The 72,089-nt window shown below is 43.9% G+C and overlaps 3 protein-coding genes across 3 annotated transcripts; all 3 read left to right on the top strand.

Annotated features, from left to right (window-relative positions):
- Positions 1-11,192: 11,192 nt before the first annotated feature.
- LOC142664478 (uncharacterized) lies at positions 11,193-26,995 on the top strand. The gene is made up of 6 exons (XM_075843562.1): positions 11,193-11,311; positions 15,178-15,332; positions 15,825-15,995; positions 16,082-16,205; positions 25,943-26,371; positions 26,445-26,995. Exons 1-6 carry the CDS (start codon positions 11,278-11,280, stop codon positions 26,993-26,995), a joined length of 1,464 nt encoding a protein of 487 aa, XP_075699677.1. The 5' UTR covers positions 11,193-11,277.
- Positions 26,996-47,675: 20,680 nt separating this feature from the next.
- On the top strand, positions 47,676-54,775 carry LOC142707485 (oocyte zinc finger protein XlCOF29-like). Its single transcript, XM_075848315.1, has 3 exons — positions 47,676-47,948; positions 53,896-54,059; positions 54,551-54,775. Exons 2-3 carry the CDS (start codon positions 53,982-53,984, stop codon positions 54,773-54,775), a joined length of 303 nt encoding a protein of 100 aa, XP_075704430.1. The 5' UTR covers positions 47,676-47,948; positions 53,896-53,981.
- Positions 54,776-54,815: 40 nt separating this feature from the next.
- On the top strand, positions 54,816-71,191 carry LOC142664415 (uncharacterized). Its single transcript, XM_075843486.1, has 4 exons — positions 54,816-54,923; positions 56,097-56,194; positions 56,361-56,472; positions 69,864-71,191. Exons 1-4 carry the CDS (start codon positions 54,839-54,841, stop codon positions 71,009-71,011), a joined length of 1,443 nt encoding a protein of 480 aa, XP_075699601.1. The 5' UTR covers positions 54,816-54,838; the 3' UTR covers positions 71,012-71,191.
- Positions 71,192-72,089: the final 898 nt, after the last annotated feature.

The raw sequence follows: 72,089 nt of genomic DNA, 5'->3' as shown, positions 1-72,089 counted from the left end.
AGTACTAAGTTTCCATGCAGGCAGGCTGACCCAGTTTGTGTTCAATACACTCCGCCTAAACCACCACAGGACACTCAGCTCGCATGGTTAGTGAACATATTACCCCCCAAAGGGTGGCTTCCCTCACCCAGGTGATAAACTCTCAGGCAATGGCGGATGTCTTACAACGCCTTCCTCAGCAGTTAGCGTCCCATTTGTCTGACCCCTCTCAGGCACCACAGCCCATTCAGGCCCCCAGATGTTCTTCCCTGGATTGCACTTGTTCTAGTTTTCCCAGTTTATCCGAAAAGTGGGCCAGGAAATCAAGACAATATCATTCTTCCTCTAATTCCTCTTTGGACAAAAATGCTGCAGGCGTCCTTCATTCTTTTCATTCAAGAGATATATCTGAACCAACTTCTTCAATGAATTATTGCAGCAACACAGGCGACCCCCTCTGGTCTTTCCAGATCACAAGGGTTTTGACAAATTATTTTCTGATTCATGGAAACACTCTGACCGGTCTATGCATTTGTCAAAGAGTGTGGACGATGTTTCCTTTCTCCAATGAGTGTATTGCCAAATGGTCAGCTGACCCCAAGGTAGATGCTACAATGGCCTGGCTTTATGAAAATACTACCTTACCGGTTGCAGATGCTTCCCCCTTAAAGGTTCCTGTTGATGCCGAAGTGGAGTCTATGGTTAAAGCCACTTTCAGCGCGGCTGCAGCTTCAGTCAGACCCCTATTTGCAGCATATTGGTTTAGCTTGGCTAGTATTCAACTAGCTACTCAACTACAGGCCGCAATTGATTCAGGGGACTCTCAAGTGGATAATTCCCTGCTAGCTGCAGAGCTTTTGCAGATATCTAAATGTATCTGTGATGTCTCTGTCTAAGCTGCCCAAAAGTCAGCTAAGGCCATGACTAATGCGGTAGCTGTCCGCAGGGCCATTTGGATTAGGAACTGCGATACTGACAGTGCCTCTAAGAAGTACCTCTGGGAAGGACGAAAATCCCAGGATTTGCCCAGGATCTCCTTTATGGACCTGGCCTGGTCCAACTCGTTTCTGAGGCTACAGGAAGAAGGAGCACTTTACTTCAACAATGTCGTCAAAGACGACGCACAATTACCTCAGTCAGAAGAGAAAGATGATTTTGTTTATTTCGGTACTTGGCCCCTCGTCAGAGGCAGAACTCCCTTCTGAGTGCACAGACCTTTATTCCGGTCTAGAAACTCCTGGCAGCCTCGCAACAGACCCTCTAGACCTGCTCCGGCACAGCGGGCTTCCACATCCTGAAAATTTGCCCCCATCTGAGCTGCTCCTTCGAGTGGGGGGACGGCTGCTCTACTTCCAGGAGACATTGCCCGAAAACATCGAAGGCGTCGATGTGCGGGAGGTTGTGTCGACAGGCTACAAAATACAGTTTTCTTCTCGCCCTCCTGGGTGTTTTTTCCTGTCAACACCCCCTCGGTGCCCCTACAGGGCCCAAGCTTTTTCTCAAGCCATTCAAAGCCTCCTCCAGAAAGGAACAATTGTCCCAGTATAAACTCCAGAACTGTTCAAAGGGTTTTATTCAAACCTTTATTAGAGTACAAAAGAAGGACAGATCTCTTCGACCCAATTTGGATCTAAAACGTCTCCATCGATATTGGAAGATTCGAAGGTTTCGCGTGGAGTCTCTGCGATTGGTGGTCGCTTCCTTGGGGGTCGACCAGTTCCTGTCCTCAATAGATATCAAGGATACTTATCTTCATGTTCCCATTGTTCAAATTCATCAGCGTTTCCTGCACTTTGCAGTAGGTTCCGAACATTTCCAGTTTATCGCTCCCCCCTTTGGGCTGGCCATGGCTTTTCTCAGATCCAGGGGGATAGCGGTTATCCCATACTTGGACGATCTTCTGGTGAAGGCACCTTTCAAACAGGACAGTGACAGTACTCCACTTGCGTCATTCGCTACTTCATGAAAGACTTGGGGAAATCAAGACCGTCCCATTTGCTAAATTTTACTCCCGATCTCTAACTGGCTATTCTATCTAGTTGGGACAAGTCTCCGGAGTCCTTGGATCTGATGATCCATCTGCCCCCTTCAGTCAAGGAGGAGCTGCTGTGGTGGATGTCTTTTCACGACATCTCTCAGGAAAAACCCTTCAGAACTATCAACTGGCAAGTCATCACAACGGATGGAAGTTTGTCTGGATGGGGGTGGCCTTCGGCTGCCTCACAGTCCAGGGCACCTGATCCGACCCAGAAGTTCAGCTCCAGATCAACATGATGTCTCGTCTCCAGGCTCTTCCAGTGCGGATACAGACAACTCTACAGCAGTGGCTTACCTCAATCATCACGGAGGTACAGGAAACAGGACTGTATGGAAGGAAACGCATAAGATGCTTCGCTGGGCGGAACAAAATTTCCCAGCAATCTCGGCAGTGCACATCTGTCACACCTCGTGGGGAATGTGGACTCACTAGGCCGGTCCACTTCACGGAGTAACAGCTGGCCAAACAAGGGTCAGTAATGGACACTTGCCTTGGCACGGACACTTGCCTTGGCACGGGCACTTGACCCGGACACTGAACATGAAAAATGCAGTCGTCTCGTACACAGATACTGGATACAGGAAAACAAAATTCAGCTAAGGAACCATTTGCTAGACAAACATTCAGACAAGGAATGAATGGGCAGAGTCCCTTTTGTAGTTCCTGGTATGCTGGGATAGGTTGAAGAGATTTTCCTGGTACTCCTGCTGGCCCTTTTAAGGCCGGGAGCGAGCCCGCACACCCTACGAGCAGCAGTGAGAGGCCAGAACACACCGGTGTCCCCCGAAAGTAGGTCGAGGATGCCGGTACCGATGTGGGGGACGCTGGCGCCAGGGGAAGTAGGATGGTGATGATCGGCGACTACCAGCGTTACAACATCCCAGGAGTAGACAACTGGAAGGCAGAATTCCTGGATTCCGGATAATGATCTCTTCATCCAGAGATTTTTCACCGCACTTGCATTCGGTGGGGTTTCCCGGACGTGGATCTCCTCGCCTCAATCACGAGTGCCCGGACTACGTCACCAGAACGAAGGCTTTTCCGCCGAAACGCGCGTCGGGTGTGACGCCAGACAGCAGGATAACATATCATGGGTAAGATCCTTACATGTTACTTATACACCTTCCTCTATACCAGTTTGTGGATGGGCTAGGTATTCCTGCTCTATCCCTTATGTTTACAACCATCTACTATGATCTAGGACTGTGTATATTAATTGAAATTGACTCTTCAGTCCCTTCCTTGTTGTCCTCTGGAGTATAATACTCCTATATTCATACACTGTGATTTATACCTGTCTGGCTTCCAAATTTTTCCACACTGTGGCAGTCATCCTTGATTTTAATGTGTGATAAATATTTCATGTTTTATGTTTTGTACAAATAAAGATTATTTTTTATTAGTCAAAGCTGTGTATTGACTCCATTTTTTAGGTTTTTGTTCTAGATATTTCAGGAGTCATAGCTACCTGTTATCTATAGTCATAGGCACTACTGTACGCCCCTCTTTTCCTCGTTTATATGACATTACTTATGGATATAACTTAAGGGGAATTCAGGTTGTCCTCCATATTGGTTGTGTACGTCACCAGAACCAGGGATCCCAGGACTATAGGAGCCGACGTTTAGGTTCTACCCTAGTCGTCCTTCAACCTCCTTTTATCTTTTTCCTCCCCTTCCACTCCGGCCCCGAGTGCTGAAAAGGGACAAGGATGCAGGAATCCCAACCATTCTCTTAGCCACAGACTAGCCTCGAGGGCTTGGTACGTGGATCTAATGCTCATGTTAGCAGATGCCCCATGGCTGCTTCCTCAGTGGTACAACCTCCTTTCCCAAGGTACAATGTTCCACTATGCTTTTTCTCGGCTGCGTTTGACGGCTTGGCTATTGAAATCGCGGTTTGAATTTCAAAGGTTTCTCTGATCCGGTCATTCAGACCATGATTATGGCCCAGAAGACTCAATCCCAAAGGATTTACCATCGCGATTGGTTGGCTTAATTCAGGTGGTGTGAATCCCATCAGCTCCACCCCCTCCGTTTTTCCATCTCACAAATTCTGGCCTTCCTCCAGGTTGACTTGGATCGTGAACTCATATTGGCTACACTAAAGGGGCAGGTTTCAGCCCTATCTATTTTTTTTCCAACTCCTTTTGACTTTCCACGCTCCAATTAAGATTTTTTTGCAGGGTGTCACACATTGTGCTTCTCCTTATCCGTCTCCTTTGGAACCTTGGGATCTCAATCTGGTCCTTGACGCTCTCAAGGCTGCACCCTTCTAACCTTTGTGGTAAGTTTCTCTGAGGATCTTATCTTGGAAGGTAGTTTTCCTTGTGGCGATCACCTCTATCCGTAGAGTTTCTGAGCTGGCAGCCTTGTCTTGCAAACCTTAGTTTTACGGTTTTTCATAGGGACAAGGTAGTGCTACATCCATTTCTATCGTTCCTTCCTAAGGTGGCTTTCTCCTTCCAACTTAATGAGGACATTGTCTTTCCTTCATTTTGTTCTAAACCTTCTCATCCACATGAACACGCCTTACATTGCCACTCAGGTCCACATTGCAGCTACGAAGTCCTTCCGAAAGTCGGACTCCCTATTAGTTGTTCCTAAGGCCCCTCGTAAGAGTGGCCCAGCTTCGCACTTGCAGGGGCACTTATGGCATCTTACTAACTTACTTTATAGATTCAAATCCCGGGATAGTGTACCTCCGCCACTTCAGACGGTGGCTGTAGCATGGAAGGCAGCTCATTCTATGATAAAGGTCACAACGGTCCCACTGTACTCACCTAGAACTCCGATATGGAATAATCCTTGGTTGCCCCATTTGTAATCTTTTCCGGGGGTGGGAATGTGGGCGAGGGCTGGCGTAAAGTTCCTGGGTCAATTGTCCGCAGAAGACTCTGGCTTTCTAACCTTTTCTGAACATTTGAGCTGTCGCAGAAGGTCTTTTTCCACTATCCCCAGCTATGTCATGCTTGGTTTGCCCAATTTGGTTCTGTGTCGCCTCAGTTGGGGTTCTCTAGACTGGTGGATATTCTGGGGGCCCCGGGCCCTTTCAAAGGTCCTTGCTCAAATATACGCATTATTGCTGTGATTTGGCCAACGACCTTTTGATAAAGCCTTTACTCGGTGGAAGGGGGATATCCCTGATCTGGAAGAAGAGGAGTGATGGGAGGTAGAACTGTCATTTTTTGATTCGGTTACTAGTGGAAGAGATTTTCTGATGCAATCTCGTTTTCTGCATCGGATTTACTATACCCCAGTTAGACTCCAGAGGATTGGGATGCTGTCTTCAGATAGCTATTTTAGATGCCAGTCGGAAGTAGGTACATATATACACTGTGTATAGATGTGTCCCAGGATTGTCCCCTTTTGGTCAGAGGTAGTAGAATTTCTTCATACCCACTTTGAATTTCCGAGGCTCCTTGCCCCTTAGGTGTATCTTTTGGGTATCATAAATGATGTCGTACAGAATTACTATTAAAAAAATATTTTTTCGTTTTGTTCTATTCTGCGTTAGAAAAATTGTGATTATGACGTGGAAGGCCACTGAGGACTCTAGTTTGGCTCACTGGAAGCAAATGGTGAATAAATATGTACCCATGTATCGTAAATTATATTTAAACAGAAATTGTCCTGATAAATTTGATAAGATCTGGTCCACATGGTTGGAGACATCCGAATCTGCGGTTTAAAGGTGGAAGAAATTCTGATTGGATTGGGGGGGGGGGGGAATGGCGCATGGGATGAATGTGGTGTGACTGTTGTTTTATTGTGAGGCATTGCAAGGGCACATTTCACTATTCCTAATTCATTGGGGAGGTATGTTCTATATGTGCTACATCTCTTTTGAAAATATTCTTGCATTAGAGTGCCTACCAGATGCCGTGTCATTTGTCTTGTTTCCATTGTTTTATTTACTGTACTTGTTTGTACTGTAACAAATTGCAAAAGTTTTGGAAAAATAAAGCCTTTTAAAAAAAAAAAAGTCGAGTGGCCTGGCTTCAAAGGCCACAATTGCTAGCTGGATCCGGTTGGCTGTTAAAAGGGCCTATTCTGCTAAGGGTAGGTAAACTCCCTTCCGGGTCACTGCTCATTCTACCAGGGCAGTTGGGGCCTCCTCGGCGCTTCTGTCCTTCAGGTCTCTAAAGCCGCCACCTGGTCCTCGTTACATACTTTTTTGAGGATTTACTGGATCCATTCTTTGGCCTCTGCCGATGCCAGTTTGGGTCGGATGGTGTTGCAAACAGCCATTGTTTAGGCTGCTCGCATGGCTATGATTCTTTTTTCCGACCCTAATGGACTGCTTTAGGATCTCCAATGGTACTATGTTCCGAAGTGAGTGTGCTGGCCCCAGTCTCCTCCTCAGGTGACGCCCGTGCTGACTTCCGCTTACCTCGGCCGGGCCCCGTAGGGTGCACGCTCGTGCCTGCTCTTAAAGGGCCAGCACGCGCGCACCGTAGTTTAATGTAAACTGGACTATAAGAAGGGCCCAGCCCCTTCCTCCCATGCCTGAGCGTTGTTGTCGTACACAAAGTTTGTCTCTGCAAATGGTCTCCTAGTGTTTTCCAGTGTTCCTGTACCTGTATCCTGTGCTATCCTGGTCAAATGCCGTGCCGAGATGTAGTCGTGCTGTGCTGCATACCACGCCTGTCCTGCTTCTCCTGCAGTGGGTCTTGGTTTTTAATCCTTTTATGTTTGAGTTATTTTAATGCAATAACTACCCTCTTGTTGTCCATCTCTGTCACCTTTAGATAGAACCATGTATTGTCTTCTTATCTCGTTCGAGGAGGCTACTAAGTGGATTACATTGAACAGGATCAAAGAAGAATTCAGAATTGTTGTTTTTGAATTTTTTTCGCTGTTTATATTTACTCTATTACTATATAATTTGTACTGTATTTTAATACATCTTTTTGAGATATATTATGTATTGTAGTAACTCTTCGGAGATACATTTGTATTATGCTCACTTTTTCCTGCAACGGTGTATGATTTTTCTTCATTTCATACAGTGGTCTTTTATGTATCTTATTATGCATTTTCTATTGCATTTTTACACACCTCTGTGAGTTACATTAGTGTTGTATTTAATATTTATATAAAGTTCTCGATGTTTGAATACACCTAACCAGTCACGTTTTATTTAAGTTCTTCATCACTTTTTATTATTCTTCTATTATTTTTATTTCTTCCTTCCACACTTCATCACTCTCGCAACAGCAATTTTCTTTCACATTTTTTCACCTTTTTATTACCTTTTACTCAAATAATAGGCATATGCATTTTTTTCTTTCCTTTTATAATCCACTTTTATCGGTCCCATAATTAAATATTTTTCCATTTTAGTACCGGACCGTCTTCATTTCTTCTTTTTTCAGCTTCACAAATAATTTTCATCACATGCATACAAACACCACACACCTCTTAATCTTTTATTCTCCCGTATTTTCTATTTTACTTATATACTTACGGTACACCAAAGTTGTCCAATGGAAATTGCTTTTTCCTCTCATCATTACACATTTTTTTCACTTATGCCTACTCTCATGTATTTGGCCCTATGCTCTCTTTTATCAGGATCAGATAGTGCAGACATACTTTTTCTTATGTAATCATTTGTCACATACATTCTCATTTCTTCTTTGTTCCTTCGGTGGCATATGCACGGCGTGAGGGTGCGCTGATGTAATATTAAACTACAAAACGGGGGGGGGGGAGTGGTCCAGGCTCATTCCGTCCGCTGTCTCCAATCGGAGTAGGCTGTGGGGGGCGCGGTCAGTCGTCACCACCCCACATCCTCTCTGATGACGCGGTACCGGAAGTGGGGCAGCGTCCATCTTTGTACCCCGCATCAGATGCCGATTTCCTCCCTCCGGCTATGTCATCCCTCCTCCAACTTACAACACCTGGGGTGTACAATATATAAGAGTGGGCATGAGTAGTTTGACCCCAAACCCGGACGAAGGCAGGTGCCGAAACGCGCGTCGGGTGTAGACATCCTATCCACGCATCACAATGTCCATTGGTATGTTGAACAAACATTATTATTCTCAGCAGCTTGCAAAAAACATTGCTTGTCCTTCTGATCTTATCTAAATCGGTCTTCAGTACTGTCTTACATTTGTAATTTGTGGCGTTGTTTATATGATTCTCCATACTTACACAAAATCGCCATCATCTTATTAAAGGGAATGTGTTGCCAGCAAAACATGTTTTGTTTTTTTTCATTAAACATTTAGTGTGTAGGTGATTAAACATTGTTCAAATTTTTTTTATTTTTTTCACGAGTCAGGAAATATTATAAATTAGATTCTAATTTATAATATTTCCCATTGCTGGTCACTAGATGGAGCTATTCCCAAAATTGCAGCATTGCATGTGGTAAAGCAACCACATTGCTTTTTGCTGCAAAATTGGGAAAAAAGCACTCGCTCTAATGAGCTCTGAGAATCCCCCCCCTCCTTTATCCTGGCTAGTGCCGGGATAAACGAGGGGATTGAACGGTCTAACCTCCTACACTGTGTGTCGCCATTTTCTGAGCTAACACACAGTGTAGTAGGTTTACATACAGTAGTAAACACACACAAACACGAACATACATACCTTACCTGCTAATGCGACCTGAAGTAGTAATCTTACTGTCCTGCCGCGACTTCCGGTCCACAGGAAAATGGCACCGGACGGCGCGCATTTCAAATTGGACTGTGTGGAAGTGGCGCATGCGCAGTTCCCACACAGACGGCGTACACAGAAGTGGATGGGACGGGACCCGTTCGCAGTCCCTATGGGACTGTGGCTGCCGTATTCCATGTCTGTATGTGTCGTTAACCGACACATACAGAAATGGAAAAAAAAAATGGCAGCCCCCATAGGGAAGAAAAAGTGAAAAAATAGAAAAAGTAACACACAAACACACAAATAAATAAAAACGTTTTTAATAAAACACTAACATTAAACTGACATGAAATTTTTTTTTGTGGTGACACTGTTCCTTTAAGTACACTTACATCTATATGTTTGTGACAGTCTGGTTTGATCCAACTTACCTTCTTGCTGCTTCAATATCATGTTTACTTTTAATATGTTGGCAAAACAACCATATCTGGCTTACGATTGATTCGACGTCTTTTTTTGTGTGACTTATCCTTTATTCCATTTTTTAACCTGTCCAATGTCTTTATTCAATAAAATTTGTGTATTTTTTGGATCTCCATGTGCTTAGTCGATCATTTTTTCTTGGTAGTTTCTCATGGTAATTGTTGATTGACGCACCAAGTGTATCTTGGTCAATACTAAGGATATATAATATAGTGCCGCCTACATAACTCGCAACAGTGCGTTACAGTTTAATGGTGATCTTTGAGCACTATTTACATTATATTGTCTGTTGGTATTTTTTGGCTTATACCGTCAAGGTGGTACGGCCAAGTGGGTTCACGAACCCAAAGTGACAGTGAGTGCTTTAACGTGAAAACAAGAGGATTTTTGTACTTACCAGTAAAATCTCTCTCGTTAAATTCACTGGGAGACATCGGTCCCGCCCTATTTCTTTCTTATGTTTTTGGGCTTTTTGAGGTTGCTTTTCTCATGGAAAACATATTGTGTTAAATCTTCACTGCTCTTGGTACAAACTGAGGAGCTGAGTGTTCAACAGAGGTTATAGCCCACTGGGTGGAGCCACACTTGTTTTTTATATATTTACCTAGTGACTACGGCTTATACCCATGATAATGAGTCTCCTAGTGAATTCAACGAGAAAAAGATTTTACTGGTAAGTAAAAAAATTCTGTTATCTATCTGCTCAACTACACCTGCGCCATAACAAGATGAGAGATCACACTGCATGTTCCCTTTATATATAATGTCACCTCAGCTGCTGCAGAACCTCAAATTTCATATCAAACACTGACTGCATAGTGTGCATCATGTCTTGTGAGATGCCAGCAATGTCTCCCCAGTAACCGCCATGTGTTGAGTTGTGAGGAGTCAGATCTTCATTGTCTGGGGAAATTTCTTCATTTTACTCTTCTTCTAAGCTGCAAATTCTCACCTGAGAGATATGCCATGAATGTCTGTCTGATAAATGGGGTCCCACCTCTATGTGGAGAACGGGTTCCACCGACCAACCTGGTGAAGTGATGACTGCATCCAGGTGGAGAATGAATGGAGAGGTGACCACACATGTACACGACTCTCTCCATTCTCTTGTATAGGAGTTCGAGAAACATCCGCGCACGGCCAGAGGTGGAGCCGCACCGATCAGACATTTCAATGTCCGTGCTGGGAATACCGCTTTATTCCATGTGGTCACGGCTCTGAGAAGATGTTTCTCTCAATGATGAATAAGTGAGGTTCTGTATGTCACACATGATGTTGTCCCCTGTATGATTTCCATCTTCTCCTTTCTCCACAAAGACGTCTGCAGTACTAGATCCCCCAGTTCCTCCAGTTTTCTCATCTTCTCCTCCACAACGTTCCTTCTCCTGAATGACCCACCAAGGATGGACAAGGACAGGAATGAGATGAGCAGAAGAATATTAGACTTCACCTTGGAGATCATCTACCTGTTGAGCGGAGAGGTAAACTTTTCTACATTATAGAACAAGTCACACATAGGGAAGGGACAATACATAATAGGAAGAATCCAGTGTCCTGTATAACAGCGTCCAGACCTTCCAAGTGACGTCAAGAAGCCACCAGCAGAAAAGCTGAAGATCAGCCACCAATATGGTCAGTTATGTGTCATGTCACCAATAGTAATGTTATAGAGCAATAAGAATGACAAGAAATGTCTTTTTGTAGGTGAGGTCTCCAGTATTACAGATGTGGGGTCACTAGAACTCTATACAGCGGGCTCACAATCTCCCTCTCTCTACTGAGGGGGGAATACTGTGTTCAGTTCTCTAAGTGTCTCTCTCCATACACAGGAGTACACAATAGTGAAGAAGACAAATCGGGTGACTGTACGACTCCCATGAGTCAGGAGGATGGAGCAGTAGTCAGAGCCCCATCACAGAGCCTCCCCCTCACTCCTGGAAACATGAGAAGAAGATCTTAGAACTGATCTACAAGATAACTGAGCTGCTGACTGGAGAGGTGACACTGCTGGGAAATTCTACAGTAACAGCACTGGAGGTGTCTGGGTGATGACTGTATCATTGTGTGTGTCAGGTTCCTATAAGGTGTCAGGATGTCACTGTCTATTTCTCCATGGAGGAGTGAGAGTATCTAGAAGGACACAAGGATCTGTACGAGGAGGTCATGATGGAGGACTACCGGCCGCGCACATCACAAGGTGAGAAGATATAGATATATATTGGCATCTTTGGGGGCACAGGCTGGCCTTTGTGGCCATGTTGAGAACACCTGCTGTAAATCTGATGTGGGGGCCATTACTTTACACATCTGTGCACATTTGTGGGGAGGGTAATTCATGGGTGGAACAAGAAAATCATGGAGTCTCCCTGTAATATTTGTCCCACCACAGACCACGTGGCTTGTAGTACATCATTTCCGCTGATCTCTGTAGCCCTGGACACAAGCTGTTGCAAAACTACAACTCCCAGTGTGGCTCTCAGGGCATTCTGGGAGTTGTAGTTCTGCAGGTTGGAGAACTGATCTGTACAAAGGTTTAATGAAAAAGGGTAGAACATCAATGGCATCCAGAATAAGGTCTCATCCGGACCCCCGTGCTCCCCATATAAAGCTTCATATTACAGGACGACGGCGCTGACAGGTCACATGGGGAGATATGACCTCTGCGTTTTTACATATTTTGGTTTATTTTGTTAATTGACACCATTCTGGTAAATGTGATGTCACGTCTCATGACATAGCTGTGACCCTGTGACATCTCGCCCACTTGCCACCCATGACCCGTGGTGGGGGGTGCTTCCCATGTGGTGTTGCTGTAAAACCATTGAGCGATTCTTCTCTGGGGTCACATATTACACCACTCGCCCCAAAAGCCATGCGGTCTTGGCATGAACACAATTTCGGATGAGTGTCCATGACCACGTATGTAAATGCCGTGTTGTATGTTTTATGGCTGCGATTCTACATGTTAGAAAGTCTGTGGAATTGACCACATTGGTTTAGGAATTCTTTGAGGTGATAGAAACTTCCCCAGAGGGTGTAGTGTGACCCTACTGTCTGTATTCTTCTACCATGTTACGTTATATATGGCCGCTCTGTTGTAACGGTTCACTGGGATACGCTTCTTGTGATGTCATCTAGAATGTGGGCAGATTCTATTTCTCTACACTCTGAGCGTGATGTCATATGAAGGGCATGGCCTGTAATCTGTATGTGTTCCGTTTGCACATACTGGCCATGATGTTGTGACATCATCAAGTCTATAAATTGGGATCAAACATTGACCGCGGTGTCCGTTTCTCTTGCTGGCTCTCATCATGGACGTGCCTTATAAGAAGAGGAGGATGGTGAAGATGTTTCCAATGATGAGTGTTATAGAGAAGATGGAGGTTGGCGGATGCCAGTTTCCGGAGGACGTGGAGATGGAGGACGGGAAGATGGAGGTTGGCGGACGCCAGTTTCCGAGTGACGTGGAGATGGAAGAAGTGGAGGATAATGATGATAAAATGGAGTTTGGCGAACACCAATTTCCAGCTTATGTGGAGATGGAGAAACTTTCGGGGGTGACCGTTAACATCAGGGCCTCCAACCCCTGAAAGAGAAAGTGGCCATTTTAGTAACATCTGCCGCTCGGGGCCCATTTACCATCTTTAGGTGAGGTAAGTGCTGTCCACTGATGATCTGCTCACCTCACGACTCTTCTACAGCCACCTGGACACTGAATTTCTGATATTTTTGAAGTTGTCACCCTCAACATCGTGGCCTTTACCACCTAAACCATCTGAAATTCCCATGAAGACTCCTCCAGGGCTGAGAACCAGTGACGAGCAGAACAGACGCGAGATCCGGTAAGTCTGACGTCTTCCGATCGTCTTCATCTTCTCCTTCTGATGAAGGTTTTGGGAAGTTTTTGCCTATTTGTATTTTTTTCTTTTCTGGGATCTAACTTCGAAAAATATGAAAAACATTTCAGTCTTTTCTGATCCAGGACTGAGCTGTGTAAGGGTGGACTGGCGGCCATATCCACTTGTGCAGAAGAACCCTCCCCCTCTTCATCTCACCGATGATCGCATGTTAAAGGCCCGCAGTCACAGAAAACCGCACAGAAATTCTACCAAATTCTAGATAAACAGATTTTTCTTTACAATTTTTTGTGTTTTCATTTATATATTGAGGAATTTAGTCAGGGAACCTTTGTTCTATGGGGATCAGAAGGATGTAGAGAGGTCAGTGGTGTAATATTCTGCAGAATATATCACTGTATCTGTCAGGAGGTAGAGGAGCAATGTTCTGCAGATGCCTAGAGACGTCAGTAGTGTAATAATCTGCAGAATATATCACTCTGTCAGGAGGTAGAGGAGCAATGTTCTGCAGATTTCTAGAGAGGTCAGTGGTGTAATAATCTGCAGAATATATCACTATATCTATCAGGAGGTAGAGGAGCAATGTTCTGCAGATTTCTAGAGACGTCAGTGGTGTAAGAATCTGCAGGATATATCACTATGTATCTGTCAGGAGGTAGAGGAGCAATGTTCTGCAGATCTCTAGGGAGGTCAATGGTGGAATAATCTGCAGGATATATCACTATGTGTCTGTCAGGAGGTAGAGGAGCAATGTTCTGCAGATCTCTAGGGAGGTCAATGGTGGAATAATCAGCAGAATATATCGCTATGTAACTGTCAGGAGGTAGAAGAGCAACCTGGGCTTCCATAACAGCTCAGCAGTGCCACACACTGATCGCCTCCATGCCACGCCGCATTGATAACACCTCAGCAGTGCCACAGACTGATCACCGCCATGCCACGCCATTGATGCAGTAATTCATGCAAAAGGGGTACCGACCACGTATTGAGTGCAGATACTGGACATATTTTTCCGTAGCTCAACATTTCGGTATTAAAAATCATTTTGAAATTGGGCTTATATAATATTCACATTTTCTGTGTGACTTCAATTTTGGGTTTTCATTAACTGTTCCCATAATCATCAACATTAAAAGAAAAAAATGCTGGAAATAGATCCCTCTGTGTGTAATGAATCTATAGAATATATGAGACACCTTTTGAATTTAATTACTGAAATTAACTTTTGATGATATTCTAATTCATTCAGAAGGACTAGTACATATACTGAGCTTTGTTCTGGTGCTGTATATATGTACTGAGCTTGGTTCTGGTGTTGAAGATATGTGCTGAGCTTTGCTCTGGTGCTGTATTTATGTGCTGAGCTTGGTTCTGGTGTTGTATATATGTGCTGAGCGTTGCTCTGGTGCTGTATTTATGTACTGAGCTTGGTTCTGGTGATATATTTATGTACTGAGCTTGGTTCTGGTGTTGTATTTATGTACGGAGCCTTGTTCTGGGGATGTATATATGTATTGAGCTCAGTTCTGGTGTTGTATTTATGTACTTAGCTTGCTTTTTGTGGTGTGTGTTTGCGTGCGTGCGTGCTACGTACGTACTGAGCTTGCTCCTGGCACCGTATCTGTGAGATTTTACTGTGAACGCCGCACTGTCCTCCACTCTTCTCATGTGCACAGCCTAACTAAATGGGCTGAGAACGCTTAGGATATTGAATGTGTGCATATAGGCCCATATGTAATGGGTGAGTTTAATATAATTAGCGACGGTAGGTATATGTACACTTATGTAATAATATACATAGTATGGCAATCCACACTAAAGCATTCTGGACGGGGATTTTCTTTATTTAGAGTCCACTTTAATGTAGGGGCTATTTGGAATATTGTAATTGGTTTATTTTATGATTCGAATAATTTTCAATGGCGCGATACACCGCAAAACACTGTGCCCCCTACCGTGGCACGTATGTCTTTTGTCCGCAAAACGGTGAACCTGTTAAAAATTTGAATCCCACCCCTGGCTGCATCTATCAGACATTTCTGGCATATCCTGGGGAGAAATGTCCGTGTTGGAAATACCCCTTTATTCCATGTGGTGACGGCTCTGAGAAGATGTTTGTCTCAATGATGAATAAGTGAGGTTCTGTATGTCACACATGATGTTGTCCCCTGTATGATTTCCATCTTCTCCTTTCTTCATAAAGACGTCTGCAGTACTAGATCCTCCAGTTTTCTCATCTTCTCCTCCACAACGTTCCTTCTCCTGAATGACCCACCAAGGATGGACAAGGACAGGAATGAGAAGAGCAGAAGAATATTAGACTTCACCTTGGAGATCATCTACCTGTTGAGCGGAGAGGTAAACTTTTCTACATTATAGAACAAATCCCACATAGGGAAGGGACAATACATAATAGGAAGTAATAGGAAGAATCCAGTGTCCTGTATAACAGCGTCCAGACCTTCCAAGTGACGTCAAGAAGCCACCAGCAGAAAAGCTGAAGATCAGCCACCAATATGGTCAGTTATGTGTCATGTCACCAATGCAGCAATAGTAATGTTGTAGAGCAATGAGAATGACAAGGAACCAGGAGGATCAGGATGAGCTCTATATAGAAACATAGGAGATGACGGCAGGAGGAGAGCACATGGTCCATCTAGTCCCCCCCAATATTATTTCCTTTTTAGTTTTGGCCTCGTTCTATTTTCTCAATGTCTTTTTGTAGGTGAGGTCTCCAGTATTACAGATGTGGGGTCACTAGAGCTCTATACAGCGGGGTCACAATCTCCCTCTCTCTACTGAGGGGGGAATACTGTGTTCAGTTCTCTAAGTGTCTCTCTCCATACACAGGAGTACACAATAGTGAAGAAGACATCGGGTGACTGTACGACTCCCATCATCCATGAGTCAGGAGGATGGAGCAGTAGTCAGAGCCCCATCACAGAGCCTCCCCCTCACTCCCGGATACATAAGAAGATCTTAGAACTGATCTACAAGATGACCGAGCTGCTGACTGGAGAGGTGACACTGCTGAGAATGCTGGGAAATTCTATAGTAACGGCACTGGAGGTGTCTGGGTGATGACTGTATCATTGTGTGTGTGTCAGGTTCCTATAAGGTGTCAGGATGTCACGGTCTATTTCTCCATGGAGGAGTGGGAGTATCTAGAAGGACACAAGGATCTGTACGAGGAGGTCATGATGGAGAACTACCGGCCGCGCGCATCACAAGGTGAGAAGAGACAGATATATGTTTGGCATTACTGTGGGCACAGGCTGGACTGGTGGCCATGTTGAAGTCTTAATACCGTCATGTGCAGTACATATACACGTGTGTACAATGATGTGTAATGTAGGAGCCCCACAATTTCGGCATCACAGGCAGGATTACACTGACAGGTACCCCTATTTATAGATAAAGGATCCACCATTTATAATAGACTGACCCTTCCTGTTCTGTAGAGATCGCTTCTCAGCATATATCTCTATCATCCCAGGCAGGATTACACTGACAGATAACACCTATATATAGATAACATAGGATCCATAATTTATAATAGACTGATCCTTCCTGTTCTGTAGAGATCGCTTCTCAGCAGTTATATCATTATCATCACAGGCAGGATTACACTGACCGATAACAGCTATTTTAGCCTCTACAGTTTTAGACAGGTAGACCAAAAGCACAATTAGGTGTAACAGTACAGGGTTTTATTCTGAGCAAATTAAACAGGGGGTTTTTTCCGGCCACAAATAAAGTCCAAAGGAAAATAAAACAATAGATGTGCTTACTTCAGCCAAACAGAAATTCTTCAAAAAAAACTTTTTTTTTTTTTTAGTAACCAAAACTCAGTTCGTTGCTCACCCAGGAACCGTCTAGTTTCTGGCAATAGTTTTCCACTTCAGATGAGCCCACCAGACTCAGCACTTCACCTTCATGCATCTGACACAACACGCTCCTCTGCCCAAGTCAGTTAGTCTCTTTTAATTAGACCAGGAGCCCCACCTGGACTAGTCAGACAGGGAGGGATCCTGGAGTGGCCATTTTTCTTACACTACATCCACTCCAAAATCCTGGTTATTTTTAAACAATCTGCTTGGTAATCTACATGTTGCTCAGTGCCATTTGCTCTGGGGTTTATACCACTGAGAGTAGCAGTCTTCGTGGCACGTACCGGCCATCTCGCACTTTGCACGCTAACTGCTTACGATAGATATATATAAGAAATCCCACAGCACTCCAATGTAGCAAGAAAAGTGGTTTATTCAGTCAACATTAGCAGCTTGAGTTGACTGAATAAACCACTTTTCTTACTTTTCCACTACATTGGAGTGCTGTGGGATTTCTTCTATATTTATCAATAACCCTTGGTTCAGGATCACCCGCCTGCACCCGTTACCATTTGATAGATAGATATGAGATAGATAGATAGATATATATGAGATAGATAGATGACAGATAAATATGAACTATATATATATATATATATATATATATATATATATATATATACACACACACACACACACACACACACACACACACACACGGATAACACAGGATCCAGCATTGACAATAGGTGATGGACACAGCTTCCCTCCTCCCCCTTCCTGCACAATGACCTCTGCAGAGAAAAAAAAAAATAAAAAAAAAAAATCGACAATAATTTTTCATTATCTGATTTTAACCCCTTTCCGTCATCCGCCGTATATATACGACGCACGCGGGTTGGGGAGTATAGAGAGGGCTCACGGGCTGAGCCCGCTCGATAGGCCGAGTGGGATCCCGCTCGTTTAACCCGTTAAATGCTGCAGTCAATAGCGACTGCAGCATTTAAATGATTAAAAACCGGGGGGGGGGGGCGGCCCCCTGTAACGCTGCAATGGGCCCCCGTGGCGGGGGCTGCTGTTGGTTGGCATGTCAACCTGGGAGCCTGATGAAGGCCCCCAGGTCCGCCATCTTTGTATTCCTTTGTACGCCTCCCGCAGAGCTTCATATTAGACTCAGAATCATGATATACTGCAATACATTAGTATTGCAGTATATCGTGCAAGCGATCGCTGGATAAAGTCCCCTAGGGGGTCAAGTAAAAAACTGTAAAATTAAAAAAAATAAAAATTAAAGGTTCAAAAAAACCCTCATTTTCGCTCAAGCGCAATGTAAAAAAACTAACTGGTATTGACGCGTCCGTAAAAGTCTGAACTATTACAATATATCATTATTTAGTCCGCACGGTCAACGCCGTAAAAAATAAAAATTAAAAACTTCAGAATTGCTGTTTTTTGGTCACTTCATCTCCCACAAAATATGAAATAAAAAGTGATCAAAAAGTCTCATGTTCCCCAAAATGGACCAATATAAACTACAGCTCGCCCCGCAAAAAATAAGCCCTCATACCGCTAAATTGACTGAAAAATAAAAAAAGTTCTGGCTCAGAATATGGTGACAAAGCTTACATTTTATTTATAACAATCCGTTTTTTCCTTGTAAAAGTAGTAAACATAAAAAAAACTATATACATTTGGTATCTATAACCAATAGTCTCCAGAAGTTTAGCAAAGTTACTGGGCTAGGTATAGTTCCAAAGAACATCCTCCCATTTCTAATATTAAGGCAACTCTATAGTATATATATAGAAGCAAGAGAAACAGAGTCTTAAAGCCAATATATATCCAAGGGTATCAAAAAAGATTCTTTACTAAATATGCATAACAATGAACATTTAAAATTGTATATGACAGGAGAAACTCAATATAAAGTTAACATAGAGATACATAAGGGAAACCAAAGTTATGAGTAGTAAACCCTTTTCCAACATAGGTTACAGGCAAGAATATCACTAATTTAGAGTATGGTGAATTAAGCTCAGTACATATAATAATACTACTGCAGGACAAAAATGATCCAAACAGAAGACATGATATACTAAAGAGGTAAAAGATAGACCATACCCTGGAAACTTGAAAAATGAACAGGATATTCTTACCCATAGAGTGTCCTTATGTGGTCCCTGACGATCGCTGTGTGCGCCCCGACGCGCGTTTCGCGAGTGTTCGCTTCCTCAAGGGGGTGTGGTGTGTATATCAGTTAGCACCCTATTTATAACCCCTTCTATAAGTAGCCCAGGTGTGTGTTAGATACGTTCTACCTCGTCCAAAGGTATGCGGCGCGCATCCGACGGCGCAGCCGGAAGTGTGGCAAGCCCCACTTCCGCCCTCCAGTGCTGCGGCGCACATCCGGACTCTCGACGCGTACCAAGAGATCCGGACATGCACACCGCACTATCGGAGGAACGGGCGTGGCCAGCCCCAGTCCCGGCCGCATACGTCAGGAGCGCGCACCCCATTGGACAGCGCAGACCAGATGTGGGCAGGTAAATATATAACATGAAATCTAATGTATACTTGTGTTGTGATTTATTCACTCTAACCAGGTTCGTGTCAGAAAAATGCTTAATACTGACTCAAATATATGTGTAAACTTAAAAGGTTATTTTTATACACAGACAGCGACAGATCTCGTTGTCCTCATAGTACAGTGTTTCAGAAAAAGAAAGGGGAAGAAAAAACATTTTTTTGGGATGGCAGTTACGCCCGATGGCTTAATGTATTTGTAAACTACACATTAAATTGTATATCCGGTAATGCAACTTCGTAAAAAAGTAGTTTTTATAGAACATATCATATAATATATCATTACGGGTATAACAGTACTTGATAAATATTGGTAATAGAACCATAAATGTAGGAGATACATACGACTCCAAATTGAACCATACAAGCATAATCACCATCTTAAAACAGTGCTAATAAAACTAATATATATATATATATATATATATATATGAGACTGTTGCTGTGAAGGTAAGTCATGTACGGTCGTCTGTAAAAGGTCAGGCGACATTAAAGTGCTAATACAGGTGCATACAGAAACAGCGGTACAGATAGATTCCATATATAGAGTCCCAAATATGTAAACTCCACATCAGGGTCCGCAATGTGGAAAATCATCGGGCTTCAAAAGATGTGTTCTAGGGGTACATAGGCGCTTCACTAAATATCAGCCGCTATGTCACATACCTACTAAAGAGATAATAGTTAAAAACTAGACATACAAACAATCCACAATTTAAAATTATTAAAATTACATTATACTGGTAATCAGGCGATTCCAACATCCTCATAAGAAGGGTGCGAAGCTTAATTTTTCATTCAGTCCGGCCGGTGCCATGGAGCCTAATTGCACAATCCACCTACATTCCTTCTGTGCCAGAACCTTCTTCACATTACCCCCCCTGATGCCACAACGTATACGTTCAATCCCCCGAATTTTGAGGGATCTTGGGTTACATCCGTGAAACATTTTAAAATGTCTGGGTATGGTTTTGAGTTCTATAGGATCATCAATGGCCCCGGCTCCAATGATATCCCGCACATGCTCTCTAGTGCGTATGCGCAATTCCCTTGATGTCAGGCCTACATAGATCTTTGGGCATCCACATACCGCATAGTACACTACATGTGTAGTACTGCACGATATGTAGTCTTTAATCTCAAAGGACTTGGTGCCATCCACTGATTCGAATTTATTTGTTCTACAAATGTTAGGGCACGCGACACAGTTGCCACACGGATAGCAACCTTTTCTTTGCCCCTGAGACCCGAAAAAATTCACCTTTTTAGGGGTATAGTGACTGTGGACCAGGATATCATGGAGATTCCTGCTCCGCCTGGCCGTCATTGTTGGTTTGTCACTAAGACAGAGGGCTAGGCTGGGTTCAGACCTTAGGATTGACCAATGTCGCCCCAGGATAGTCCTTAGTTCATCCCATCTGCTGTTGTAGGTGGAGATGAACCTAACGGCTGTTTTTCCTACTTCAAGGGTTTTGCCACTCAGGAGATTGGCACGAGGGGTCTTTTTTGCTCTCCTGTATCCTGCTTTAATGGACCTTTTGCTATACCCCCTATTTTCGAATCTATGTCTAAGGTCTTCAGATCGTCGTTCGAAAAGGTGGTCAGTGGAGCAGATCCGCCTCATCCTGAGGAATTGACCAACTGGGATGGCTTTAACAGTAGATGGGGTGTGAGAAGAGGATGCGTGCAGCAGTAAGTTGACGGAAGTCGACTTACGGTAGACGTCCGTCTGAAGGAAACCACTTGCATCCGTAAATATCAATAAATCCAAGAACTCAATCCTGGACATAAGAAATAAGTATGTCAATTTGACATTCACCTGGTTTGTATTAAGTTGCTGCAGAAAGCTCCTCAACTCACACTCCGAGCCCTGCCACACAAACAATATGTCGTCAATGTAGCGGAGCCAGCACTGCACATGGTCAGCGGCGCGGGCGCCATCCCCATGAAAAACCTGCCTCTCCCAAAACCCGAGAAACAGGTTCGCATAGGATGGCGCACACGCCGCACCCATGGCAGTGCCTTGGGTCTGCAGATAAAAGGTATCCTTGAACACAAAGATGTTGTGGCTCAAAACAAACTGCAGTAATTCCACGATAAGTTTGCATAATTCGTCATCCCAGTTGCTAGTCCCCAGGAAGAAGCGGACCGCCTCCAGGCCATCTCCATGTCTGATACATGTATAAAGGCTTTAGTTACAAGGTACATGTCGGGTTCTATCTGGATCCCGTCAATTCTCCCCAGGACATCCATTGTGTCCTTTACATGTGATGGCAATTCCATTACCAATGGCTTTAGATAGTAATCTATAAATTTACATGTAGCTTCACATAGGCCTCCCATACCTGACACAATAGGACGTCCATCGGGCGTAACTGCCATCCCAAAAAAAGTATTTTCTTCCCCTTTTTCTGAAACACTGTACTATGAGGACAACGAGATCTGTCGCTGTCTGTGTATAAAAATAACCTTTTAAGTTTACACATATATTTGAGTCAGTATTAAGCATTTTTCTGACACAAACCTGGTTAGAGTGAATAAATCACAACACAAGTATACATTAGATTTCATGTTATATATTTACCTGCCCACATCTGGTCTGCGCTGTACAATGGGGTGCGCGCTCCTGACGTATGCGGCCGGAACTGGGGCTGGCCACGCCCGTTCCTCCGATAGTGCGGTGCGCATGTCCGGATCTCTTGGTACGCGTCGAGAGTCCGGATGTGCGCCGCATCACTGGAGGGCGGAAGTGGGGCTTGCCACACTTCCGGCTGCGCCGTTGGATGCGCGCCGCATACCTTTGGACGAGGTAGAACGTATCTAACACACACCTGGGCTACTTATAGAAGGGGTTATAAATAGGGTGCTAACTGATATACACACCACACCCCCTTGAGGAAGCGAACACTCGCGAAACGCGTGTCGGGGCGCACACAGCGATCGTCAGGGACCACATAAGAACACTCTATGGGTAAGAATATCCTGTTCATTTTTCAAGTTTCCAGGGTATGGTCTATCTTTACCTCTTTAGTATATCATGTCTTCTGTTTGGATCATTTTTGTCCTGCAGTAGTATTATTATATGTACTGAGCTTAATTCACCATACTCTAAATTAGTGATATTCTTGCCTGTAACCTATGTTGGAAAAGGGTTTACTACTCATAACATTGGTTTCCCTGATGTATCTCTATGTTAACTTTATATTGAGTTTCTCCTGTCATATACAATTTTAAATGTTCATTGTTATGCATATTTAATAAAGAATCTTTTTTGATACCCTTGGATATATATTGGCTTTAATACATTTGGTATCGTATTGACCCGCAGAATAAAGTTAATTGCCGTTTTTATTGCATGGTGAACGCCATAAAAACAAAACCACCCAAAAGATTGAGGAATGACTGTTTTTTTGCTATTCCACCCCACATATATATTTTTTCTCGTTTCCCACTACATTATATGGTACAAATAATGGTGCTATGAAAATCTACTCCCACAAGAAACAAGCCTTCATATAGTAATATTGATGGAAAAATAAAAAAAGTTACGACTTTTAGAAGATGGGGAGGAAAGAACAAAAGTGAAAATCCGAAAAATGGCTGCGGCAAGAAGGGGTTAATTAATTAGTAAAAAAATAAATAAAAGAAGCTATTTAGCTGTGTTTTTTGTGTTCATCATGCGGTTTAAATAACGTTCGATTTGTCTTAACCCCTTCCCTACGCAATTGTTTCTCAGTTTTTCATTTTCGTTTTTTCCCCTCTACCTACCAAAAGCCATAACTTTTTTTTATTTTTCCACCGATATAACCAGATGAGGGCTTGTTTTTTGCAGAACGAGTTGTAGTTTTCATGGCACCATGTATTGTACCAAATAATGAACTGGGAAAAAAATTATATTTTTTCGTGTGTTTTACCACTTTTATAAAGAAATTGGCCTCTATTGTATACACATCACTCATTGAGCAATGTGTACGTGAGCACAGAGAAGTGGTGAAAACCACTTTTGTCTTCTCTCCAGGGTCCCTGGCAGTTTCTGACTGCTGGGCACTTGACATTCAGCTGCCCAATCGCTCAGGCATCGAGCTCAAATCTGCACCGTATATATATATATATATATATATATATATATATATATATATATATATATATATATACAGTGGGCAGTCCTCAACCGGTTGAGCATCATTTTGGGAGTCGATCGTAATTAAAAACACATACATTTTGGTGATTGCCTTTGTACTTTGTCATTCATTTGGTTCTGCCATTACAAATCCCCTAATATTAACAGCTGAGAAGAAGTCTATGGAGAGGTGAGGGGGAAGCAGAGAGAGGAGACATAGGCTGCTGGTAAAAGTTATATGTCACACCAGGGCTGGATTTTACACTGCACTGCTCCTTACTGCTTTATGATGTGCTCCATACTACTGCTGCAGCTTTTAAGGGTGTGCTACAGAGAGATAGTGGACCAGAATGGTTCTCTGCTCTGTCTGTGATGTGTATAGAAGACATGATCGCAGTTCGGCTCCACCCACTACTTCAGGGAAAACTGAGAATTAAACGGGTTGTCCAGGAATAAATTTTATTTCTACTTCAACTTAATGTGACATATACGATTAACTCCCTAATATAATGTCTGTTTATAGCTTGTGGCGTTACTTCTAATATGCGGTCACGTGACCGCACCCAGAATACGTTTTTCACTTCCTCTGATGTTCCCTGTCTTTGATCAGCCAGCACTTCCAGCAGGGCAGAGGCGCGGCGCGTCATCAACTGAAGTGCTCATAAAACATCCGCCCAGCCCACTGCCTGTAAAACCTAGTTGATGACGCGACGTGGCTTTGCTCTGCCGGAAGTGCTGGCTGAGCAAAGACAGGGAATGTCGTCTCTGCTAGTACACGCCCCCTGCTCCTCTCTGACTGAGTTCCCGCACTGCCTGCCCGTCTCCTCTCATCGCCCACGCCCCCTCCTCCTTTCGGCTTACACTTCTGATACCGTACTAGGAAAAAAAGCAAAAAGGGAGACACGGCGCCAAGTGGCGTGATCAATAGTATAAGGAGCAAAAAAAAACGGTACATAAATGCTCACCTGTTCAGTGGCAAATTACCGGCATGTAATTTGTATCAATAGCTGCTGCCAATCCCGGACGCAATCCCCGTGGAGATGCCAAAGTAATATTGAAGTAAGAGAAAAAACGGGATAAACGGCGCTGCTTGTAAAGGTACGGTTTATTAGAAGGATGCTACGCGTTTCGGCGCCGGACCGGCGTCTTCATGCCTGATGAAGACGCTGGTCCGGCGCCGAAACGCGTAGCATCCTTCTAATAAACCGTACCTTTACAAGCAGCGCCGTTCATCCCGTTTTTTCTCTTACTTCAATACTTCTGATACCGGTCCCTTTCATTTTATGTAATGACCGAGTCGTGCGTTGCCCGACCCCCCCCCCCCCGTGCTCCGATGAAATATACAGTTATTACAGGGGTTATATAAATACAGGGATGATGGGGGTAATATAAAACACAGTGATGATGGGGTTTATTTACAGGGATGATGTGGTTATATACAGGAATGATGGGGTCATCATCCCGGTGTATAACCCTCATCAACGCTGTATATAACCCCCATTATCCCTGTATATAACCACCTTCATCCCTGTATAGGATGTTGGGGGTAATACACAGGGATGATGGGGTTTATATACAGGGATGATGGGGGTTAATACAGGGCTAATGGGGTAATACACAGGGAGTGGCACTATCTACAGGAAGGGGTATTGCAGGAATCTCAAAGCACCTAATGTCACTGTCCATATATGGACAGTGACGTCAAGGGCTTTCCCAAGACAGGAGTCCACCTGCCAGAGCTTTGGCCGGAGACTCCATTGGGGAGAGAGCCGGAAGACAGGAAAATGCAGCACTGCTTCAGTGTGTGCAGCACTGTACTTTTAATCCCCCTAACAGTGATCAAACAGATGGTTGTTTGATGAAGGGGGAGCGGTGACGGCACTTGCGGAGAGAGCCAGTAGACAGGAAAGGGCAGTGCTGCTCACACTGAAGCAACACTGCACACATTAAACCCCGTTCCAGGCTGTCAACGTTTATAGACGACACAACTGTGCGGCGCAATGGCAGTTGGAACGTATGTAGCTGTATGGCTATCATAAAGAAGTTATATGTCTAATTATTATTAAAGGACCAAATTTGTTGGCAGATTACAGACAAGGTTCTTCTTTTTTAATTCTATTAATTTAAGCTTTATGTAATAAAAGTAGAGGACTGGGTGTAGACCAGAATCCTGGACTTTGTCATCTATACATTTTAAGGTGTTCTACAAAGCGTTTTAAGGCTTGAATCACACACACAGTTTTTAGGGCAGGTTTTTGTTCTGAAACCAGCAGTAGATTTAAAAGGTATGACTTAACTTCTCCTTCCTGCTTGATCCACTTCTGGCTTTGGTTTAAAAAACAAGGCACGTGTGTTTCCAGCCTAATATGAATGTGATAAATTTGTCAACTTTTGTTTTGAAACATAATCACAAAATACATTTTTAATCCTAACAGAAAATCCCAGTAAGGAGTCTGAGGGAAACTTCATGGTATCGATAAATTATAAAATAGAAGAAGATGAAGACATGCACCACTCTTCAGGAGAAAACCTCATTACCCTTAATGTACATCCAGGGCTTCACAGTAAAGATCTATCATATAATTCCTCTAATCATGAGGAACCTTCTCCTGACCAATCACAGATTGTTACCACAAGTGCAGCTCAGAAAGGGGGTAAAAGGTTTCATTGTGGTCAACAGTTCACAAAAATCTCAGGTATTTTTACAAACAGAAGAATTCACACAGAGGAGAAGCCGTATTCATGTTCAGAATGTGGAAAATGTTTTTCGGCACACTCCTATCTTGTTAGACACAAGAGAATTCACAAAGGAGAAAAGCCATATTCATGTTCAGAATGTGGGAAATGTTTCACGCAAAAATCAGGTCTTGTTACACGAGAGAATACACACAGGAGAGAAGTCCTATTCATGTTCAGTATGTGGGAAATGTTTTGCAGCTAAATCAAGTCTTGTTACACATGAGAGAATTCACACAGGCGAGAAGCCGTATTCATGTTCAGAATGTGGGAAATGTTACACAGATAAATTCCGTCTTGTTAGACATGAGAGAAGTCACACAGGCGAGAAGCCGTATTCATGTTCAGAATGTGGGAAATGTTACACAGATAAATTCCGTCTTGTTAGACATGAGAGAAGTCACACAGGAGAGAAGCCGTATTCATGTTCAGAATGTGGGAAATGTTACACAGATAAATTCCGTCTTGTTAGACATGAGAGAAGTCACACAGGCGAGAAGCCGTATTCATGTTCAGAATGTGGGAAATGTTACACAGATAAATTCCGTCTTGTTAGACATGAGAGAAGTCACACAGGAGAGAAGCCGTATTCATGTTCAGAATGTGGGAAATGTTTAACTACTAAAAATGTTATAATAGCAAAACAAAATGTAAGTAAGTTACTTCTTTTTAGATATATTTTTTTTAGTTTTTTTTTGTGTATTTGTTTCTTCCACAAGGTGGGAAATATTAAAAATGAAATAATAATTTGACATGTCTTCCTATGTCTTTACATAAATGGTAAATGCACCGTTAGTACATACAACCCACTTTTTACGCAGGCGTTTAAAAAAAAAAAACATGTTGTGTAACTAAAGCGTCGAGTCAATTCTTTGGTACGTAAAACACGCCAAATGTTCCCGTAGTCAATGGGAGTCCTAATTATGCACAAAACAACTTTCAAAAAGCGCACACAAAATGTGTAAATAAAACACCCTAAAAAGCGTCAAACACTTGATTAAGCTTCCCATTTACATCAATAGACTCTCAGGGAAAAAAAAAGAAAAAAAGCATGGTGCCACATAGTGCAAAGTAAATTTGGGTATAAAATGTGGTTAATGAGTATTGAAAAAATAAAATTTTTTTTTTATTATTAATGTACTTGATTAAAAATCCAATGTTAAATAACCGTGAAGTGCAGATGTCCCCTATTTCTGCACTACGGACTTTTAGGTCCGAGTATGTCAAGAGCCTGTTACATGAAGAAACCTATACTGCTGGTGAGCAACGTAAAGGTGCCCTAGTCCCTAATTGACTGTGCAGAAATCTGGAGGCTATCTATTTAACTCCTATCTATTAATTAGACTGCACAGGTACTAAGTTAAACCCTGTTGTGCTAATGTATTCATTGTATCTAGAAATCGCTGTTCTGATACTGGTAATATAAAGTAAGAAATGAACGTGCAACTGGTGCCTAGTATGCAGCCAAGTCTCTTCACCGGGCTGTATATCAAAGCCCAGAAGTGGAGAGGCCACGCTTGCTAGTGGTGGGATGCATTGTATGCAGCAGTGTTGTCCGTGTTCGGACGCACAGGGAAACAGACAGGTAAGGAACCTCGCGACAGATACCAACGAACTCACCGCTCACACTGCGGTGAGAGAGTGGCCAATATGTTATGTAGTGAATACAGAGGACAGGAAACAGTGGTAAGCATTATTCAGGATGCCGTCAACCATGCTCCACGGAACCAGGGTCTGCGGTGATCGCGGAGAACGGTGAGTGCATTCGCCAGTGAGTTTAAATAACTCACATACACGGCTGTAAGGTAAAGTTGCTGTGAATTATATAAGCACAAAAGTGTGTCACGGACAAATTGGAAGTGTTTCCTCTCTTTGATATGACCTGTGAATTTTTCTATTGCTTGTTGCAATGTGGTCTCTTTCCTCTCATAATTAGAGTTGCTGGATAATTTTTGTGCAGATGTAATGCACTCCTTTAATTCCTGTGTACACCTAGCCAGACAATTTTTCTCTTCCTCTAGTAATATTCCCATGAACCTTAGAGAAGATTCTATGGACTCTTTCCCACTTTTTTAGAAGTTCAACTGATCGAACCCTTAATGCCGGGATCAGGGATATTCTCAGGCCTCGGGGAACAATTTTGTTTTTAATATAGGTTTCTAAAGTCTGTATTTCCCACCACGACCTGATATGATCTTTATATATTTTAGTAAGTTGACGAAAAGAAGCAGTGATGCTTAAATTCTGAGTTGGAGATGCAAACTCATTTTCAGAGAACACCGCCCTTGCAACATTAATCCATTTATCTGTGTTAATATCACCTGTGAGAAATCCTGCCATCCCCACTTTTGAAAATTAATTTGAAATTAGTCACTGTACACACTGATAATATATTCCGTTCAGTTAAATTTTAAAGTCACCGCCTGAAAAGAACGATTAAAAGTATTTTTATTGTTTAAATTCTAAAATTGGCTCTTGAAGCCCAAAATAACAAATACAGGCACAAGCAAATGGTCAGAGATATGAGAAATGTCTATGGGTGATAGGATGTGAATCCACTCATAGACCACGATCTCTCCTTATGTAATAACAAATACACTGAAACCACTTGCTGCAGAGTAATCCTACGCGTTTCAGTATCACAAATTTTAGTGATACGTGATAATGTATTGATGCTGGTTAGCACTGTTTTCGTGCTGATTCAACCTCCCAGCATGTGCACGACTCTAGTATAATAGACGCACATGCGGCGGCCATATAAAGGCTTCAGCCCTCCTCTGTTGACGTCGTCATCTTGGCCAGCCCCCAATCCGAAATCGACACATCACTTCTGACGTCTGGGTCGGCGACGAGCCTCCGTTTTATCAGCCAATAGAGAGCAACCAGACGAAGAAGCGTCCCTAGTAACCCTGGGGATCCCAAAGCGGCTTTGCAGACATGATCCAATTAACACAGTAGATAAGTATTGCAGAAACTCAGAAGAATCCATATCACTGCAGTTTCATGATCCCATAAGTTAACAAATAATGGGGACAGCTGAGTGGAGCATAATTCGTTCCAAATAGAGCATACAGAACAGGCATCATATCCTATGAGGTACATATATTCATTATAATCCCCTGCATCCAAGATGAGTGACGTCACTCTAAAGGGGACCGACATTGGATATCTTAGTCCCCCATAAGGAGAACATATCCTATTTATAAAGGCTAAAGGCCACAGATGTAATGATACCTAGTACAGAGGATCAACCAGAGATAGACATACATAGGTGGTACAATTGATCATAGATGGGGAGAAATAAGAGTTATGTTCATTCAGATCTGATGGATTAATGGTCTGCAGACGGAAGATCCCTTGTGCTTCCTTCTGAAAGATCTCCTTGTCCAAATTTCCACCTCTTGCTGTCGGTCTAATGTGCTCAACACCTTGAAACTTAAGGGTCATGGCATCCCCCTTATGACATTCCCATACATGGTGTGACACCGGTGTGTCATCTTTCCTCCTGATGTCTCCTACATGATCACGAATTCTCCTGAATTCCCTTTTTGTTTTTTCCAACATATTGTAACTGACATCCACAGGTAATAAGGTATACAATACACTTGGTTTTGCAATTAAATTACAACCTATTCTCAAATACCTCACCGGTCTTGAAACTTTTGAAATTTTTACTACAGAGGATGGTGTCACAGGCCCTACAAGAGCCACATCTATTAGTTCCCTTCAGACCACTATTCAGCCAAGTAGTAGGTTTGACCTGTGGATTAAGGTGACTATGTACAAGCCAATCTTTCACATTCCGTCCCCTTCTATACGTAATCAAGGGAGACTCCCCTACCAGGCCATCTACATGTGGGTCAGCTCGCAAAATTCCCCAGTAACGTAAAATTTCTCTGATATCTTTGTTGGCCGAGTCAAAGGTTCCTATGACCCGGATAACTTCTTCAATTTTCTTAGGTTTGGAATTGATCAGGTCATTTCGATTACAACCATGTGCATTTTGGTATGCCTCTTTAAAGACTCCCTTGGGATATCCCCTATGCCTAAACCTCCCTTCCAGTTCCTGTGCAGAGGTTTTGAAGTCAGAAATGGTAGAACAATTATGACGTGCCCTCAGGTATTGGCCCTTGGGTATCCCACGCCTGAGAGTCATTGGATGCCCGCTTTCCTACCGTATCAGACTGTTCGTAGCAGTCCTTTTTCGATACATGTTTGTATAAATAGCTCCTGATGCTGTCTTGGAAATCATCACATCGAGAAAAGTGATCTTATTCTCGTTGATTTCCGACATGAAGAATAAACCTAGGTCATTCATATTGAGAGTAGCAACAAACTCTTCAAAGTCACCCTTTGTTCCTGTCCACAGGATCAGAACGTCGCCAATGAATCTAATCCACAATAGGATACAGGATGTCCATTTATCCATTGTTTCACTGAAGACAGTTTCTTTTTCCCACCAGCCCAGGTATAAATTGGTGTATGTCGGGGCACACGGACTCCCCATCGCCACACCCCTGAGCTGGTGGAAAATCTTCTGATCAAATAGGAAGAAATTGTGCTCTAGGATGAATCTATGTAATAAAATAACAAATTAGTTGTGGGCCTGATACTGTATTCCTTTCCCCTTCAGGAAATATTCAATGGCTCGACAACCCTTGTCATGAGGGATGGAGCTATATAAGGCCTCAACATCAAGTGAAGCCAATAGAACATCCTGGTCACATCGTATATCCTCTAGTTTCCGCAGAGCATCCATGGTGTTCCTCACATACGATGGGAGTGAGACTACAAATGGTCTGAGGATCTGGTCAAGGTACAGACTAGCATTCTGTGACAGACTGTCTATTCCCGACACAATTGGGCGACCCTTAAGGGGGGTAACCCCCTTATGTATTTTAGGAAGACCATAGAAAGTCGCACAATGAGGATGCTCAGTCAGCATGAATGTCATTTCTTTCTCGCTGATCAGGTTAAGGGATTTTGCAGGGCCCAGAACACACTTTAGCTTATTTTTGAAAGTCGTGGTGGGATCGCATGTAAGTAATCTATAGCAATTTTGGTCGCCTAATATACAATGGCACATTCTGCTATATTGAATTTGATCCATCACCATAATATTACCGCCTTTATCAGAAGGCTTGATTATAATGGTGTCATCACTTTCAAGTGATCGTAAGCCTGCCATTTCTCCGTTAGTAGTATTAAAGTGATGGCCCCCAGAGTGCTCCAGGGATCTAAGTTGATCCTCAATCACCTTAAAGGACGAGTGTCACGAAAAAAAAAAATTTGATATCAATTTGCATTTAGTGTTTTATTACAAAATCTTTTATTTATGTGTGTGTATGTGTTTTACTTTTTTATATTTTTTAACTTTTTCTTCTCTATGGGGGCTGCCATTTTTTTTGCCATCTCTGTATGTGTCGATTAACGACACATACAGTGATGGAATACGGCACACACATCCACATAGTGAATGCGATCGGGAGCCGTTCCATCCACTATAGCGTACGCGGTCTGTGTGCATGCGCCGCTGCCACACAGACCAAAAGTCAGGTCTTCGCTAGAGCGAAATCCGGCGCCATGTTCATGTCGACCGGAAGCCGCGGCCAGACTGTGAGATGACGACTTCCGGTCGCGGCTTCCGGACTTGTGTTCTGAAGCAAGCACGAGGACCGGAGCGGACGGACCAGAGGGAGCGGCGGCGGCAGGAGCAGGTAAGTTAGGTCTGTGTATGTACGTGTTTTAGTGTGTGATTACTACTGTATGTAAACCTACTACACTGTGTGTTAGCTCAAAAAATGGCGACACACAGTGTAGGAGGTTTGACCGTTCAATCCCCTCCTTTCTCCTGGCACTAGCCAGGATAAAAGAGGGGGGATTCTGTGAGCTCACTAGAGCGAGTGTGTTTACACCAAATTTGCAGCATAAAGCAATGTGGTTGCTTTACCACATGCAATGCTGCAATTTTGGGAATTGCTCCATCGAGTGACCAGCACTGGGAAATGTTATAAATTAGAATCGAATTTATAATATTTCCTGACTCGTGAAAAAATGTAAAAATTTGGACAGTGTTTAAAGGGAACCTGTCACCAGCATTTTAGCTATAAAGCCAGCAATACCTGGTGAAAGTGGGTGAAAAATCATTGTCATCTAAGCTATAAATATGTTCTAAGTAAGCTCTGTAACTTTAGTATTCCGTTTTTCAGTGGTCCCACACCGTATGCAAATGAGCAGAAAATAGTCAAATCTTCATCTGAAAAGAGTCAGATTTTCATTCCTCCAGCATCTCAGAGTGGACTCCACCTCCTTCTTTTCGATTGACAGCTCCTTAGCCAGTCAGGGCCAGACAGGTGGCAACGGTGGGCGGGGTTAAGAAACTGCATCCCAGAGGGAAAAATAATTACCATAAAAGGCGGCAAGAGTTTAAACGACGATATTTACAGACAGAGGAGGACTTCAGGAAAGAAGCGAACAGGAACGAACTCTGGACAGCTGCGGCCATTGAGGGGTCAGGCGAGTTTAACAGGAAAGATGTTGATGACAGGATCCCTTTAAGCATTCATACACTAACTGTTTAACAAAAAAATAAATAAAAATAATTTCTAGCGACACATTCCCTTTAAGAAACACGTTAATGGGGGTATTATCACTCAGGGGTGTGAACATGGTTGAGGGAACCTTCAACTCAATGAAGGGACCCTTCCCTGCTTCTGTGACTTTCCTCCCACAAACCCTCCATTAGTTTATGGTTTGGTAGGTCTTCTTCTAATGTGCCCAGTTCAAGACACTGTCGTCTGTCATGTGTTCTAAAAAATTTCTTCCATTTTAACTTACGTGCAATCAAATTAATGTCCTTGACCCATGTGAACAAGCTAAATTTATTAGTGGGAACAAAAGATAGGCCCTTCCTCAAAATATCAATTTCTTCACTTGTAAGTACCCGTGAAGACAGATTGATAACCTGTGAATCATCGTGATGTCCAGATGTGAAACCTATATGTCCCTCCTGTCTCATAGAAGGTAATCTGAGATGGGGTGATTCTTGGCTAAAAAACCACTATGGTTGGGACCCTTTCCCCTCCCTCTCCCACTTTGGTTCATACGAGTAGGGTATCTACTCTGATTATTCCCCCCCCCCCCCCGTACTCTCCTTTGAGTGTTTCTACTGTGCTCAGAGTCAGATTGTTCCTCTTCAGATGAAGACAAATCTGTATTGTATACCTTATTACCTGTGGATGACTGTTACAATATGTTGGAAAAATAAAAAGGGAATTCAGGAAAAGGATTTGTGATCATGTAGGGGACATAAGGAGGAAAGATGACACCACGGTGTCAAGCCACGTATGGGAATGTCACAAGGGGATGCCATGACCCTTAAGTTTCAAGGTGTTGAGCACATTAGACCGACAGAGAGGTGGAAATTTCGACAAGATCTTTGCAGAAGGAAGCACAATGGATCTTCTGTATGCAGACCATTAATCCATCAGGTCTGAATGAACATATCTCTTATTCCTGCTTCCTTTGAGGGTATTTCTCCCCATCTATGATCAATTGTACCATCTATGTATGTCTATCTCTGGTTGATCCTCTGTACTATGTATCATTACATCTGTGGCCTTTTTCCTTTTATTATCCTTTGTAAATAGGACATGTTCTCCTTATGGGGGACTAAGACATCCAATGTCGGTCCCCTTTAGAGTGACGTCACCCATCTTGGATGCAGAGGATTATAATGAATATATGTACCTCATAGGATATGATGCCTGTTCTGTATGCTCTATTTGGAACGAATTATGCTCCACTCAGCTGTCCCGATTATTTGTTAACTTATGGGATCATGAAACTGCAGTGATATGGATTCTTCTGAGTTTCTGCAATACTTATCTACTGTGTTAATTGGATCATGTCTGCAAAGCCACTTTGGGATCCCCAGGGTTACTAGGGAAGCTTCGGCGTCTGGCTGCTCTCTATTGGCTGATAAAATGGAGGCTCGCCGCCATCCGGGACATCAGAAGTGACGTGTCTATTTCGGATTGGCGGCTGGCCGAGATGACGTCAGAGGAGGAGGGCTGAAGCCTTTATATGGCCGGCGTCTTGCCAGCGCATGTGCGGCTATTATACTAGAGTCGTGCACACGCCGGGAGGTTGAATCAGCACGAAAACTGTGCTACCCGGCATCAATATATAATCCCTGATAACGTATCACTAAAATTTGTGATACTGAAACGCGTAGGATTACTCTGCAGCAAGTGGTTTCAGTGTATTTGTTATTACATAAAGGAGAGATTGTGGTCTATGAGTGGATTCACATCCTATCACCCATAAACATTTCTCATATCTCTGACCACTTGCTTGTGCCTGTATTTGTTACTTTGGGCTTCAAGAGCCAATTTTATCATTTAAACAATAAAAATATTTGTAATCGTTCTTTTCAGGCGGTGACTTTAAGGGTATGTTCACACGCTTAATAAAAAACATCTGAAAATACGGAGCTGATTTCGGAGAAAACAGCCTCTGATTTTCAGGCGTTTTTGAAGCTGAGAATGAAATTTGGAGCTTCTTTTGAGGCTGCTTTTCAGACGATTTTTGAGGCGTTTTTCTTAGTGTTCAATGGAAAATCAGCTCCAAAAACCGCCTCAAGAAGTTACCTGCTACTTCTTTTTACGGAGCGTCTTTTTATGCTCCGTTTTTTGTCAGCGATGCGTAAAATAAAGGCTCGTGAGAACAGAACATCGTAATTCTCATTGAACGCAATTGGCAGATGTTTGTTGGCGTATTAGGGGCGTTTTTTCAGGCGTAATTCGAGGCGTAAATCGCCTGAATTACGTCCGTAAAAAGGGTGTGTGAACATACCCTAACGTCTTCTTCAGGCCAATAATACAAGGACACAATAGTACCTATATTTATAGAGGTAAAACATACAATGAAAACACAATCAGCAAGAAAGGGCGGAAAAACATGGGGTAAAAGCTCAACCATGAAGTCAGAGTAGTAAATAAATAGAGCATGGTGGAATGAATCCAATGGACAACAATACAGCAATCACACAATAATAGAAGAGACCAAGTACAGTATAAAACTATTCATTAGTAGGTGAGTATGTGTTGAGGAGAAAGGAACATGAAACAAACAGATAAAAGGAAGTTTGACTTGTGAGATCGATGTCCGTGCCGTCTTTAGGGATGATGATCAACATACACGGTGGAGCAATCATGGTGAATGGAGAGTAAACTTTGAAAACAATAGAGAAACAAAGAAGCTGAATGAAAAGAAAACCTGGTCGCTCGTCATCAGGTACATGGGGAAATCTCGCAGTAGCTTCAACGGCCAACAGCGTCATTGTTGTCATGGTTATATGCTAATATTGGCTGGACTAAGGTGGCCGAGATGGGAAAAGATAGTGAGTATGGCGATTAACAGATGCAGAAGAAACGAACGTACCAGAAGATAAATGTCAGCTTAAACCTTGCTGATCAAAGAAAGTGTAATGATGGGGGGGGGGGAAGTGAGCCCTAATCTACCCGCCACTCAGTCCCTGCCTACTTGCAACGACCTGCCCTAGGCGACGGGGTACAACTGGGCGACGGTCCCTACGCTCAATAAGTGCACGACAGACAAACAGGCAAGGGTACACAGAAGCTAAGGGAAATGGGGCAGTTGCCCACGGAAACACCGTGAGTAACAAGAGTGGTGAACGAGCCGAGTCAAACCAGGAGTGTACGAGGTGCCAAACGCAGAGCAGGATAGTAGTCAGTAAGCCAGGGTCAGTATGAAGCAGGGACAAATAGTTCAAGAAGCTGCAGCAGGGCCCGGAAACCAAAACGAGAAGAATCACAAGCAAGGAGGAACAGGAAAGGCAGGTATAAATAGACAGAGGGCGGGAGCTAGCTCTGTCTGGCCAGGCTTTGATAGGCTCTCCCACTCCTAAGCCTGCCATCCTGAGTGGTGGAAGATGGAGTCAGTCTCACAGACATAGAAGCAGGTGCAGACTGATTACCTATGGGCGTGGATACAGAAGCTGTGCCTGGCAGATCCTTAACAGTACCCCCCCCCCTTTATGAGGGGCCACCGGACCCTTTCTAGGTGGACCTGGTTTATTGGGGAAACGAAGGTGGAACCTCCTGACCAATACCCCAGCGTGGACATCCCGGGTGGGTTCCCAAGTCCTCTCCTCAGGCCCGTATCCTCTCCAATGGACCAGGTACTGGAGGGAGCCTTGGACCATCTTGCTGTCCACAATCTTGGCCACCTCGAATTCTACCCACTCAGGGGTGAGAACGGGGACAGGAGGTTTCCTCGAGGGAGCCAAGGACGGGGAGCAGCGTTTAAGGAGGGAGGCATGAAACACGTCGTGTACTCGAAAAGATGGGGGCAACTCCAGTCGGAAGGAGACAGGATTGAGGACTTTAATGACCTTGTACGGCCCTATAAACCGGGGAGCAAACTTCTTGGACGGGACTTTAAGGCGCAAGTTCTTAGACGATAGCCACACCAGATCCCCGACCATAAACAAGGGGTTAGCAGAACGTCTTCTATCTGCCTGAGTCTTTTGTATGCTCTGGGACGCCTCTAGGTTCTTCTGAACCTGGGCCCAGACTGTGCACAGTTCCCGATGAACGACCTCTACCTCGGGATTGTTGGAACTACCAGGTGAAACGGAGGAGAACCGTGGATTAAACCCAAAATTACAGAAAAAGGGGGAGACCCCTGACGAGTTACTGACCCGGTTATTAAGGGAAAATTCGGCGAGGGGAATGAATGAGACCCAAATCATATTGACAGTCAGATATAAAACACCTTAAATATTGTTCTAGAGACTGATTAGTCCTCTCAGTTTGGCCATTAGTTTCAGGATGGAAGGCAGAGGAGAAGGACAGATCAATCTCCAACTTTTTACAGAAGGCTCTCCAAAACAATGAAACAAATTGTACCCCTCTGTCAGAAACAATATTGACAGGGACCCCATGGAGACGCAGGATGTGTTTGACAAACAAGGTAGCTAACATCTTAGCATTGGGTAGTTTCTTGAGGGGCACAAAGTGGCACATCTTACTGAAGCGGTCTACTACAACCCACACCACCGACTTGCCTTGAGATGGAGGCAAATCGGTGATAAAAACCATGGAGATATGGGTCCAAGGTCTCTGGGGAATGGGTAAAGAACGTAGTAAGCTGGTCGGGACCTGGGAGTCTTGGACCTAGCACAAATTTCACAAGCGGCGACGTAGACCTTAACGTCTTTAGGCAACCCAGGCCACCAATAGTTTAAGGCAATGAGGTGCTTGGTACCCAGGATGCCTGGATGACCAGATAGTGCGGAGTCATGATTTTCCCTAAGTACCCTTAGCCGGAATTGCAGGGGAACAAACAGCTTGTTCTCAGGAAGGTTCCCGGGAGCTGAAACTTGATCAGCAGCAATTTCAGAAACAAAATCAGAATCAATAGAGGAAATGATTATACCTGGAGGCAAAATACAAGCAGGATCTTCCTCTGAAGGAGGGCTGGCCATGAAGCTACGCGACAGTGCATCAGACTTAATATTTTTAGACCCAGCCCTATAGGTAACCAAAAAGTTGAATCTGGTAAAAAATAACGCCCATCGAGCTTGTCTCGGGTTTAACCTCCAGGCAGATTCTAGGAAAACCAGATTCTTGTGGTCGGTAAGGACCTGGTGCCTAGCCCCCTCCAGGAAGTGGCGCCACTCTTCAAATGCCCATTTAATGGCTAAGAGTTTGCGGTTGCCAATATCATAGTTATTCTCAGTGGGCGAAAACTTCCTGGAGAAGTAGGCACAGGGACGGAGATGGGTGAGGGACCTGGTACCCTGGGACAAGACAGCCCCCACTCCTACCTCGGACGCGTCAACCTCCATGATAAATGGCTCCATTTGGTTGGGCTGAACCAGCACCGGGGCCGAGATAAAGCACTTTTTAAGGATCTCAAAAGCCTGGACAGCCTCAGGAGGCCAGTGGAGGAGATCAGCACCTTTGCGAATGAGATCCGTAAGAGGCTTAGCGATGACCGAGAAGTTAGCGATAAATCTCCTGTAATAATTAGCGAACCCCAGGAAGCACTGTAACGCCTTCAGGGAGGCAGGTTGGACCCATTCCTCCACAGCCTGGACCTTGGCAGGGTCCATGCGGAATTCATGAGGAGTGAGGATTTGACCCAAAAATGGTATCTCCTGCACCCCAAACACACATTTTTCGGTCTTCGCAAACAGTTTGTTTTCCCGAAGGACCTGGAGCACCTTCCTGACATGCTCAATGTGGGAGGGCCAGTCCTTAGAAAACACAAGTATGTCATCAAGGTACACTTCAAGAAATACCCACAGGTAATCTCTTAAAATCTCATTTATGAAATTCTGGAAGACCGCTGGAGCATTACACAACCCAAAGGGCATGACGAGGTATTCGAAATGACCTTCGGGCGTGTTAAACGCAGTCTTCCACTCATCCCCCTCTTTGATGCGGATAAGGTTATACGCTCCCCGTAGATCAAACTTAGAGAACCATTGGGCCCCCTGAACCTGATTAAAGAGATCAGGAATCAAAGGAAGGGGATACTGGTTCCTTACAGTGACCTTATTCAAGTTACGGTAGTCAATGCATGGCCTAAGACCACCATCCTTCTTCCCTACGAAGAAGAAGCCAGCACCTACCGGAGAAGTAGAGGGGCGAATGTAACCCTTGGCCAGGCATTCCTGGATATACTCTCTCATGGCTTCACGCTCGGGACAAGAGAGATTAAATATCCTACCCTTAGGGAGCTTAGCTCCTGGTACCAAATCGATAGCGCAATCGTATTCTCTATGAGGAGGTAAAACTTCGGAGGCCTCCTTAGAGAAAACATCAGCGAAGTCCTGAACAAACTCAAGGTAGCGTGTTCACCTCCTCAGGGAGAGAAATAAAATTTAACAGAAAAACATGACGTCATGCATTCATTACCCCATTTGGTAAGATCCCCAGTATTCCAGTTAAACGTGGGATTATGCATCTGCAACCAGGGAAAGCCTAAAACCAAGTCGGACGATAATCCCTGCATCACCAGTACAGAGCACTGCTCCAAATGCATGGAGCCAACAAGGAGTTCAAAAACAGGGGTATGCTGCGTAAAATAACCATTAGCAAGAGGAGTGGAGTCGATACCCACTACCGGGACAGGTTTAGGCAAATCAATCAATGGCATAGCTAGAGACATAGCAAATTCCACAGACATAATATTAGCAGAAGACCCTGAATCCACGAAGGCACTGCCGGCAGCAGACCTACCACCAAAAGAGACCTGAAAGGGAAGCAAGACTTTATTAGGTTTCATATTTACAGGAAATACCTGTGCGCCCAAGTGACCTCCCCGATGGTCACTTAGGCGCGGAAGTTTTCCGGCTGCTTATTCTTACGCCTATGACAGTTGTTCACTTGATGCTTGTCATCCCCACAGTAGAAGCAGAGACCATTCTTCCTGCGGAACTCTCTACGTTGCTGGGGAGACACGGAGGCCCCGAGTTGCATAGGTTCATCCGAGTCTTCCGTGGAAGAACGAAGCAACGGAACCTCGGGAGCCATCATGGGGGAGTCAGAGGAGAAGGCACAAAAACGTTCAAGTCGTCGTTCTCTGAGACGTTGGTCAAGACGTACCGCTAAAGGCATAACCTGATATAGGGAGTCAGAAGAGGGATAGCTAACTAACAGGTCTTTCAGGGCGTTCGACAGACCCAATCTAAACTGGCACATTAAGGCAGGGTCATTCCACCGAGAAGCTACACACCACTTCCTAAAGTCAGAACAGTACTCCTCAACAGGTCTCTTACCCTGACGTAAGGTCACCAGCTGACTCTCGGCAAAGGCAGTCTTAGCAGTCTCGTCATATATGAGCCCGAGAGCAGAAAAGAAAAGATCAACGGAGGAAAGTTCAGGGGCGTCAGGAGCCAAGGAGAAGGCCCATTCTTGGGGCCCGTCCTGGAGCCGGGACATAATTATACCCACTCGCTGGCTCTCAGAACCTGAGGAGTGGGGCTTTAAGCGGAAATAGAGCCTACAACTCTCCCGAAACTCTCCCTGGCAGATCCTTTACACCCTTTAGATGTTTCACAGGAATTAAAGCAAAGTAGAGGTGAAATTTACAAATGTCATTTTTTTTTGCAAATTCATTTTTAATAAAAAAAATATTTAACACAGAAGGTTTTACCAGAGAAACGCAACTCAATATTTATTGCCCAGATTCTGCAGTTTTAGGAGATATCCCACATGTGGCCCTAGTGCACTTATTGACTGAAGCACCGGCCTCAGAAGCAAAGAAACACCTGGAGGATTTTGGAGCCTCCTTTTTATTAGAATATATTTTAGGCACCATGTCAGGTTTGAAGGGCTCTTGTGGTGCTAAAACAGTGGAAACCCCCACAAGTGACCCCATTTTGGAAACTACACCCCTTGAGGAGTTTTTCAAGCGGTGTAGTGAGTATTGTGACCCCACAGTGTTTTTGCAGAAATTATTGGAAGTAGACCATAAAAATGAAAATCTAAATCATTTCAATGAAAATGTAGGTTTAGCAAATTTTTTCTCATTTCCACGAGGACTAAAGGAGATAAAGCACCGCAACATTTGTAAAGCAATTTCTCCCGATTAAAACAATACCCCATAAGTGGTCATAGATGGCTGTTTGGACACACGGCAGGGCTTAGAAGGGATGGAGCGCCATTTGGCTTTTGGAGCTCAAATTTAGCTGAATGGTTTGTCACATTTGCAAAGCCCCTGAGGGGACAAAACTGTGGAAACCCCCAACAAGTGACCCCATTTTGGAAACTACACACCTTGAGGAAATGTTCTAGGGGTATAGTGAGCATTTTGACGACACAGGTTTTTTGCAGAAATTATTGGAAGCAGGCCGGGAAAATTTAAATCTACATTTGTTCAGGAGAAAAAGCATCGCAACATTTGTAAAGCAATTTCTCCCGAGCAAAACAATACCCCACATGTGGTCATAAATGCCTGTTTGGACATACGGCTTCAGTACTTGATCAGCGAGATCAACCCCGCCCATGTACTTATTGTAGCCCAGGATGCAATTTGGCTTGTGGGTCACTGTGGTGGTACCTCGTTCAGGGACAGGGGTGTCGCCACTGCCCTCAATTGTGGTCAATATAAGGACATCCCTCTTGTCCTTATATCTGACGAACAGCATGTTCTCGCTGCATAGTTCCCTGCTCCCACCCCTTCTGAGGCTTTGGTTATGCAGTGTTTTAGGGAGGCCACTCTGACTTTTGCACACAGTACCGCATGCGACAGTACTTCTGACAGAAAGGCACCTAAATAGCATTCTTGGGGTTCAATAATAGAGTTCTTCCCTTCGTAAACCCTAAACCTGTGTGTATACCCAGATGTACTTGAAAAAGTCCAGTTGGACTGAAACGTCGCATGGGTGAATAAATAGCTCTTGCTCTTTTTGGAAGTGCTGCCTCTGTCCATTCTTTGTCTGCTTGATATCCTGGACCGCGGACCAGGTCTTATTAAGGCATGCACCCACCTGCAGTCCAGTGCTGTGGAATCTTTTCGTTTTGTACCCAGATGTACTGTCACACAGTTTGTACAAGTTAATTCCATACCTTGCCCCCTTATTGGGCAGGTATTGGCAGAATTTAAGCCTCCCCTTAAAATGAACAAGGGACTCGTCTATGGAAATATATTTATCGGGGGTGTACACTTGTGAAAATTTGGTGCCGAAATGATCCATGACTTGTCTTATTTTAAGTAGACGGTCAAATGTGGGGTCGTCCTGGGGCGGGCACTGTACATTATCATTAGAATGCAAGAATTTTAAAGTCGCTTCAAAGCGAGTCCGGGACATGGCCATGCGGTAAATTGGGGTGTTGTACAGAATATCCGCACTCCAGTATTGCCTAATCTCTGGCTTCCTCACCAGTCCCATATGCAGCACAAAGCCCCAAAATGTCATCATCTCCGCTGCATCTACAGGGGTCCACCTAACAAATTAGGAAGTGGGGTTTTGGGCAATGTTCCCTCTAAGTCTCGGCAGCTCCTGAGCAGGGCAGTTTGGGAGCAGGGCAAGTCTCCATCAATGGTTGGCGATCTGATGACCAAAAGTAATACCCACAGTAAACGCTAATATAGCGACTAAATAAGAGAATAAGAAAACTTATTTTAAATTAGTTTTAATTACTTTTTTAAAAATACTATAATATTACAATTACAGCAGTAAAATAGACATTTATAATCACCAATTACAGGAATCAATGAAAGAATCCTTCATTACACCACTGCCCCTATAGATAGCACCACACTGACCGTCTGGAGATAGCGATGCACACACACACCCTGTAGATAGTGTCACAAACCCCCTGTAGATAGCGCCACACACATCCCATGTAGACAGCTTCACCCCTCCTGTAGATAGTGACACATACAGCCCCCTGTAGATAGCGTCCCACACACCCCCCTGTAGATAGCGTTAACCCCTGTAGATAGCACCACACGCAGACCCCCCTATAGACAGTGCCACACAGACCCCCTGTAGATAGTGACACACCCAGCCCCCTGTAGATAGCGTCCCACACACCCCCCTGTAGATAGCGTTAACCTCTGTAGATAGCGCCACACGTAGACCCCCCTATAGATAGTGCCACACAGACCCCCCTGTAGATAGTGCCACACAGTCCCTCCTGTACATAGTGCCACACAGACCGCCCATGTACATAGTGCCACACAGTCCCCCCTGTACATAGTGCCACACAGACCCACCTGTAGATACTGCCACACATTCCCCCTTGTATGTAGTGCTACACAGGCCCCCTCTCCCCTTTATATAGTGCTACACAGTGCCACTCTTCCCCTTGTGTATATAGTGCTACACAGCCTCCCTCCCCTTGTATATAGTCCACACAGCAATAGCGACGCCACTGCATCCACCCGCCGCCCGTGACAGTGTGCAGGCTTTAAAGTTTAGTGAGCGGGCACATTGTGAAAGGTGCGCCTATAGATAGTGCCACACAGAACCCCCTGTAGATAGTGGCACACAGACCCCCTGTAGATAGTGACACACAGACCCCCCTGTAGATAGCGTCCCACACACCCCCCTGTAGATAGCGTTAACCCCTGTAGATAGCGCCACACGCAGACCCCCTATAGATAGTGCCACACAGACCCCCTGTAGATAGTACCACACAGACCCCCTGTACATAGTGCCACACAGACCCTCCTGTACATAGTGCCACACAGACCGCCCATGTACATAGTGCCACACAGTCCCCCCTGTACATAGTGCCACACAGACCCACCTGCATATAGTGCCACACAGACCCACCTGTAGATACTGCCACACAGTCCCCCCTGTACATAGTGCCACACAGACCCACCTGCACATAGTGCCACACAGCCCCCCTGTATATAGTGCTACACAGGCCCCCTCTCCCCTTTATATAGTGCTACACAGTGCCACTCTTCCCCTTGTGTATATAGTGCTACACAGCCTCCCTCCCCTTGTATATAGTCCACACAGCAATAGCGACGCCACTGAATCCACCCGCCGCCTGTGACAGTGCGCAGTCTTTAAAGTTTAGTGAGCGGGCGCATTGTGAAAGGAGTCACCTTATAAGGAACACTGGTTTTGGGTTAAAAATTGTTGGGCGTACAGATTCGTCTGGGCCACCATTAAATTAACAAACTCCTCAGAGAGAAAATTTACTGGACGAACGTTAGTTAAAAAAAAAGACCTGAACATCCGTCAGTAACTGACGCTATCTATTACTAAAAAAACTGTAGTCTAACTGAACTGCGGTAAATTTATACTAAAATTGCAGAAAAAAAAGTTGCTAGATCTATCTAGATCTAAAACTAAATGAACGTTTCTAACGCTGGCGTATGCTACCCTAACTCCCTACCTACACCGAACTACTATTATATTTTACATTTTATACTGTTGTAGAAAAAAAAACCTGGGCCAGAAAATAAGCTGATCAGTGATGTGAGTCACTGATCAACACGCAGCGCAGGACGCACACTATGGAAAGGTGCGGCTGAAAAAAAGACCAAAAAAAATCAGCAGTCTGTGGCCGCAGGGTGCACACAGGTAGATGGTGCAAATTTATAATTGGAAAAAAATAAAAAATTCCTGGACCAAAAATTGAGCACAAATGCCGATCAGTGATGGCGGTCACTGATCAGCGGTCGCAGGCCACACACAGGTAATTGGTGTGGGTGAAAAAAAAGGTACCAAGAAAGAACCTGCGGGGAAATAAAACATGGATGCTGATCAGTGATGGCGGTCACTAACCAGCACTTCGTGGCCGCAGTGTGTACACAGGGAGACGGTGCAAAAATTGAGCATAGATGCCGATCAGTGATGGTGGTCACTGATCAGCGCTCAGTGGGCACAGGACACGGACAGAGAGGGGGTGGATTGGGACAGGGACAAGGACAAGGACAAGCCGAAGGACAGGGAAATGGCCAAAAAAATCTGTCTGATCACAAAAAAAAAAAAAAAAAGGACAAATGGTGATCAGACAGAAGCTGCAAAAAAAGGCTCTTATTTTATACACTGTAGTGATCGGCACTACAAATCCCAGCAAGACAGCACAGACAGTATCACAACCGCTCTGCACGCTGTTTCAAACCGGAATGGCAGCGTGCAGAGCGGTCTCGGTGTTCAAAATACCCGCCGGAGCTCTGATTGGTCGGTCATTACAGACTGACCAATCAGACAGCTCCTAGAGGTGGCATCACTGCCACCTCCCTAGATGACGTTGGTGGTGATGGGTGCTGTCTTAGACAGCACCCGTCACCACTGTTTAACTGTGCCCTTTGACTCCATGGCACAGTTTTAAAAAAAATACCTGCGATTGGCCGGTCAGAATTGACCGACCAATAGCAGCGATCACCGATGCGGGGGAGCCGAAACAGCACCCTGGGCGAGTAGTAAAGATAGTCTGCTGTTAGGGACAGCAGCTATCTTTACTTTGTCAAGGTGCAATTAGCACCGGTGACCGATTCCCACTGCGCAGTACCTATACGGCACTATGCGAGAAGCACCTCCCGACAGCACCGTATTTATACGGCGGATGACGAGAAGGGGTTAAAGGAACGTAAAAAACACAAATAAACATAACTGGTATCACCGCATCCGTAAACAGAATGATTACAATTAAATGTTATTTACCCGCACGGTGAACGATGCCAGAAAAGAAAAAACAAAACACTAAAACTAAAATAAAAAAGTGATCAAAAACTGCAGCTCGTCCTACAGAAAAAAGCCCTCACTCCGCTCCATCCACAGAAAAATAACAAAGTTCTGGCTCTGTATACATCGTTTTTTTCCAGGCACACTTAGGGTATGTTCACACGCAGTGACTAAAAACGTCTGAAAATACGGAGCTGGCAATGGGCAGATGTTTGTAGGCGTAATGGAGCCGTTTTTTCAGGCGTAATTAGAGGCGTAAAACCCCCGAATTACGTCTGAAACTACTGCGTGTGAACATACCCTTAGGGTGTGGCTCCCTTGGTCGGTGTGTCTTATGGGGCGTGACTTATCCGGTGGGTGTGGCTAATGGGGCGTGGCTTTCTTCCCAGAATTTCTCCATACAAATAAACAAACAAAATATTCTGCACTAGTTTGGCTGACAACCACTCTGGTGGCCGGTGTCTCTCTGGTTATCTGGCCGTTTACAGGCTGGTGATGTCTCACTTTATCACTAGTGCGAGGTGATATGTGCTGACCGCTACTGGCAGCGTAAAAACCAGCGTAGATAGTGCCATATTCAGTGCCCCTTGTAAATAGCGCCACTCACAGTTTCCTGTAGATAGCGCCACAACCCCCTGTAGATATTGCCACGCACAGCCCCCCTGTACATAGCGCCACGCACAGCCCCCCTGTACATAGCGCCACGCACAGGCCCCCTGTACATAGCGCCACGCACAGGCCCCCTGTACATAGCGCCACGCACAGGCCCCCTGTACATAGCGCCACGCACAGGCCCCCTGTACATAGCGCCACGCACAGGCCCCCTGTACATAGCGCCACGCACAGGCCCCCTGTACATAGCGCCACGCACAGGCCCCCTGTACATAGCGCCACGCACAGGCCCCCTGTACATAGCGCCACGCACAGGCCCCCTGTACATAGCGCCACGCACAGCCCCCCTGTACATAGTGCCACGCACAGCCCCCCTGTACATAGTTCCACACACAACCCCCCTGTACATAGTGCCACACACACACCAATGTAGATAGCGACACACACCTACGGTGCGGATTATAAACACGCAGGATATCGGATTTATACCGCGGATTCGCTGCGCATTTGTTGCAGAATTTCCCCATTAAGTTCAATAGGAAAGTCAAGTTCCGCAACAAACGCCATTGTTCCCAGAATCCTCTGCGGCTCCACCGCGTGTTCACAGCAACGCTGCAGGTTACACATATATAGAAAAGAAAGCGTCATGTGGCCCCTGCAGCCAATCACAGGCCGGAGAGGTCACATGTCATTATAGGGGTCACCTGGACACAGCCGGAAGAGCAGGGACGTGTTGCTATGGTAACGCTGGGAGAGGTGAGGATCGGCCTTGTTGTATTTCTGTAGTAGATATTCGGGAGGATTATACGCCCACCATTTGGGGTGAATATTCGGGGTGATTTCCTTGCGTGTTGTGGGTCGTATTCGCTGCGTGTGAACATTCCCTTAAACCGCACGGTGAACAACATTAACAAGAAATGTATAAAAGTCAGTGAATAAGTTGTATGTCCCGAATATTATGTCATTACAAAGTACGACTCGTCCCACAAAACATCCGACCACTACAAAGAGCAGAAATAACCACTTACCCCAAAGAGGCCGGCACTGGAGGGGTTAAATCCAAGCTAGGAGTCCAGTGGGCGGGGTCACTCAATGATTGACAGCTCTCTGTATACACAGTCATACAGGGGTGACTGATAACACAGAGCACACCCGACCAGCGCTGCTCTCTACCTCATACAAGGCAATAGCTGAAGGACTTGTGATGACGTCACCACCACGTGACCGAAGTAGGAGGGGCTGAGCTTATCAGTGGAGAGACGCTGTGGATGAAGGGCCTGTGATGATGATCACGTGATATGAGGAGTCATAAGGAACATGTGACTGGTGCTGGAATGCAAAGTATAATAGCTTGTGGCTAAAGGACCTGTGATGACGTCACCACCATGTGACCGGAGTAGAGGCGGAGCTTATCCGCGGAGAGAGTCGGTGGAAGAAGGAAATGTGATACTATCAAGATCACGTGACCGATGCATGGGGGCGGCACTTAGAATTGTGACGAATGAGCGATGAATAAGAGACCTATGATGATGATCACGTGCCATGGGGGGCGGGGCTCTGTGAGGGGGCACTGATAATGATCACTTGACATGAGGGGTGGGGCTCGTGCTGCGTAAGGAAGAAGCGAAGTTAGTCAAGTGACAGGGGTGGGGCAGGGCTCCCGTGAAAGCGATAATGATCACGTGACATGAGTGGTCTCTGTGTGGGGACGGGACTATGCCTCCTCTACACATATAACCACGCCCATCCAAACCCGGTCACGTGGTGGGGACGTCATCACAGGTCCTTGCAGTTTATGAGGTGGAGCAGCGCTGGTCGGGTGTACAGGACTTCCGGTCACTGCTGTTGTTTCATGTTCCCTCTATTATCAGTCAGGAAATTTCCCATGATGCAGTAGTAAGGTAAGGTTACATGAGGTGTTTTTGGCACAGTGTTGTACATAATTTAGTAGGTAACGTGCAGCCAGTGACCGCAGAGGTGGAATGAGGGGAGAGGTAGATTTACCCCTGCAGCAGAGGTGAGAATGGGTAGGAGGGTGTAATAGTGTTAGATGGGAAGCCACAGAGGAGGATGGGGGAGTAGTCTAGACGGTGGATGATGAGGGCATATGTACTGGCATTTATGTCTGCTCGAGGGTGAGGAAAAACCGACTTGTAGAGGGGGAGGAGAGGCCGACTTGTAGAGGGGGAGGAGAGGCCGACTTGTAGAGGGGGAGGAGAGGCCGACTTGTAGAGGGGGAGGAGAGGCCGACTTGTAGAGGGCGAGGAGAGGCCGACTTGTAGAGGGCGAGGAGAGGCCGACTTGTAGAGGGGGAGGAGAGGCCGACTTGTAGAGGGGGAGGAGAGGCCGACTTGTAGAGGGCGAGGAGAGGCCGACTTGTAGAGGGCGAGGAGAGGCCGACTTGTAGAGGGCGAGGAGAGGCCGACTTGTAGAGGGCGAGGAGAGGCCGACTTGTAGAGGGCGAGGAGAGGCCGACTTGTAGAGGGGGAGGAGAGGCCGACTTGTAGAGGGGGAGGAGAGGCCGACTTCTAGAGGGTGAAGAGAGACGGACTTGTAGAGGGCGAGGAGAGGCGGACTTGTAGAGGGGGAGGAGAGGCGGACTTGTAGAGGGGGAGGAGAGGCGGACTTGTAGAGGGGGAGGAGAGGCGGACTTGTAGAGGGGGAGGAGAGGCGGACTTGTAGAGGGGGAGGGGAGGCCGACTTGTAGAGGGGGAGGGGAGGCCGACTTGTAGAGGGCGAGGAGAGGCGGACTTGTAGAGGGGGAGGAGAGGCGGACTTGTAGAGGGGGAGGAGAGGCGGACTTGTAGAGGGGGAGGAGAGGCGGACTTGTAGAGGGGGAGGGGAGGCCGACTTGTAGAGGGGGAGGGGAGGCCGGCTTGTAGAGGGGGAGGAGAGACGGACTTGTAGAGGGGGAGGAGAGACGGACTTGTAGAGGGGGAGGAGAGACGGACTTGTAGAGGGCGAGGAGAGACGGACTTGTAGAGGGCGAGGAGAGACGGACTTGTAGAGGGCGAGGAGAGACGGACTTGTAGAGGGCGAGGAGAGACGGACTTGTAGAGGGCGAGGAGAGACGGACTTGTAGAGGGCGAGGAGAGACGGACTTGTAGAGGGGGAGGAGAGACGGACTTGTAGAGGGGGAGGAGAGACGGACTTGTAGAGGGGGAGGAGAGGCCGGCTTCTAGAGGGCTTTTGAGGTGGAGGCAGCAAGAAGTGGGAAGCGCTTGGCTGTGCTGTCTGACATTAAGGTTTATCCCAATACAGTGACCTGTAAGGCGCCATTACCTGTGATTGACAGTTCTGGTAAGGAGGGGGGGGGGAGTAAAATGCGGTAAAGATTCCGTTTTCTCCATGTTGATCTTTAGGTAGTGGGAGGTGAAGGAGGAAATAACTGTTATACACTGTAGATAGCAGGGAGGGAACATCAAGACCAGAGAGGTAAATATGACCAAAAGTTTAGATGGAGAAGAGTAAGGGTTCCAGGACACTGAGACCCATGAGTAGCACTAACAGAGAGAGGGTGGGACGACGAGGAGGAGGTGTGTGAGTGGGAGATATAAATCTTTGGTTGGTAAGTTATGAGGAGATCCAGAAGCCAAGTCTGATGTCAAGGGACTAGAGAATTTGTATCAGGAGGTTGTGGTCTACTATGTTGAAGGTGGAGGACAGGTCTAGAAGGAGTAGCACAGAGTAATGGAGAAGGCGAGGATGGGACTAAAAGGGGGAGCACAGAGTAATGTAGAAGCAGAGGACAGGTCTAGAAGGAGGAGCACAGAGTAATGTAGAAGCAGAGGACCGGTCTAGAAGGAGGAGCACAGAGTAATGTAGAAGCCGAGGACATGTCTAGTAGGAGGAGCACAGAGTAATGTAGAAGCAGAGGACAGGTCTAGAAGGAGGAGCACAGAGTAACGTAGAAGCAGAGGACAGGTCTAGAAGGAGGAGCACACAGTAACGTAGAAGCAGAGGACAGGTTTAGAAGGAGGAGCACAGAGTAATGTAGAAGCAGAGGACAGGTCTAGAAGGAGGAGCACAGAGTAATGTAGAAGTAGAGGACATGTCTAGAAGGTGGAGCACAGAGTAATGTAGAAGGTGGAGGACAGGTCTAGAAGGGGGAGTACAGAGTAATGTAGAAGCAGAGGACAGGTCTAGAAGGAGGAGCACAGAGTAATGTAGAAGCAGAGGACAGGTCTAGGAGGAGCACAGAGTAATGTAGAAGCAGAGGATAGGTCTAGAAGGAGGAGCACATAGTAACGTAGAAGCGGAGGACAGGTCTAGAAGGAGGAGCACAGAATAATGTAGAAGCAGAGGACAGGTCTAGAAGGAGGAGCACAGAGTAATGTAGAAGCAGAGGACATGTCTAGTAGGAGGAGCACAGAGTAATGTAGAAGCAGAGGACAGGTCTAGAAGGAGGAGCACAGAGTAACGTAGAAGCAGAGGACAGGTCTAGAAGGAGGAGCACAGAGTAATGTAGAAGCAGAGGACAGGTCTAGAAGGAGGAGCACAGAGTAATGTAGAAGCCGAGGACATGTCTAGTAGGAGGAGCACAGAGTAATGTAGAAGCAGAGGACAGGTCTAGAAGGAGGAGCACAGAGTAACGTAGAAGCAGAGGACAGGTCTAGAAGGAGGAGCACACAGTAACGTAGAAGCAGAGGACAGTTCTAGAAGGAGGGGCACAGAGTAATGTAGAAGCAGAGGGCATGTCTAGAAGGAGGAGCACAGAGTAATGTAGAAGCGGAGGACAGGTTTAGAAGGAGGAGCACATAGTAATGTAGAAGCAGAGGACAGGTCTAGAAGGAGGAGCACAGAGTAATGTAGAAGCAGAGGACAGGTCTAGAAGGAGGAGCACAGAGTAATGTAGAAGCAGAGGACATGTCTAGTAGGAGGAGCACAGAGTAATGTAGAAGCAGAGGACAGGTCTAGAAGGAGGGGTACAGAGTAATGTAGAAGACGGGACAGGTCTAGAAGGAGAAGCACAGAGTAATGTAGAAGACGGGACAGGTCTAGAAGGAGAAGCACAGAGTAATGTAGAAGCATAGGACAGGTCTAGAAGAAGGAGCACAGATTAATGTAGAAGGCAGAGGACAGGTCTTGAAGGAGGAGCACAGAGTAATGTAGAAGGAGGAGGACAGGTCACACTTTACAGAAGTTTGTGTGTAAGATGTGACTGCTAAGTGATAAGATAATCCTCCACACACAGCACAATACATGCTGCTTCCTTACACTGACCTTCCGTACATACACACTAGACTGCCAGGACCTTCTATACATACACACACACTGGACTGGTGGGACCTTCCGTACATACACTCTCGACTGCTGGGGGCCTTCCATGCATACACACTGGACGGCCGGGACCTTCCGTGCATCCACGCTGGTCGGCCGGTGCCTTCCGTGCATCCACGCTGGTCGGCCGGGACCTTTCGTGCATCCACGCTGGTCGGCCGGGACCTTCCGTGCATCCACGCTGGTCGGCCGGGACCTTCCGTGCATCCACGCTGGTCGGCCGGGACCTTCCGTGCATACCATGCTGGTCTCCATGAACCGTGGTTGGGGTCTGTCATTCAGATGTAGAAAATAACGTTGGGCTGCGCTCCTGGATGGGATGTTCAGGTGTTATGAGGGTTCGGGTTGGATATCCCGCAAATTGTATAGAAAAACATCCCCAGAACTCAGTGGTAAAGATGAACGTAGAGATAAACGTGGAGTTTTCTAAATGCTTTTATTTCTAGAGTATAAATGGTTTATTGTGAAACTGGCGATTATTTTAGGAGGTTTCGGCCTATCCCAGGCCTCTGTCACAATGGCTTTAGTGATATAAAGAAAAGATATATATCAGTATTACATACATATAATGGATAGTGGCTCATGTTGGCATAGGCATGATACAGCGGTATTACACAGAAACTGACGTCGATGTAACATAGAGTAAGACGCGTAATAAGAAAGCACCGATGACCATTAAATGCCACGTGGAAAGCGGGGATCTATCTGCTCTCAGTATTAGGGAGCGGGTCTCGTCACAATTTATGGCCATTTAAATGGAGACCAGAAGGAAATTGTCTCCGTTATACAGAAGAACAAGATTTTGATTAAAGTCAACGTAGTATTTATTATGAAGGTTCACACTGTGTATATAGAAGCATATTACATGAATAAGTCAGATTAATATGTCAAGAATTTGTCAAGCTACAAGATCAAAGTAACAAAAATAAGTTATAATCATGCAAAAATATGTTATTAATCTAGAACATGCTCCCTAAGGCCTCATGCACACAAACGTATTTTTGTCCTCCTGTAAATACGGGTCCTTGGTCACACGTATTCGACCCGTATTGCACCAGTATTTACGTACCCGTGCCCGTAAATACGGGTCCAGTGTCACCCGTATTTACGGGCACGTTTTCGCTGCAAAATTACACTGCTGTAATCGGCAGCCCTTCTCTCTATCAGTGCAGGATAGAGAGAAGGGACAGCCCTTTCCGTAGTAAAATAATTTCATACTTACCCGGCCGTTGTCTTGGTGACGCGCCCCTCTCTTGACATCCAGTCCGACCTCCCTGGATGACGTGGCAGTCCATGTGACCGCTGCAGCCTGTGATTGGCTGCAGCGGTCACATGGGCTGAAACGTCATCCCGGGAGGCCGGACTGGAGGAAGAAGCAGGGAGTTCTGGGTAAGTATGAACGTCCTTTTTTTTTTTTTTTACAGGTTGATCTATATTGTGATCGGAAGTCACTGTCCAGGGTGCTGAAACAGTTACTGATGATCGTTTAACTCTTTCAGCATCCTGGACAATGACTATTTACTGACGTCGCCTAGCAACGCTCCCGTAATTACGGGAGCCCCATACTCTTCTATGGGCCTGCCCGTGCCATAATTACGGCCTGAAATAGGGCATGTTCTATATTTTTCAACGGCACGGGCACCTTCCCTTAAGCATACGGGGAGGTACCCGTGGCCAATAGAAGTCCATGGGCCCGTAATTATGGGTGTTTTTACGTTCGTGTGCATGGGGCCTAATACTGAGAGCAGATAGATCCCGCTTTCCACGTGGCATTTAATGGTCATCGGTGCTTTCTTGTTACGTGTTTTACTCTGCTACATTGACGTCAGTTTCTGTGTAATACCGCTGTATCATGCCTATGCCAACATGAGCCACTATTCATTATATGTATGTAATACTGATATATATCTTTTCTTTATATCTCTAAAGCAATTGTGTCAGAGGCCTGGGATAGGCCGAAACCTCCTAAAAGAATCACCGGTTTCACAATAAACCATTTATACTCTAGAAATAAAAGCATTCAGAAAACTCCATGTTTATCACCGCGTTCATCTTTACCACTGAGTTCTGGGGATGTTTTTCTATGTCATTCAGATGTCACCAAAGTTACTATCGGGTAAAACAATCTACAAGGAATAGGGAATACTGTAATAAATAAGAATTTTAGATGTCTCTGAAGATCCAGGATCTCTGAGGTAACTTCTAATATCTGTAAAAACGTATATTAGGGGTGTATTAATTCATAAAGGGCATCTGTCACATTGACCACCCGTCTGATCTGTTGGCAGCATATTATATAGCAGGAGGACCTGAGCAGATTGTGTCTCTCCATTCACTTCTATAGGAGTTACAGAAACCACCTAACAAGGCCACCCAGAGGTGGAGCCGCATCTATCAGACATTTCTGGCATATCCTGGGGAGAAATGTCCGTGTTGGGAATACCCCTTTATTCCATGTGGTGACGGCTCTGAGAAGATGTTTCTCTCCATGATGAATAAGTGAGGTTCTGTATGTCACACATGATGTTGTCCCCTGTATGATCTCCATCTTCTCCTTTCTTCATAAAGACGTCTGCAGTACTAGATCCTCCAGTTCCTCCAGTTTTCTCATCTTCTCCTCCACAACATTCCTTCTCTTGAGTGACCCACCAAGGATGGACAAGGACAGGAATGAGATGAGCAGAAGAATATTAGACTTCACCTTGGAGATCATCTACCTGTTGAGCGGAGAGGTAAACTTTTCTACATTATAGAACAAGTCACACATAGGGAAGGGACAATACATAATAGGACGTAATAGGAAGAATCCAGTGTCCTGTATAACAGCGTCCAGACCTTCCAAGTGACGTCAAGAAGCCACCAGCAGAAAAGCTGAAGATCAGCCACCAATATGGTCAGTTATGTGTCATGTCACCAATGCAGCAATAGTAATGTTGTAGAGCAATGAGAATGACCAGGAACCAGGAGGATCAGGATGACCTCTATATAGAAACATAGAAGATGACGGCAGGAGGAGAGCACATGGTACATCTAGTCCCCCCAATATTATTTCCTTTTTAGTTTTGGCCTCGTTCTATTTTCTCAATGTCTTTTTGTAGGTGAGGTCTCCAGTATTACAGATGTGGGGTCACTAGAGCTCTATACAGCGGGGTCACAATCTCCCTCTTTCTACTGAGGGGGGAATACTGTGTTCAGTTCTCTAAGTGTCTCTCTCCATACACAGGAGTACACAATAGTGAAGAAGACATCGGGTGACTGTACGACTCCCATCATCCATGAGTCAGGAGGATGGAGCAGTAGTCAGAGCCCCTTCACAGAGCCTCCCCCTCACTCCCGGATACATGAGAAGAAGATCTTAGAACTGATCTACAAGATGACTGAGCTGCTGACTGGAGAGGTGACACTGCTGGGAAATTCTACAGTAACAGCACTGGAGGTGTCTGGGTGATGACTGTATCATTGTGTGTGTCAGGTTCCTATAAGATGTCAGGATGTCACTGTCTATTTCTCCATGGAGGAGTGGGAGTATCTAGAAGGACACAAGGATCTGTACGAGGTGGTCATGATGGAGGACTACCGGCCGCGCACATCACAAGGTGAGAAGAGACAGATGTATATTTTTCCCTTAATCAGACAATTGTCATCCACCTCATGGGGGTTTTTTGTCTTCCTCTGGATCAACACGGTCGGATTATAGGTTGGTCTTGATGGACTTGTGTCTTTTTTCATCCTTAGTAACTATATAACACAGAATGTATGGAGCAAAATTTACCACTAATATAAAGTACAATGTGTTCCCAAAAAACAATCTCAGAATGACTTGGATAAGTAAAATCTTATTCACACTTGTGCTATGTACATTCTGTAGGTATTTATTTTTTCATTAAATATTTGATTTTTTGGTTTTTTTCTTTTGACTTTAAACATTTTTTTATTTTAGTTTTTAAGATGCAGGTGTTATGTCTCCTCCTATACACAGAAGCTGGATCATTCGCTATCAGCCGACTCTATAAGTGAAGTGAGCTGACGACTCAGCTGAGAGCGGCTCCTTATGAATTTGGCTGATAGTGAATGATCCAGCTTCTGTGTATAGGAGGAGACAAAACAGCTGTATCGTAAAAACTAAAATAAAAAATATTTAAAGTCAAATGAAAAAAACAAAATCAAATATTTAATGAAAAAGTAAATACCTACAGAATGTACATAGCACAAGTGTGAATACGATTTTACTTATCCAAGTCCTTGTGAGATTGTTTTTTTGGAACATATTGTACTTTATAATACTTTATAATACTTTATAATACTTTTAATAGGTCAATTAAATAAAAAAAATTTTTTATCACCTAAAACCAATATATATATTAATATAACAGTCTTTAAGAAAGATATTGCCTACATAGGTGAACACAGCCTTTAAGAGACTAATAAGCAGGTGGCACCTTGACAATTTTTTGGTTGGCAGGGAGTGCTCAAAACAGGGGTGTGCTGTGTCCTGCTATTTTCATGTGTATCCATAACCACAGAACACAGATACAGTTAAATACTATGGCAGAGCAGGGAGATGTTGGCGCCCCACCTTTCGCTCTGGTGGGTCACGGTCTACTTTAGGTTTGCGGTTTACAAGGTGCAGGAACATCGACACAGGTAGTGAGGACCTCAACATTGTAATTTCGGCTCTGATCAGTAAACCTAGAAGTGTAGAGAGAAGTGTCTGATATATAGAGAGATATACAGTAGTCATGTATTCAGTCACTGTGTGTTTCCTACAGATGGATCCAGTAGGAGAAATCCACCAGAGAGATGTCCCAGTCCTCTGTATTCCCAGGACTGTCCAGAGGAAAATCACAATGTCCCAGAGAATCATCAGGTAGATGAAGCTGAGCCGTATACCAGGTCTATATAGGGGGGTGTGGAGCTTTTTGGTCCTGCGGTCATAGATGTGGTCATAGATTTTGGTGGTTTCTTATGTTGATCTGTTAGATTCTTCGCACTCTCCGTTGTATTGTACTGAATTGTTACATATGTGACATCAGGGGGAAGATCTGACTAATAATAATGTGGAGGATGAAGAAGAAGAGCGGGTGAGGGGAGATCAACCGTGTAAGAGTGAAGTGGAGGAGGAAATTCCAGGAGGTGTTACCACAGGTCAGTAATAATGACTATAGAAAGTGAATTGGGAGGTTTGTTAAAGATGCTCTGTCACCACATTATAACTGGCCTATATTGTACATCATGTGATCAGCACTGTAATGTAGATTACAGCAGTGTTTTTTATTTAGAAAACCGATAATTTTTGACGGAGTTATGGCCTATTTTAGCTTTATGCTAATGAGTTTCTTAATGGACAACTGGGCGTGATTTACTTTTTGGCCAAGTGAGTGTTGTACAATATAGGCCACTTATAATGTGGTGACAGAGCCTCTTTATTACTAGGACCACTGTTATCTACATTACAGCGCCGATCACATCACGTACAATATAGGCCAGTTATAATGTGGTGACAGAGCCTCTTTAAGCAGAGGTTCCTCCTTAGTTTTACATTACAGTAACACGTCAGACAATGTGTTATACATAGTGCAGGACCTGAGGGAACTGTGACTGCACATAGAAGTTCTCTACAGGGTGATCTATGAATCCGGTCATGCACTAGGTTTAGTATCAGTTTTTGGGGGGCACCAGCTGCGATTAACAACTGCACTAACATCCAGGATCTCAGAAAACTCATTTTATCCTCTTGTAGGGCATGTGTAATCAGAAAATGACCAATTGTTTAAATCAGGTGTTCGTTAAACGTATTTTTTATGATTTTTTTTTTTTGGTAATGTGTTTTTTTTATTATTTTGTATGTCATTATCTATATTACAAATTCTAAAATACTGCTTTTTTCCCTCTGGCCATGGAGTCTTATAATAGACTGATCCTTCTTGTTCTGTAGAGATCACTTCTCAGTATCATATCATTATCATCACAGGCAGGACTACACTGACAGGTACCACTTATATATAGATAACACAGGAACCACCGTTTATAATAGACTGACCCTTCCTGTTCTGAAGAGATCATTTCTCAGCAGTTATATCATTATGATCACAGGCAGGATTACACATGACAGATAAGGTTTCGTTCACATCTGCATTGGCACTCCGTTCATAAGTTTCGTCGGAGCTTTCCGTCAGGGAAACCCATGAACGGAACCCTGATTCAAACAAACGGAAACCATAGGTTTCCATTTGCATCACCATTGATTTCAATGGTGGGTGATGGATCCGGTGCAAATGGTTTCCATTTGTCACCGTTGTTTAAGGGTATGTTCACACGAGGGCGTCCGTAACGGCTGAAATTACGGGGATGTTTCAGCCTGAATACATCCCCGTAATTTCAGCCGTTACGGCATGTGCAGGCGCTTGAACGCCGCGTCCATTACGGACGTAATTGGCGCTGCTATTCATTGGAGTCAATGAATAACGGCTCCATATACGGCCAAAGAAGTGACAGGTCACTTCTTTGACGCGGGCGTCTATTTATGCGCCGTCATTTGACAGCGGCGCGTAAATTACGCCTTTCAATGGGCAGATGTTTGTCAGCGCTATTGAGGCGCTATTTTCGGACGTAATTCGGGGCAAAAACGCCCGAATTACGTCCGTAATTAGTGCGTGTGAACATACCCTTAGGGTTCAGTTTTTGACAATCGATACCGTAGTCGACTACATTATTCATTCCGTCAAAACTACGGAACCCTTAAACAACGGTAACATACCATGTTCACCGGATCTGTCACCATTGAGATCAATGGTGCTGTAAATGGAAACCTGTGGTTTCCATTTGTTTCAGTCAGGGTTCCGTTCATGGGTTCCCCTGACGGAAAGCTCCGACGGAACCCATGAACGGAGCCCTGACGCAGATGTAAACGGAGCCTAAAACCTATATATAGAGAACACAGGATCCACCATTGACAATAGGTGATGGACACCCCCTCCCTGCACAATGACGTCTGCACAGGTCACAGAGCACGCCTGGACTACTGTCCCATAGAAGTCAATGTGTCAGCTCCAGATTATTGTTTCATACGACCCATGGGGCTGATGTCTGCCCCCATAATCATGTACAGAAATAGAGTAAAAAATCTACAATGAAAAAATAGATTAGAAAAAACGATGTTTCACTATCTGTTCTTAATTCGTAAAAACATAAAATAAAGTTTTATATGTAATATATATATATATATATATATATATATATGATAGATTCCCTTTAACAGCCAGGCCTATTGTGGCCCTAATGACCGGCATTCTTTTTAGTTTTTTCATTGCCTCATTCCAAGAGTCATAACTTTTTGATTTTTGCGTCGTCATAGCCATATGAGTGCTTGTTTTTTTGAGGGACAAGTTTTATTTTTTGGTACAAATAATATATTTATCAACTTTTATTAACTTTTTTTGGGAGGTAATTGAAAAAAACATCTATTCCAGCATTGTTTTTCGTGTTTACGCAGTTCACTATGCGGCGTGAGTCACGTGTTACCTTTTATTCTATGGGTCGGTATGATTTCAGGGATACCACATATGTATAGGATTGTTATGTTTTACTACGTTTGCACAATAAAAAACATTTTAAACAAAATCCTTTGTTTTTGCATCTCCACTTTCCACAATCCATAACTTTTTCGTATTTTCCTGTCGATGTGGCCATATGGGGGCTTGTTATTTGCAGGACGAGGTGTAGTTTACATTGGTCTAATTTGGGGTACATAGGACTTATTGATTAACTTTTTTGGGGGGTATGGGAAAAAACGCTATTCCGTTGTGGCTTTTGCATTCATCATGTGGTTTAAATAACGTGTAAATGTTATTGTTCGGACGTTACGATCGCGGTGATACCATACATGTGTATTATTTCTTTATTTACACTTGTACAAAATAAAACCACTTTTTATGGAAAAAATGGTTATTTTTTTTTATAAACTTTTATTTTTATTTTTTAGTCCCACTGTAATGTTTCTGGCACGGCCTAATAGGAATATAGTCATGGCAGGCCTGGGGGACTTTGTTAGGTGGCTGGTGTTCGTGTTTTCATGCCGTTGATGGGTCATAGTGGGAGTCCCTCCCTTTGTCAAACGACTTAAACGCATTGGTCGCCATTGACCGTTCCAGCCGATCTCATGTATATGATAATGCGGGAAGAGGTTAAGCATCACAATTAATGCTAAGGGCTCCATTTGACATTTGTATTCCAGCCCTGACCCTGTAATGCCTTATTCAGACAAGCGTATAAATTGTCGGTATAACCGCCGGTTTTTTAATGGCCGTCATACGGCTGCATGTATTTCTATGGGGCTGTTCACATAGCTGTCGTTTTAACCGACAGTGTGAAGGGCCCATGAAAAAGATAGGACATATCTATGAGGGATCTGTGAAACCGAGTCCCGCACCGGTGCATATCGTCCGTAAAAAATGGCAGTTTTTCACGGCCAATTTGACACACGCTCCTTTGAATAAGGCATAAGGCTGATGGATTTACACTGACAGCTCATGGCCTATTAGCCCCTTAACGATCCCACTGTCTTTTTACGGAGGGCAGGTCCCCAGTCTACAGCGACGTCTTTTGGCATCGATGTAGAAGAGGCTGATGAGCGTTCCTGTAAGCGCTCATCCTCTAAGCAGGAGCTGTAACCGCTCATGAACTAAGAGCAGCCTCCTGACTACAGCTGGGATCGGAAAAGGGGACTCCCCTCCTCGTTCGCATCATCAGTAACCTGGTGACGTGATCAGAGACTAGGGAACCCTCTTCCGGCAGCCCTTGGGACATATAAAGACACCAGGGCTGTCTGCTCAGTTTGGGCACACTATGGGATGTCATAGTGACACAGAATAATGTATTATTATACAGTAGAATGCTAATACATTGTAAGTTAAAAATAAAGTTGTAAATAAAGTTAAAAATAAAATATGAAATAAAAAAAAGTATTTAGTGTAAAATAAATTTTATTGCCCATGCGTACATTACATAAAAATAAAAAATCCTACAAATGTTACGTATCTACATGACCGTAAGAACCTGAAGAGATAATTTAACAGGTCATTTAGCGTGAAACGTGAACGGGATAAAAAATAAACAAACAATGGCGAAAAAATACATTGTATAACAGACACCGTAAATGTTTTCTACACTCAAAACCATGCAGAAAAAAAAATACAATTTCTCCCGCATAAAACAAGGCCTCATACAGCCACGTCAATGAGAAAATAAAGTTATGGCTGCTGAAAGGCAGAGGCAAAAATGAAAAACTTTATCTGGTCATTAAGGGGTCTAAGGACCCATGTAGTAATGCCTGTTATACCTTCGATATGTGTTAACCCCTTCCCGTCGCAGTCATTTGTCAGTTTTACATTTTATTTTTTTCCTCCCCACCCGGCCATAACTTTTTATTTTTATTTTTCTGCCGATATAGCTGTATGAACGCTTGTTGTTTGCAAAATGAGTTTTAGTTTCCGCGGCATCATTTATTATACCAAATAATGTACTGGGAAACTGAAATACATTTCTTTGTGGCTTGAAATGGGGGGAAAAAAACATATTTTTTGGGGTTATGTTTTTACGGCAATCACCATGCCGTAACAGCGATATTTTATCTTTATTCTGCGAGTGAATGCGATTACGGTAATACCAACTTTAATACCAAAATAATGTCCGTGTTTCAAGAAGCATTGTCGGGTGTAAGGGATCCATCAAAAACCCGAACAAAACTGTAATAAAGCCCACAGATAAGGAACAGCTCGATTTATTAGAGAGCCTCCAAATAAAACAAGATCACGCCCGTATCACCATACAGTAATATGAATGGGAAATAGCAGCTCTGTGTGGCAGCACATAGTCATAAACAGTCAAAAGAAAATAATTTGTGGTATACCCAATACATGTATTTTATATCATGTCTATAGTTACAAAACTAAAAAATGTGCAGCTTCATTCAATAAAAAAATGTGGTTCCTCAAGTATTCGTGCCCTGATAAATTCTTATCGGGTGTCTAGGAAATTAGAAATTATCAATTCAGGATTGTGAACAATGGCCTCCAATTTATTCTGGTAGTCATGTGGCTTTTCTTGGGGGGGGGACTTGAACATGACTGTTCCAAATACAGGGGTAGCGTGGTCAGCACTAGGATAGTAGTCCAGTAGGAGCGGACAAATGTTTTTGTTTTGGTTTTTTTAACAAACCTCATTAATGCAATTCCCCCAAAAATTTTAGTTCAGGGATATTGGGTGTCCATTATCTGTAATTGATTGCAGTGGGCTTTTGTACTGGACAATTCATTTAAGGACTTGCTCATCCACAAATAAAGCAAATCATAAAGGGGAAATTTTGATTCCTGGTCTGAAAAAAATATACTTTACAACCTCTCCCAAAAGAAATCCTCCCTATTTGGAAAGCCCGCAAACGAAAAAGACAATATAAAGACGTTGACTCCCTAAAAAGACCCCATCCCCTATTTTTGGTGTTAATATTAGTAATTGGAAACTGTTTTGAAACAGTTGCAAAGGCCTGGTTTTGATGGACACATGGGGCTGTAAAACTGGGTACCCTTCCTCCTTCCATACTTACAACATTCCAAGCACCTTTTTTCGGGATGTTTTCGGGTCTCCATGGAAGGGACTGGGTGTAAAAAGTGTCGCTCTGAAAGTCTGCACACATATTCAGACTCGCAGGTATAGTGGAATCAAAAAGGAGAAGCTCAATGACCTGCTCCTGGAACTGAAGAAAAGTGCGTTTCTTGGACCTTTTTGAAAAGAGCTAAACTGTTATAGGTAGCAATCTGAATTAGGTAGATTGCTAACTTTTTGTACCAGGCATTACTTTTTCGCTTCACCAGGTAAGATTATAAACAAATGTCTCATGGGACTATACCGTAATGTGGGTTGAGTTACCAGCAAGTGCGGATTTCGAAGCTCCCCAATGTTGAAATAGAAACTCCAAATACCATTTATTATATACACACACGAGAAAAAGGAGTCAAATACTATTAAACCGAAAAAACACCAATTGTATAGAAAATTACAAATTTTTATTAGACACTACAAAAATACATGGTTAAAATACAGACTACAAACCAAATCACTGCATATATCCGTAGTAGGAGACAATATGGAGCCACAGAAATTATTTAATTGTTATATATGCATAAACCTGGGAAAATTCCCAAAATGAGTTGTCATTAATATGCGCTAAAGTAAATTCCTTAGAATGATGCGATAGAGGCTAACAAAGTATATCCATTCATGTCCAAAATGTTTTATTAATATCCCCAGAGTAATATGTCATTTGTAAAGAGTAATGGGGGATAACAAAGTAGCGACTGCAATGGTAGTGACTACAATAAAGTCTAGTCAGTACCCAACTAATGGTTAATCAAAGGACCGAATGGAAAAAATTTATAAATAGCCTGTCTAAAACATTTGTCCAAGTATACGAATAACCCGGCAGATAACATGACAAGAAACATCAGTTTAGTAATAAAGCTAAACAAGTTACTAGCCCATGTGGCTCCACAGTTGTAACAGCTCCCAGGTATGGAGAAAAACCCCAACGCGCGTTGGGGATAGTAATACATTTTTTTAATATACTTTGTTAGCCTCTATCGCATCATTCTAAGGAATTTACTTTAGAGCATATTAATGACAACTCATTTTGGGAATTTTCCCAGGTTTATGCATATATAACAATTAAATAATTTCTGTGGCTCCATATTGTCTCCTACTACGGAGATATGCAGTGATTTGGTTTGTAGTCTGTATTTTAACCATGTATTTTTGTAGTGTCTAATAAAAATTTGTAATTTTCTATACAATTGGTGTTTTTTCGGTTTAATAGTATTTGACTCCTTTTTCTCGTGTATATAATACCAGGTAAGATTGAAGCAGCTGGTTTGAAAGTTCTACACAACCCATAAATTTGTTGTAGTCTGTTACACAGACAGGTTTCTGCTTTCCAGTGGTATCCCTCCATTTCTCCGTGGTGTCCGCATGCAGAGTGGACAGCATGTAGACATCCTTCCTGTCGCTCCTCTTCACTGCAAGTAATTCCTCACTTGCAAGTGCCATGGATGTTCCCTTTTTCAAACGCCTGGATGCCAACTGTTGTGGGAATCCCTCTGTCTTTCCATACTGTCCCACAGGCCCCTGTATTTGCAGCATGGAGGGATTTATAAAGGGCAACACTTGTATAAAAGTTGTCTGTATAGTCGTGGTACCCTTTGTGCAGAAATGGCTCCTTTAGGTTCCAGGTTTTTCCAGAGATGCCAATGGTTTCTGAGCAGCCTGGGGGAAGAATTTAGCGGTCCCTGCCTTTTTATAGATTTTAAAACCGCTGGTGTAACCTGTTGTGCTCTCGCACACTTTGTTTGGTTTTACCCCATATCTGGCTCGTTTGGAGGGAATGAAATGATGAAAAGAAAGTCAGCCTTTAAAGCTCATATACCATTCATCTTCAGATAAATTTTGGTCAGGGGTATACAAATTTAGAAATCCCTTTAAAAGGGCGATCAAAGGCCCCAATTTATTATTTTTGTAAATTCTTTCTTTATATGCTTTTCAAACAAGGAACATATTAAGCAAGGGAACAAAAAAGAAAAACGGGGGGAAGGGACAAGGGCACATAGGCCCAAGATATTGCATCAAACAATTTACAAAATCATATATGCGACATTAGGGACAGAGGAGAGGTAAGGACAGGGGAGAGAAAGGAAAAAGGGGATGGAATTGAGATGGGGGGAACATATAGGGGTCATGATCCAGAATACAATTCAAAAACGTCTGAAATTTCAGCTGGCCATGATGGTCCGATATTCTGGAGAGTCCTGATAGACAATCCAATGGGACCAAGTCTTGGAGAAGCTGCCAGGTCTGTTAGTCAACTGAGATGTAAGGTCTTCCATGCGCTTAATTTTCTCTATTTTATGAAATCAGAGTCAGAGAGGTTCCGTACTTTTCCACAGAACCGGTATACAAGCTCGAGTACTGTTAACTAAGTGTCGAAGAATAGACTTTTTGTATATTGGAAAAGGAATGTCGCTGAGATGAAGCCGGAAAAAGGCCGGAGTAAAAGGTATGGTGTGGTCAGAGAAAGAGGAGGTCATTCTCCAGACTTCCTGCCAGAAATGAGACAACACTGAACAATCCCAGAAGGTATGGAGAAGGGTCCCTTCAGAAGACCCACAGCGCCAGCAAAGAGAAGAGACATTGGGGAACATAACATGAAGTCTAGACGGAACATAGTACTATTGAGATAAAAGTTTATATCCTGCCGCTTGGATACGAGTAGTAATTGACGATCCATGAGTTAAATCATAAATCCTGATCAATTGGGAGTCAGAAATAAATAAATTAAAATCCCGCTCCCACTTGTCCTCAAAAGGAGGCAGCGGCTGCGTCGAAGAGGAGCCCAACATGGCATAGATAGCGGAAAGGACCTGTCGTACCGGGCCCGTTCCCGAGCAAAGGGATGAGAATGCGCGTTTAGGTTGCACGTCTTGTTTGACAGGCGTTGTATACATGTGCACTCTGCAACAAATACTCCACTCTGCTGGCCGCTCCAAGCATTGGAAATTTTAACACTTTGTTTTGTTCTGTCTGTTAGCCCTTTGCTAAATATAGCATAATAAAGATTACTAAAAATATTCTTAATGGTAGCTGGGAAATACGGCTATTTTTTGCCTTCGCATTTGTTTGTTAGTTCTGAAGACGGACCGAGGGATATAAATGGGCAGGGCCTGTAGTAGGTAAAGAATCCTAGGGAGAACGTTCATCTTGAGTATTGAGCAGCGACCAAACCACGTAAAGGTACCCATAGACCATCTATCCAGGTCTTTTTTAACAGAGGACAGTATGCGAGGGAAGTTGGCCTGGTAGAGTCCCAACGTATGCGGGGTGAGGTGAACTCACAGATATGGTAAGGTAGATGTGGACCACTTGAATGGGAAGGAAGCTGCTAATGAAGCAAGAGCTGTCTGTGGCAAAGAAATATTGAGTGCTTCCGATTTCTGCAAATTGATCTTGTAATTTGATAGGGTCGTGTATCGGGAGAGTTCAGCGAGAAGATTGGGAAGAGAGATTAACGGTTGTGAAAGACAAAATGAGAGGTCATCGGCATAGGCGGCAATTTTATGGGTATTGTCCCCGACCTGAACTCCTGTAATATCCACATTCTAACGAATGCATCGAAGGAGAGGTTCCAGTGTGAGAATGAAAATAAGAGGGGAGAGGGGACAGCCCTGACGGGTACCATTCAGAATAGGGAAATAGTCCGAGAGGACTCTGTTAATATTGACAGCCGCAGAGGGCCTTGAGTACAAACTACTAATCTATCGGAGCATGTTGGATCCAAGTCCTATATGTTTTAAGGTCTGGGTAAGGAACCCCCAATCCACTCGATCGAAGGCCTTCTCGGCAGTAGTGGAGAGAAAAACAGCTGGGATAGAGGAGGCGGAGAGATAATGTAGGCTACTAATAGTCCTGGTGGTGTTATCTCTAGCTTCTCTGGTGGGGATGAATCCAATCTGGTCACGATGGATGATATGCTGCAATAGGGGAGTACGACGGGTTGACAGGATTTTTGCAAAGGTCGACGTTCAACAGAGAAATGGGTCTATAATTCGAACATTGGGGGAGATCCTTACCCTCTTTGGGGATAACCGAAATGTGGGCCCTGAGCGTGTCGGGAGGTAGAGTAGCATGTGCGGCAAGCGAATTATAAACAGAGAGAAAGTGAGTCTGAAGGTCTGGCATAAATGTTTTGTAGTAGGCTAATGTGAGTCCATCTGGGCCTGGGGCTCTACCCATTCGAGAATCTTTAACGGCGAGCTCGGGAAGTGTGATAGGTGCTTCCAAAATTTAAACCGCGTCCTGGGGAAGGGTGGGAAGGCCAGCCCGTTGCAGATAATTATCTATGGAGAGTTTGCGCTCTTCAAGGTCCTGTGATTGAAGGGGCTGAGTAATCTTATAAAGCTTAGCATAATAAGCCTGGCATGTTTTTGCAATATGTGAGGAAAGGGCATGTTTGTGACCCCGTTCATCTGAGATGAGAGGAATAAACGAGCGTTCTCTCTGTATGCGCAGAGCCTGCGCCAAAGTCTTCCCCGGTTTGTTTCCAAACTTGAAGAAATGGCGGCGACATCTGGCCAGGGAAGTCCTCGTGTGAGAAAGAGACAAGCTTTTAAGTTGTTCCCTTAGTGTGCAAAGTTCAACTTTAGTTTCAAGCGCAAGGGATCGTTTATGAGCTTTCTCTAGAGTGCCGATCTTGGATAGACGGTCTGTGAAATGAGCATTCCACGAGCGCTATAGCCGGGCACCATGTTTAATGAAAGTGCCTCGGATAAAGCATTTATGAGTTTCCCATACCACAGGAGACGATACCGCTCCTGTTGTGTTATTAGTGAAGAACTCCTGAAAATCTGTACGAATACCTTCAACCACGGTTTGATCTTTTAGAAGGCTGTCATTCAGACGCCATCTCCAAGTATGCGGTTGAGAGGACGGGAGGGAAAGAGACATGGATATGAGAACGTGTTCCGAAAAAGAAATTGAATCAATATGCGCCGACTGCAGCAAGGAAAGGTGAGTATGAGATAGGAACAAGTAATCAATGTGTGAGTAGGAGTCATGTACGTGAGAAAAATGAGAGTAATCGCAGTCGGTGGGATGGAGCAAGCGCCATGTTTCAATTAATTGAAAATGTTGCAAGGAGGCTTTTGCTTTTATAAGGGAGATATAGAGCAAGTGAGAGGATCCAGTCGAGGTATCCAATATGGGATCTAATGCCATGTTGAGGTCCTCTCCAAGGACAAACACCCCCAGAACATCTTCTACATCCCTGAGCATTCTATCCAAAAAACGAGATTGTCCAGTGTTGGGAAGATACGCCGTACCAAACGTAAAAGTTGATTCTGCCATCTTACCTTTGACAAACAGATATCGTCCCGCTTCATCAGAGCGACAATCCACATACGTCCAGGGTGCAATAAGAATGGAAACCGAGAACCTCCTGTCTGAGTCTTGGGATCTGGTCTTTCTGAAAATGAGGGGGGGGGGGAATGGGATAGGGAGGGAAAGGAAATTGCGGGAAAAACCAATCCCATGAATACACTAGTATATAAGCCCCAGCCCTAACATATTGGACACCGGGGCTCCAAGTGGCCAAGAGAGATAGCTAATGAAACCCTGTAAGCCAAGACTTTACAAACCCTTACATGTCACACAGTAAACCAGTTGAAATATGGCCTCAATTTATTAAGCCCATCATAGCCTGGTCACTTCTTGGGGGACTTGGAAATTATCAGTAAAATACATGACCCGCATTAGGGCTTCATAGCGGTTTCTGGACATTGCTACAAATACAGGGATAATGTGGACAGCACTAGAAGTCCAGTGCATTCCCAAAAGCATTCTTTATATGCTTCATTTTTGCATCTGTGAACATAGAGCTGATGTGACTTGCTACAAAGCTCCAGTTTTGTCTCATCTGTCTAAAGTGCATTCTCCCAGAAGCTTTGTGACTTGTCAATATACATTTTGGAAAATTCCAGTCTCGCTTTTTTATCATCAGCTCTATGTTCACAGACGCAAAAATTAAGCAAACAAAGAAAAGAACATTGTACCTTCTGTGAAACATGGAGGAGGCTCGGTTATGTTTTGGGGCTGGTTTTCTCCATCTGGCACAGAGTGTCTTGAATTTGTTCAGGGTAAAATGAAATCTCAAGGCATTCTGGAGCAAAATGTGCTGCCCAGTGTCAGAAAGCTTGGTCTCCGTCGCAGGTCATGGGTCCTCCAGCAGGATAATAACCCAAAACACAAAGCTAAAAACCTCCAAGAATGGCTAAGAGCAAAGCATTGGACTATTGTGAAGTGCCTTCTATGAGCCCTGATCTAAATCCTATCGAACATCTGTGTAAGGAGCTGAAACCTGTAGTCTGGAGAAGGCACCCTGCAAACCTGCTGGAGCAGTGTCCTTCCGAGCAGCGGCCAAAATACCTGTGGACCGGTGCAGAATTCTCATTGAGAGTTACACAAATCGTTTGTTTGCAGTAATTGCCTCAAAAGGTTGTGGAACACAATATTAAAGAGGCTCTGTCACCAGATTTTGCAACCCCTATCTGCTATTGCAGCAGATCGGCGCTGCAATGTAGATTACAGTAACGTTTTTATTTTTTTTAAAACAAGCATTTTTGGCCAAGGTATGACCATTTTTGTATTTATGCAAATGAGGCTTGCTAAAGTCCAACTGGGCGTGTATTATGTGCGTAAATCTGGGCGTTTTTAATTCTTTTACTAGCTGGGCGTTGGGAATGGGAGTGTATGATGCTGACGAATCAGCATCATCCACTTCTGTTCGTTAACGCCCAGCTTCTGGCAGTGCAGAGACACAGCGTGTTCTCGAGAGATCACGCTGTGTCGTCACTCACTTCCTGCCACAGGTCCTGCATCGTGTCGGACGAGCGAGGACACATCGGCACCAGAGGCTTCTGCAGCAGCATCGGCGTTTGCAGGTAAGTCGATGTAGCTACTTACCTGCAAACGCTGATGCTGCTGCAGAATCAACTGTAGCCTCTGGTGCCGATGTGGCCGACACGCTGCAGGACCTGGGGCAGGAAGTGAGTGACGACACAGCGTGATCTCTCGAGAACACGCTGTGTCTGTGCACTGCCAGAAGCTGGGCGTTCTGAAGAGAAGTGGATGATACTTCTCGTCAGAACGCCCAGCTAGTAAAAGAAGTAAACACGCCCAGATGTAACACACATAATACACGCCCAGTTGTACTTTTACTGTAAACACGCCCAGTTGTACTTTAGAAAGCCTCATTTACATAAATATAAAAATGGCCATAACTTGGCCAAAAATGCTCGTTTTTAAAAAAAACGTTACTCTTATCTCCATTGCAGCGCCGATTTGCTGCAATAGGAGATAGGGGTTGCAAAATCTGGTGACAGAGCCTCTTTAAGTTAAGGGGAGCATCATTTTAGTCCAGGCCATTTAAAAAAAGAAAACAGCTAAATTCTCTTGAACCACCATTCAAAAGCAATGTCTGATTTACATTTAGTTGATTTTCAGTAAATTAAAATGTATTATGACTTTTGTCAGTTTGAAGAACCTAAAGTAAACCTAAGAGTAACATCAGAACATTGTAGTTTTCTTTTTTTGTATTTTATTAAATAAAATGTAAAGAAAAAAAAGCCCTAACACTAATAAATCCCTAATCTAGCCCTTCAGCTATTACAGGCCTAAATCCTAACCCTAATCTAGCACTGACCCGAATTCATTATATATATATATATATATATATATATATATATATATATATATATAATGTCCAAAAACAAATGAACACAGCACTCCAACGTACCCATATATTAGGCCATGTGCTCAGGGGATGAATCAGTTCCTCGGCTTGTATAACTGCATGTGTGTTTCTAGCCTAATATGAATGTTATAAATTTGTCAACTTTTGTGTTTTGAAGCAAAATCACACAATACATTTTTAATCCTAACAGAAAATCCCGGTACAAATTCTGAGGGAAACTTCACGTTATTGATCAATTCTGAAGTAGAAGTTGAAGATATCATGCAGCAGTCTACAGGAGAAAACCTGATTATCATTAATGTACATCCAGGACTTCACAGTAAAGATCTGTTCTATAATACCACTAATCATGAGGAATCTTCTCCTGACCAATCACAGATTGTTACCACATGTACAGCTCAGAAAGGGGATAAAAGATTTCAATGTGGTGAACAGTTCACAAACTTCTCAGGTCGTTTTACAAATAGAAGAATTCACACAGGGGAGAAGCCATATTCATGTTCAGAATGTGGGAAATGTTTTACATATAAATCGTATCTTGTTAAACACGAGCGAATTCACACAGGAGAGAAGACGTATTCATGTTCAGAATGTGGAAAATATTTTACATATAAATCAGATCTGGTTATACATGAGAGAATTCACACCGGGGAGAAGCCATATTCCTGTTCAGAATGTGGGAAATGTTTTACACAAAAATCATATCTTGTTATACATGAGCGAAGTCACACAGGAGAGAAGCCATATACATGTTCAGAATGTGGGAAATGTTTTACACAAAAATCAAATCTTGTTAAACATGAGAGAATTCACACAGGAGAGAAGATGTATTCATGTTCAGAATGTGGAAAATATTTTACATATAAATCAGATCTGGTTATACATGAGAGAATTCACAATGGGGAGAAGCCATATTCCTGTTCAGAATGTGGGAAATGTTTTACACGAAAATCAAATCTTGTTACACATGAGAGAATCCACACAGGAGAGAAGCCATATTCATGTCCAGAATGTGGGAAATGTTTTGTAAATAATTCAAATCTTGTTACACATGAGAGAAGTCACACAGGGGAGAAACTATGTTTATGTTCAGAATGTGGGAAATGTTTTTCACGGAAATCAAATCTTGTTACACATGAGAGAATCCACACAGGAGAGAAGCCATATTCATGTACAGAATGTGGGAAATGTTTTGTAAATAATTCAAATCTTGTTACACATGAGAGAAGTCACACAGGGGCGAAACTATGTTTATGTTCAGAATGTGGGAAATGTTTTACTACTAAAGGCAAACTTAGGGCTCACCAGAGAAGTCACACAGTGGAAAAGCCGTTTTGATGTTCTATATGTGGAAGATGTTTTAGAAAGAATTACAATTTTGGAGCTCCGAGAATTCACAGAGTAGAAACCATATTCTCGTTTAGAATGTGTTGAAATGCTATAAGAGCAAAACATTATTTTAAATGATTGTTCCGACTTAGATTTTGGCATAACTAACAAATAAATTTAAATTACTTACCTTGCTTGGTTTCTGTTTTTTATACCTCTGTTCTGAACATCTATCCACACATGTCTGTCGATGCAAGTATAAGCCTTATGAAAATTATATTATGAAAAATGGGAAAGAGGGAGGGAAAGAAAAGGAAAATGGGATAAAGGTTACAACCAGCATGTAGGCACTCGGCTCAGCATGTTTTATAAAAGTGTATGACATTTTATTGGACAATTATTTAAAATATGACAGAGTAGCACAAAGTGCAATACTATGTCAAAATAAACACAACACAGATACTAAAAACAAGCAAGAAGGACATCACACACCCTTTTATTTTCATTTACTTTTATTTTTATATTTGTATTTATTTCTATTTTATTTATTTTTACTTTCATATTATTTACATTTATATTGAAGATCTCCATTCAGACATAGCCTGTTAATATGTATTGGTTAATGACAAATGATGTGCCAGTATTTCTATTTTGTACATATAGGGTTAAAATACATTGAGCAATGTTGATACTAACCTTTGATTGGTTGACGATCTAGTGAAATAGATGTCTAATGATATGGCTGTTACGCTCTGAGGAAGTCACGTGGTGACGAAACGCGTCAGCGCACACCTCTTTTCTGACGTCACAGATTGAGATTGAGTAGTGCGAGTACTCACCTGTGGAGCTGCCTGCCACACATGCACGATGAAATCGTACGGCATTTATGTCGATGTAGCCCAGATGGGATAAGACTTTCTGGCTGATACAAATGTACCCTGCCTCTCCAACTTCACCTGGACCTCGGTGCTACGTATTGCATGTCTGATAAAGGAACCTTGCTGGGACGGATAGTTTCCCTTGGATTGCCGTTGCTACTCCTTGTCCTCCTTTGGCTCAATTGTTGGCTGTCAGCTACAACATGGTC

The sequence above is a fragment of the Rhinoderma darwinii genome, chromosome 1, assembly GCF_050947455.1.
Source record: "Rhinoderma darwinii isolate aRhiDar2 chromosome 1, aRhiDar2.hap1, whole genome shotgun sequence".
Lineage (NCBI taxonomy): Eukaryota > Metazoa > Chordata > Amphibia > Anura > Rhinodermatidae > Rhinoderma > Rhinoderma darwinii.
This window is presented reverse-complemented; position numbering and strand designations above follow the sequence as displayed.

Bases quoted from the DNA above. Each gene is read 5' to 3' on its own strand.
- LOC142664478 (XM_075843562.1), top strand. From the start codon at position 11,278: ATGATGGAGGACTACCGGCCGCGCACATCACAAG. The intron at 15,333-15,824 runs GTAAACTTTTCT...CTCCATACACAG, and splicing joins TCTACCTGTTGAGCGGAGAG to GAGTACACAATAGTGAAGAA. The intron at 16,206-25,942 runs GTGAGAAGAGAC...TAATCCTAACAG, and splicing joins CCGGCCGCGCGCATCACAAG to AAAATCCCAGTAAGGAGTCT.
- LOC142664415 (XM_075843486.1), top strand. From the start codon at position 54,839: ATGGAGGAGTGGGAGTATCTAGAAGGACACAAGGATCTGTACGAGGTG. The intron at 56,195-56,360 runs GTAGATGAAGCT...ATGTGACATCAG, and splicing joins ATGTCCCAGAGAATCATCAG to GGGGAAGATCTGACTAATAA. The intron at 56,473-69,863 runs GTCAGTAATAAT...TAATCCTAACAG, and splicing joins TCCAGGAGGTGTTACCACAG to AAAATCCCGGTACAAATTCT.
- LOC142707485 (XM_075848315.1), top strand. From the start codon at position 53,982: ATGGACAAGGACAGGAATGAGATGAGCAGAAGAATATTAGACTTCACC. The intron at 54,060-54,550 runs GTAAACTTTTCT...CTCCATACACAG, and splicing joins TCTACCTGTTGAGCGGAGAG to GAGTACACAATAGTGAAGAA.